The sequence below is a fragment of the Bidens hawaiensis genome, unplaced genomic scaffold (genome assembly GCF_021521415.1).
Source record: "Bidens hawaiensis isolate Kalapana, Puna unplaced genomic scaffold, B.hawaiensis_p1.1 tig00024225_1, whole genome shotgun sequence".
In the NCBI taxonomy this organism is placed as follows: domain Eukaryota; kingdom Viridiplantae; phylum Streptophyta; class Magnoliopsida; order Asterales; family Asteraceae; genus Bidens; species Bidens hawaiensis.
In genome coordinates this window covers 25533-97621 of record NW_027493804.1, presented here as the reverse complement: position 1 = coordinate 97621, position 72089 = coordinate 25533, and the positions used below count along the sequence as shown (strand labels likewise).

The window sequence follows — 72089 nt, the reverse complement described above, 5'->3', positions numbered from 1 at the left end:
ACTTGGTCAAAGGGGGAGACTTCTCCATTTTGAGTCAAAAGGAAAAAAAAAGAACCATCATCATTTATCATTTTTCAAGCACAATCTTCTTCAAATCTTCAGTTAATCTGCTTGTTCTTTTTTTTGAGTGACAAACAAAATTTCATTTAAAAACACTAGCAAGTCACTAGAATCACCAGTACAAACGACACAGCGTAAGTCACCACCAAACAAAACAAACATAGGACAAAACCAATAAATAGACAGAATTACAAATTTTGTCCTTTAAAAGAAGCCAAATTACGGTTCGTGTCATTTTTTTAGTTTCCTTGCAGGCGGTGTACTTTAAACTTTTTTTTTCTACACGTTATGTCCTTTACGCTAACTGGGTTAGAAAAACTCAGTTAAATGCCCTCACGTGAGGCGCATGTGAGGGCATTTTTGTCTTTTCGTCTACCCTGCAACTTCTTCTTCCTCTTTCTTCTTCATTTTTGTTCTTGCATATATTGTTCTGTGTAGATCTTGCTGCATTGATACCACATGCCACACCCCAGTCATATAAAACCTTACCTTCCTCCATCAGTTTCGTTTTCCCCCTGCTACAAAAAGACAGATCATGTTTCTGATTTGGGGTTTTGATTAAGCGTCAATTGGTTAGCGATCATCATCTCTGATTTTAATTGGGGAGTTTCGCTTCCCGATGATTCGCATGCCGGGATTCGCGCGAAATGGGTTTCCAAATATGGCTCGATAGGTTCATGTGGGTTTCCAGCCCATTTATGGTTCACATGGTTTAGATCTTGTTTAGTGGGTCGCACCTCGGGTTTCGTGACTGACCAATGTTCACCGGAAACGGGTTTCCAACTCGTCGGAACTGTTGGCCGACCTAACTCGTTTCGACTCCCCAGGTCTGACCCAGGTACTGTTGGCCGGAAAATCGATTGTGACGGAGAGGGTTATCAATCTGGCAAGTTTTGCCAAACACTCCCCAATTATTGTTTACTTCAACAGTTTGTTTGGAAGCTACAGTAGGGATAGTCTTATCCAGGTTACCATCAATATCTATGGTGGTTGAAGTTGCAGATTGTGTAGCTGTTCTTTTTCTTAATTTCGATTCCACTTCACTTTTTTTGTATATCAATAGCCTATTAGTAAGAATGATTCCATTAAGGTATGAGATGGCCAGAGCTCAGAATCTGAAGGTTGGGTGGTTCCGGTGACTTGGTAGGGAAGGTGGTGGGTGATGAGCGATGGTGGTGGAGGGTGACGGAGGTTTCAAACAGTGGTGGTTCTGGAGAGTGAATGGTGGCTGCTGGAGGTCAAACGGAGTTGATTGAGATCTACAAAAATGAAGAAGAAGAAGAGGAAGAAGAAGAAGAAGTTGCAGGTAGAGACGAAAAGACAAAAATGCCCTCACATACGCCTCACGTGAGGGCATTTAACTGCGTTTTTCTAACCCAGTTAGCGTAAATGACATAACGTGTAGAAAAAAAAAGTTTAAAGTACACCGCCTGCAAAGAAACTAAGAAAAGGACACGAACCGTAATTTGGCTTTTATTAAAGGACAAAATTTGTAATTCTGTCCAATAAATATGACCACCCAACTATACCCATTACAACCGAAAACTACACCACTCGTCCCAAGAAAGCCCCCCTCTATTTGCCCTATTTTTTATCCAAAGGAATCCCATCACCTTTATTTCCTCTATTAGGCTAGTCATTTGAATCGGAGACCCAGAGTGGACTGGCGCATTTCGCCTTTTCCACAGGCACCAAGTCGCGATTAAACAAACTGCTTGAAAAACTTTAGCTTTTTCTTTGGTAAAAGAAGAGAACTTATACAAGTCCAACACATCTCGAAAGCTAAATAATATAAACGAGGGCAACTTACACCAGTGAGCAACTAGTACTTTACCCGTCCGATGGACGGGAACATTAACGTAGAAATGTAACGACTACGTTACTTCAATAACATGACTGTGCAAAATGCAGGTCTTTATAAGATATTGAAGTAGTAGGGAACAATAAATGTATGCATGGTTGTACTTTTTACGTGTTAACTGGAATCTTTTGGGTTTGTTTCTTGCTTCACTATGTAATTTGTGGTATGTGAATGAATTGTATGCTTAAGTCTTGCCCAATTGTATACATCATAAAATATGTATTATATATCAATGTATGTCTAATTAAAAATTATTTATAAACTTTGGTTTATATTTCAATGGTTTGTCTTATCATCACATGACCAAACACCAATTATCAGCTATTGACACAAAAATTGGCTACTCGGGCTATGAATCGCTAAAAAGTGACTGGATTGCTGCAAATGAGTATGCTTGGAACGTATACTCAAATAACACAGGGTCAAATCAGTTCACTTTTTAAGAAACTCGTATTAAAACATCATTAGATTATTAATGATTTAATCATTTAGATTGTGGCCTACAATGTAAATGCCAACTCAACCAACCTTCTATTAATACAACCCTGTTTGTTACCTTTATGCATAAGAGTTTTATTCATCTACTTTTGAAATTGGAGATACATGAGCCGAAAGAGGGACATTTTTTTTAAAATTGGAGATACATGAGCCATAGTCACAAACTCACAATCAAAATATGTAAAAAAAAACATTTTGAAGTTTGAAAATGTGATACAAATGGTAACATGAATAATAACAATTTAAAAATCTTAAGGCCATCTTACTTGTTGCCACAATAGCTTTGATATAGTTCCGATTGGCACATTCACCTGCAAATAATACAACATTATTTTCAAGATTATAGTTTATACACATCAAATATGACAAAAATATAGAAAAATATTATAGATATAATCTAAGTCATGCTAACTTTGACCTGCACTGAAACAAAAATAGGAATAAAATATCAGATTTTCATTAAAGTGCTTACTATTATATGAATGTGATTAGCAGATGCTACCACACTGCATCTAGCATATTTTAGAAATAATAATGATGCATAAATGCCAGTTTCTGCAATGGTTGAGTCTGTTGCACGATCTTGATCGTTCATTTTGTCTAATTTATCAAACAATTGCACCAGTTTCCAGCATTCGTTCTCCTATAAAGTAGATCACAAAAAAGTTAGTAACAAAAATGAGGTTTATTCAAATTTCTCATATTTATCACTATGTTTTACTCGTTTCTTGATCAGACGTAACAACTGTCAATCTAGAAGAACCACGACAGGTGGTTGAAATTGGCAGAGGAGAAATAACCTATAATAGCCCTAATTAGCTGTGATTTAGCAACAGAAGGATCTCCCCAACCATCATCATGTTAATGTCACTGCCAATGTTTTAAAAACCGGTTTTTTAATCGTACCGGATTGGGCTAAAAAATGGTACAACCGGTTGAAACGGGTTATACCGGGAGGTTTAACCGGTTGAACAGTTTACCTTACAATTTCCTATAAATACAACTTTAACTCCAAATATAACCCAAAAATAAATGATTTCATAACAAAAAATATTCCAAAACTTAATCCATATTAAAAAAATAATACAAAAGCACTCAATTTAAAAAAAAAAAACAGTCCTAAAGTTTACACGTTTGAATTTTAATTGTTGGGTTAAAAGTAATTTTGATAAAATATGGACCAAAAATATCAAAAATTTCTTAGACATAAAACCTGTTTGCCGGTAAAAACCGGTATTTTAGAAAAAACCGACGGTACGATGTTCTAGAAAACCGGCCAAAAATACCAGGCTCAAAATACCTGTCTGCTGTGCGAAATCCGGTTTAACCGGCCGATTTGAACCATTTTTTAAAACACTGGTCACTGCAACTATTATGGCAAAATCAACTTTATTATTTCTAAAATATATTACTGAATTAAGACTAAAGTCTAAAGATATTGTAAACAAACACAAGTATCTTGACAACAAAAGAAATGGCATCATACCATCTTAAGTGGGTTCCATTTTTAAGAATTTTTTTATTTGTAACATTTCGGGGTTTTTATCGTATTCGTTCATTTCACTTTATCATTGTACGAACCTATTTCGGATCCAATTCTTTAATAAAACCTTGCATTTATGAGTCATCTAGTTTCCTTATATTCACTTTAAGCCCTCAATGTTTTAATGATTGTTTATTCACTAACTATAACAAAAATAATTCATAAATTGATCAAAACCAAACTATAGGGACCATTATTGCACAAAACTGAAACTTGACCCACCTGGACGCCGGAGCGCCGCGCGGTGGTGGTCAGAAGCTGGCCACATAGCGCTATGGTGCTGCTGCACAGTCAGTTCACGCAGAATCTGAGTTCGTTTTCGTTTATTAGCTCGTTTTTGGTATAAAATCGGTTATTTTCGGCATGAATCGCGAGAATTAAGGGCCAAGAAATTATTTTATAACTGAAATATATGTCCTAGTTCGTTTCTTAACCATCAAGATCATGTCTTTTGATTTTATTCAGTGATTTGATCATAAAAGACTTATTTACTTGCTTAACGGGCCAAAACGTCCATAATTGGTTCGGTTTAACCTTTTATTATATAAACAAGCCTTAAACCCTGCCACAAAACTTTACCTAAACCCTAATCATCATCCTCCAGCCGTCCATACTCTTTGCCTCTCTCAATTCTCTTCGGTTTTTGGTGTTTCGTTGAAGAACCGCTCATTAAACGGTTGACTTTGCATGTTTAACGACCGTTGACTCGATATATCTCATCATTCGTGCACATTTCGGGTAAGTTGTAAACTGAGTTTTCATTCATAAACATTCCATAGTCGATAACCTTCAATCAATTTCTGAGATTGAAGGGTATTGGCTGGTCAATTGCTTTAAAAACCGACAAAGGGCAAAATAGTCAATCTGTTTGACTTCTCGTTTTCTCACACTTCTGGTCGGATTCAATGTTCGGTCTAGAATACTTTTCTTCTCTTAATTAAATTTTAAGGGTTCTGACCAAAACCCGACTCCCAACTCGAAGTTCGGATTCTGGTCAGACTCGACTCGTTTAAACGTTAAAATTCACATAACTTGAGTTCTACTCATCCGTTTGGATTGATTCCAGCGGCGTTAGGTTCGTTTTTACTTATACTTTCATACTGCTAAGTTTCAGGTTCTGTTGGATATTCTCGTTCGGCGCGTTAATCGGAAGACTTCTATTTAATCCTTAATATTTTAATTAACTCGCTTATTATTAAGGTGAGTTTTGTCATTCCCCCGTTTTCACATATTTTCAAACGTTTTGGGGGCGTATACGTACTTATAGTATTTCATATTATACATATTTCAATCATTAGCAAACGTTATCTTGTGTGTGAATTGCCAGACATAAATGCTACTTGATTACTTGTTTAATTTGCGCATTCGGAGAGGTCCACCATATTCTCATTATAGTATGATCATACGACTGTCTAGTTTTAACCGGCGCCTGATTCGCTTGGCAATGGTTCGCTTGACACTTATTTGCTCATTGGTTTGGTTATTTTACCACTTTATTTACGTTTTGCTACCTTTCATATTATATATTATTGCAAAATTTAATGACTTGCTCACTCAACATTATTGTTGACAAAACCTATTGTATTTTCTACGTATATGCAGGTTATCGTTTAAACTGAAGACTTGGAGTTTTGGAATGCTAGATGAGACTATAGGCTTTATCAAGAATGATTTTATTTAAGTTTAATTGATGGATTATTTCTTTATTGTTATGGATTCTTGTTTGAATTGCTATATTTGGATATTTTTGTTTTTATTTGGAATAAAATAAATTATTAGATATTGTTACTATTATTGCATGATAGTTACCTCGAGCTATGAGCAATCATGCTCACGCCTCGCATTTCTGCCTTAGGTTGGGTGTGACATTATTCCACCAAGCATAAGAAAAAGAATTTCTTTCTTATTCCATGAATGCCCACAGTTTGAAAGTGCATGTGATCTAGAAAGCAAGTCAAATATACCTTCTCTCTCGGCTATCCATTTAATATGTTTCAAGTCCTTAGAACTATAAAATAACTGGAGCATTTGCCTCTTTGTCCGACAAATAAACATTGTTTTCTATAACCATAGTCCTGCATATCATAGAAATTTTGGTTAAAATACCCAGTTTGCCCATAATATAAGTGAAAGACAATACAAAATATAGGTATTATATATATAGTTAACCTGAATAATCCATTGACACTGCCTTGACTTTTTTTCTAGGAATTACATTGTAAAATCCAACAATGGCACACGGGCTACAGGTTTCATATTTGACATGTTTAAGCTAAAACACTTTTGATTTTCTTTTTTTTTTTTCATTATGAAAATAATGATGTGATAAAAACAAATAATCTCTAAGAAAGCAACATATAAACTGTATTAAGGTATAGATAAAAAAATTTTACACTCAGGAATTTAAAACATAAACATCAGTTGCAGAATAAAATGAAGAAACACGAGTCGTCCCGGGAGCCCATATCACTGGCTTTATCAAACCTGCATAATTTTATACAAAACCAAGAAGTGATATGACATAAATGACCTTCTCATATAAAATATAGTACCGCATCTAGTGGCTAATTAGTAGATTAAATAGGATACATTTAAGCTAAAAAAATATACCCTTAATTATTTGGTGTCAATTTTAGCTAACCATGTAGTAATTACTAATTACTAAACCAAAAGATTGCATTAGTTTACTTAGTATTGATTTCCAAAAAAAAAACCCGGATGCAATGGTATTTTAGTTTCTCAAAACTTTTGAAGGGTGTTTTCGTCATTTGGCATGTTCATGGACAAATTTGGTGTAAACAAAGCCAATATAAAGTACTTTAATAAATGGGTGGCCCATGTTCTTAATAAAAAAAAAGTTAAAACATATACATCTATAAATATTTTAGAAAAATAAATATGTTATTACTAAGATTAAAAAGAACTCGTGTTTAAAAAATATATTATTACCATTGCAACAACGCATCAGCGCAACATGTGTGCAATTTAAAACCAAGGAAGGTTCCAACAAAAAATATGGTTGTCAGATTTGATCAATCCATATTAGTTCTAGAGACGAACACCCATTTATATTTTATTAACCAAATGAACATATAACTTCTTATATTTGATGATGATAACTGATGGATACTATGAAAGTAAATCCAATATATATGAATTATAATAATTTTATTTAAATCACCCAAAGTAATGAAAGAAATAATAGCCTTAAAAATTAAGTTGCACTCACCACAAAATATCGGAGCATACTGGCATTCATGTGGTTCACCTTTCTTTAGCCAAAACCAAACCACATCAATCTCATCCTCTGTGACAAAAAAGACATAATATTGTTAATAAGCATTGAATAATAAAAAAGACTAGTACCCCTAAGAGATCAAAATGTTAATCAATATTTTTCATAATAAAAAAAAGGATGAAAAACTCAAGTGAACGAAGTGGGAAGGGTAACCGCCTAAAACCCTGATGGAACCGCCCTCAACCTCCTCTTTATGGAACATGTGATAAAAAAAAGTAACTGTTTTCTAATCCTTATCAAACGGTTAATATTCAATCTTGATCCTTATCAGACAGTTAATATTCAATCTTGGATGTCCTTATCAGACGGTTAATATTTAATCTTGGATTTACATTGGACGGCCAGGATTGAAACTCATTCTATGGTAACCTATTAATATAATGACACTCCACATAGTTTGGGCGAGACCACATGAAATGAAGACATGTTCGGTTGACTCCTCCACCTCTCCACAAATCTGCTTGTTCTTGAATTCTTGAAAATGAAGCTTACATGTAACTTTTAGTGAATATGTGAAAGGAAAATCATTCTTCTTCTTCAATCACCATTTGTCATTCGTAGATTATGCAACGGTACAAAGATTAGAAATCATACACTATATGTAAATATGTGAAAGGAAATTATCATTTTCAATGTCTATTTACATCAGGAATTTTGATACGTCCCAATCCCACTTCCATCACATACCCATGTTTCCTTTAGCTTGCATGAATGTTTTGTCATTTTCATTTTAATCATTTAGTACACCCACATTTAGTAGTATTAAGTAATGCATGTAGTTGGTAGTTAATTACAATTCTATTATGCCATGTTTTCCTTTTATTGTTGCATTGTAAGCCTATATAAGGCCTCTTTGTTTTATTGAAAATTATAAAGTAAAATGTTTTGTTATTTCTCTTATTTCTTTGGAGCTTAATTCACTCAACAGATTAATTATCTTGGAAGATTGACCATCTCGAATTGATTACTATCAAATTCTAGGGTCCTTGATCAAACAAAGGTTTTTGACCCATAATGGGGTTTCACACTTTTTAATAACTTTTGTTATTATGACAAAATAAGGGACTATTTTGGTTGATACAAAGAATACCTTAGGCGTGACACCCTTTATGTACACATAGGGGTCAAAGTTATCTTAGGGAATTATAAATAGTCAATGTCACAGTTAGCTAGTCAAGGAGGTTAGAGTCGAGGAATAAATTAATAAGAGAGAACTTCGATTTTGGTACCTGTGGTTTTCTAAAATTATTAATTTTGGTCAAATAGTTTATTTTAGGCTTTTATGGTACAATAGTTTCAATAAACTATCAGTTTTAGTCCAACCCGCTAACGTCATCCACCAACCGTTAGTTAATACAGCTTTGAGAGGTTTTTTTTTATATTTTTCATAAACTTCTAATTCATATGAATTTTTGGGGTTTCTACCAAAATTAAGTATTCTATATTTTTTGTTATTTTTTAGTATTATGGTTTCTTATATTTGTTTATATATAAATATCTATACACTTTTTATTTTTAATAAATATATTTTTTTCAAAACTGACGCTTTTATTTAATTGTATATTTTTAATAAATACAAACCAAGACGTCATTCACATTTTGATGAGCTAGCAAGGTAATTAAGATGTGAAATAATTGTTTCAAACTCTATCGAGTACAAAAATTTAGTTGTTCGAAAAAAAATGCAAACCAAGAATTAAAATTAATAAACAATTTTCAAAAACCCTCCATTTGAAAAGTAAAAAAAACAATATAAAATAAATATATGCTTTGTTTACCACCGAGAAATAAAAGCAGAAAAACTATTTTTTTAAATCATTTATAATTAGTAAAAGTGTATAATTAATGGACCTTAAAAAAATAAATATTATGTTTTTAAAACCTAGATAATATTAGGGCTATAAAAAGTAAAAATAAAACTATTCAAATACAAATAAATAAATAAATAAATACACTGTTGCATAAAAAGCTCCGGTTTCAAAAAATATATTTTAAAAAATAAAAAAGTAATATTTATATATAAACAAATATAATAAACCATAATAGTTAGAAAATAACAAAAAGTATAAAACTTATATTTAGTAAAAAAAAAAGAAATATTCATATGAATTAAAAGTTTATGAAAACTATTAAAAAGTTCCTCAAAGTTGTATTAACTAACGGTTGATGGATGACGTTAGTTGGTTGGATTAAAACTGATAATTACTTGAAACTATTATACCATAAAAGTCTAAAATAAACTATTAAACCAAAACTGATAATTTTAAAAAACCACATAAATCAAAACCAAAGTTCTCTCACTCAATAATGTTAATACTACAAGAAAAAGAAACAATATACAAATAATGCAACTCACGAATTAAATATTGTACACTGATTTTGGGATGTGATAATCTACGAAATTAAATAGGCTCCGTGATGGTTTGTCCCATATCTGATGGCAACATAAAGAAAAGCCATTGAAGAAACGTGGATCTACTCACTGGTAGCAGATCTACTTTCCTCGGGTATGATTAAACTGTTTCACCGATGGTTCCTCTGAATCCGTGTTCTTCCACCTACAAAATGAACAGCGCCGTTACTTACCCCTTAGAAAGGGACAGAGGGGTCCTCTTTGGGGTAACCCTCCGGCGTGAGAATCAGTATCTTTGTGGAGAAGATAATAAAGTGTAAGTCAGTGAATCTCAAGAGTATTGCTGAATCGCTGAATACTCTTGATTGTGTGACTGTGTGTTTTCTGTAACTGACTGTGAGTGAATATAATTCAATATGATTCAATGTGATATCACTGCTTGTAACTGTCAATGATTGAGTATGAATGTCTCATAAAAGTGGAGTTGATGCTGTATTTATAGTGCTAGGGTTACCACCGGTTGGGCTCAACCTCGTTGGCTTCCTCCAATCGCACTGCGCCACGTGTCCTCTGGGACACCTGGCGCTTTCTCGTTGGTTGTAATCACGTGGTAACACATGTGTCATGCTGAGTTGTCGACCTTTCATTCGGCAGCTATCAACATCAGCATATTCTTTCTCCTTAAAAAGATACCTTCTGGAAGGTTGTCTGATGTGCACAATCAAGGTTGCCCTAATCCTGATTTGGATAAGGACGAGGTTGATTATGTGCACGTATGATATGCGCTCACCCTGAGGATGCGCGGGGTCTTCTCTTTATTCTCACGCGCAGATATTTCATGCGCAGATGTGATATGCACGAGCATGTGATATGCGCCGCGCGCTGATGCGCTGCGCGCATATGTGATGCGCGAGCATATGTGTGCCTGGGCATATGATGCCTGAGCATGTTTTGTATGCGCCATGCGCATAGGTTTTGGCTTTGTGCCTTCATAATGTCTTTATCTTGTGGGTTGACCCGCCTTGCTTGGAGTTGAGGCGGGTACATACCTCTTCAAGCCCCCCCAGTCTAATGTGTGTCTTATCTCGCGCGAGCGCGGTAAGATGGATATTAGACTTACTGATTTTTGTCTTTTAATGGGGTTTTGTCGTTTTCCTGGTTGCTTCCATCGTTGCGCGAAGTTCTATCCATTTGGTTGAAAACGAAGGGTCCAAACACGTGGTTGGTTGGTGATGACGTGCGCCGTAAACGTGTCAGACGTTTCGTGTGCTCGAGGTGCTACAGTTGCCTTTCATGTCCCCTCACACAGCTGTCTTGAACACGTGTCGCACTCGCATTGGTTAGTACCTGCGAGTGGGGGCGCGTCTCTGTTCCGTGGCAGGTCGGTTACATCTTTTTGTCCCCTCACACAGCTGTTAGGGACACGTGTCGCGCCTTCGTTGGCTTGCCCCTGCGAGTGGGGGCGCGTGAAATCCGATCAGCTGCCACATTTCTCTCTCCTGGGCCTATAAAAGCAGTGCCTTAGGAAATTTTTATCTTCATCTTCATTGTTGCTAAAATTCCAGTTTCTGCTTTCACATTCTGATTTGAGTGCTTACATCGATTCGAATCCTCGACTATCGGCTATTACAGTTGTATGTCTGATAGTTCGTACTCGTCTAGCCCTTCAATCACCTCCGTTGCCTCTCGAAGACGCCGTGTGAAATCTGTCGTGATGTCGACATTGAAGCAAAAGGGAAAGGGGAAGAAGGTTGTTGAGACCACATCGGAGGAAGTAGGGAGGACCAAGGCCACCAAAAGGTGGAATGAAATCCCCTGCAAATTGAAGCAGGCAGATCTCGACAACCTCATCACCTCTCAGGGCTTTCCCACCCTGTTTGGCTGCATGTTGCCTAGGTCCGGGCAAACGGCGGCGGACCCGCCTGCCGGCTATATATCCCTATATAGCCACTTTTTTACCCACTGCAACCTTCGTCTCCCGATGACAAGGTTTGTGGGTGCACTGCTGAAGTTCTATGGGATTCACATATCCCAAGTCCATCCGTTTGGACTCGTGCGCGTGACTCACTTTGAGTTCATGTGCAAATCCCAGCGCGAGGAACCCACTCCTCGGCGCTTTCAGTATTTTTATAAGGCCAAGATCCAAGACAATTGGATCTCTTTTATTCCTCGCAGTCAGAAGGTGAAGTGCTCCACTGTTTCATTCAAGAGCCTTCATGACTGGTCTGAGAGGTTTTTTTACATTAAGGCCGGTGTGATCCCCATCCGTATGACCATGCGCTCTATCACTTCTGCGCCTGCGGATGAGGGTGTCCTCAAGAACCCAACTGGCGCATGGGTTAAGAAACTGACCGCCGAACCATCCCCCGCGAAGAAAATTTGCGAGGAGGCGCTGGTTGGGGTCGGCATGAGCAGGCTCTGGGCCGACAGCGCGCTTGAGCCCGTTATCCAAGTCGACGGGTTGTGTAAGTTCTTTTTTTTTTTTTATTTTTTATTTTTTTTTATTTTTGCGCGAACATCGTTCTTTTGCTGATATCATTTAACTTGGCTTTGCGCAGTCACCAAGGATTACATCCTTGCCGCTTATGATGAACATGTGGAGGGCGGCTCCGTCGAACTTGGCGCTGGGGAGGTTGGTTTCCCGGATCGCTTCGATGACATGTTCATCCCAGTAGATCTGGATTTTGACTTTGACGGTGACGCGCCTGGTAAGCCTTCGCACTTCTGCTCATTCCTTTAGAATACCCAAGTTTATTAACAGTTCTGTCGCTTGTTTTTGTAGATGCGCTTGAAAACTACGAGCTAGAGCTCGCGGAAGAGGAGGAGGAGGAAGAGGAGGCGCCCCTACTAAAGCGCAAAGCTAAGGGGAAATCTGGCGCAGGGGCCAGTAAGAAACAGAAGAAAGATGACACCCCTGTCGCTCATCCCCATGCTCAAACGAAGGGACGTAAGGAAACCCAGGTGTTTACCACAAAGGTTTCTTTAGCTTCTCTGCCTGTGAGAGTGGGCAGACCTCCTGTCCACTTGAGGTATGGTGGCGTCGCCTCCTCATTTCGCGCGGCTGAAGAGAGAAGTAGTGCCGCGCCTGCAACAGGTATACTTTATTTATCTTCATCTGGCTGAATTGTTATTAAACCTTTGCTCCTTTAAATGTTTGCAGAGGCAGGGACGGTAACAGATCAGCCGAAGGCGCCACAAGGTGCCACGGCTGCGCCAGGGACTCCATCGAAATCCCCTGTTCTACCCTCTGAAAAGGGTAGAATGGATTTTATGGCGATGTTCGATGCGCGAACAGAATTGCGCCAAGGTAAGTTTTGCACATATGTTTTCTGAATTTTTCCCTTTGGAGTCAGTCATAAACAATTTTTCCTTGTTTATTTATTCATAGGAGTTGTAGCTGGCGCAACAGTTGCTGGTGATACTCCTGGCGCCGCTGCCGGCGCCGCTGGTTCTGGTCCTGCTCCTGCTAGTGCTGAGTCTCCCCTTATTGGGATTACCAAGGAGCAGGAAACCGTATTGCGCGCCGAACTGGCGGCGTCGAGACCTCCCTCGCCTCCTCCTGCACGCAGCCCTCTCCGCGAGGCTGGTTTGGAGCCTTCCAGGTCGCAGGAGAAGAGGCCTGTTGAAGAAGACGAGGAGGACGAGGGAGTTCAAGTTGAAGACTCCTTGGGAGACCGCGCCAGCCCTGCGATGCCGCAAGTGTTCGCAGCGCAGACTTCTGGTGGGGCTGGCGCTGACTTTCCTGCTTCATCCCCGCAGGTATGTATTGATTTGTTGGTCCGCTGCGCGTATCTCCATATAAGTATGTTTTATGACTTAGAACTTTTCTTGTGTTTTTGCAGGAAGGTGACCACGTTTACCGCCCGAGATGGAATATTAATGAAGAGAGTTCCTTTCAATCCATGGGCGTATGCGAGGACTTCTGGGCTCATGCCGTGCCTCCTACTGAAAGGAGGTATCAGGAGGAGCGCACCCGCTCGGACTTGCTGAACGACCATGTTTTCGCTGGGTCGGCTTTCTTCGCTGCTTCCCAAGAGCTTCGTCGTGATTATATTAAAGTACGCGACGCTCTTGTGGAAGCTCAGCGAGAGGCTAAGGTGGCCGCCTGGAACCTGTCTGATGCTCGCGCGCGAGCTGAGAAACTCCAGGCGGAGCTCAGTGAAAACCGAGCAAGTGCCAACACCGCATACATCAAGCGCGGGCATGAGCTCCAAGCTGTGCGGGAGAAGCAGCAGTTGGCGGAGGCCGAAGTTGCCAAGTACGCGCGCAGAGTGCGTGTCTTGGAACAGCAGGCCGAGGCGCGTGACCAAGCTATCGTCCAGAGTATCACTGAGAAATCATCACTGGAGAGCGAGGTTGCGCGCCTGAAAAGGGATTTGGCGGCCGCGCAGGCCGATAGAGATGAGGCCTTGGCGACGGCGGCGTCTAGTCATGAAGCACTTGGTGCTGCGCAGGCGGAGAAAGAAAAAATTTTGGCGGCAGCAGCGTCTGATAAGGAGGAACTAAAAAAGACTAAGGAAACTGTTGAGTTATTAAACTCTCAGGTTCCTGCCCTCGAGACGTCTGTTGCTGGCCTCGCGCAGGATCGCCAATGGCTGGTGTCACAGGGCATGGCTCGCTGCGCTTTGGCGATGAAATATTCCGCCGAGTTTCAAGCCCTTGTGATGGACTGCAATGCCGCCGCGCGTTTGGTGGGCCGAGCTGAAGGGTTTACGGATGGGTATGAATATGGCATGTTGAGGAAGAACCCATCCGAGTACCCTTACAAGAGCGATGCGGCCTGCGCGGACATGGCCGCGGTGGGGGAAAAGTATATGAATACTCCCATCCCCATCCTTATGCAGGTACCTTGATCTTAATGAGTTTTACTTGACTAACTTTTCTAAGTGTTTTGTACTCATTACTTTTGTAATGATTTACAGATAGCTGCGCTTGCTGACCAGCCCGACCTCGGCGCGCTAAAGAAGTTGCTTGATGATTGCGAGAGGGCTGGTGGCGATGATGGTGGCGCGGGGGATGTTGCCCCTGCCAGCGGCTCTGGCGCGGCGAAAGAATCTGCTCCTGACACCGTTGTGATCGAAGACTCCAATGAGGAGGAAGAACTTGACTATGGTCAGTTCGGGGATGAGGAGCAGACCGCGCCAGATGCTGCGGGAGATGATGAGGGTGATGAAGCGGCTGACGTCGATGTGGAGACTTGAGAAGCCCTTCATCAAATTTTGTATATTTATTTTTTTTTTTGTTTTTGTACATGTAATTTGTAACTCCTCATACTTGTAAATTTCAATGCAATGGAATGAAACTTGTTTTCTCCTTCTTTCGTCTCGTGCATTTCCATTCATCTCTTCATGTTTGCTTGTATAGATATAAGATATGGTTGCACGTTAAAATAAGAACAAGGTTGTAAGGAAATTATTCACTTAACCATAGTCCTATTTTGTAAGTGGTTTCGCAGTATCTCGTTTATGCTGACATGCGCGATAACTTTTCACAATTCCTTTTTCGCGCGTCATAGTCGCGCTGTTTTTACATGGAAGTATGAGTTTTAGCCATTACATGTCAGCATGTGTTAGTCAGATATCCACTTTGAATCCTCGCGCGATCTCGACCTGAGACCTTAATAACTATGTTATGGCATGAACTTTGCCTTAGGTTTAAGGAGTTTTATGATCAAGCTGCGCGGGATGTAAGATGGATGTTTGTGAGTGTTTTGAGCTAAGGCTCTTTGTTTTGGGCTAAGGCCCTGACGTATTTAGAGTTAAGACTCATTAACGTGTTTGAGCTAAGGCTCGTAGGTTTGGGCTAAGGCCCTGGCGTTTTAGAGTTAAGACTCGTTAACGCGTTTGAGCTAAGGCTCGCGCATGTATGTTTTACTTCGTTTTATTTTGTTTTGAATTCAATATAGTGTTGTCATATTGATCCAAATTAATAAAGGAAGTGTGAAACACGTATGCAAAGGTAATAGAACAAATATTGAAAGATAGGGCGACAAATATTGAAAGATTGCGCGAATCATCATTCATGATGGCTTAAAAGCCTTGATTACATATTTGAACTTTTTACATGAAGCATTTTCTAAGTTGTGCCGCGTTCCACGCGCGCGGTATCTTTTTTCCCTTCAAATCTTTTAAAGTGTACGCGCCTTTCCCCAAATCTTCTGAAATTTGATAAGGTCCCTCCCAATTGGGGGACATTTTTCCTGGGGGTATCGCGCGACTAGCTTCATTGTTTCGAAGGACAAAATCATTTTTCTTGAAGTGGCACTCTTTAACGCGCTGATTATAATATTTTTCCAGCTTTTTCTTGTATCTGGCTTCATTAATGATAGCCGCTTCTCTGCGCCCTTCAAGCAAGTTAAGGTCCAATCTTCTTTCGCGCTCGTTATCGGTTTTGCTCATCATGAGTACCCTATGGGATGGGCATCCAATTTCTGCTGGGATCATAGCCTCTGTCCCATAGGTTAGGCTGAACGGGGATTCGCCATTGCTAGTTTTGCTTAATGTCCTGTGCGCCCACAGGACATTAGGTAACTCTTCGACCCAAGAATGGGATTCTCCCTCCAACCTTTTCTTCAGCCCATTTAGCAAACTTTGATTCGCGCGCTCCACTTGACCATTCCCCTGAGGGTGGTAGACGGACGTGAAGATTTGGTTGATGTGCAATTCTCTGAGCCAGCTTGATATCTTCCTGTCAGTGAATTGTTTGCCATTGTCGCTCACAATTTCCATGGGAAGGCCAAAACGGCAAATGATGTGGCTCCAGATAAATTGCTTCATCGCCTCAGCTGTGATTTTTGCTAGTGGCTTGGCCTCAACCCATTTTGTGAAATAGTCTATCGCCACCACCAAAAATTTCACTCGCCCTTGCGCTTGCGGCAGGGGCCCCACAATATCAATGGCCCATTTGTGGAAAGGCCATGCGGAGGTGACTGGAATCAAGTTGTTCTTTGGACGCATGGTGTTTGGCGCGTAGCTCTGACATGCCTTGCATTTTTGGATTTCTTTTAGCGCATCCAAGTACATGCCTGGCCAATAGTAGCCTGAGCTCATCGCCTTGGCAACCACCATGCGCGGGCCAGCGTGAATTCCACAGATTCCTTCATGAATCTCCCTAATCACATAGGTTGCTTCTTCAGCATCCAGGCACTTCATGAGCGGTCCAAGATAAGAGCGCCGATATAATGTACCATCAAGTAATTCATAGTTCTGTGCCTTGTGTCTTATCTTTCTCGCCTGTGCGCGATCGTCCGGTAACTTCCCCTTCATCAGGAATTCCGTTATTGGAGTTATCCAGGATGAAGGGGTTGTATGAATTACAAGGACCGATTGCGTTTGCACTGACGGGCTGCTCATTACCTCCACCCTGACATCTTTGCCAAAGTGATCAAAATTAGTTGATGCCATTTTACTCAACGCGTCAGCGGACTTGTTTTCGCTGCGCGAGATGTGTATGATTCTGAAGAAGTCAAACTGCTCAACGAGCTTTTTTGCCTGCTCTAGATACAGAGGCATTGTGTTCTCCTTGGCGTCATATAGGCCGTTGACCTGAGCAGCTACCAAGTAAGAATCAACATGCGCCTCTAGTCTTTTAACCCCAAACTTGCGCGCGATGCGCAGACCAGCCAGCAGGGCTTCATACTCAGCCTCATTGTTGGTACTCTTGAAGTCCAACCTGATAGCATAAGTATATTCATGATTATCAGGGTCCACCAGTTTGAGGCCTGCGCCGGACCCTTCGCTGTTGGAGGCTCCATCAGTGAATAGCCTCCAAACATCTTCTTCATCATTTGCTCGCGGAGGATCTACCTCGCGCTGAGCTTCTTCAATCTTTCCGTCTGGGATTTCCGTGATGAAATCCGCCAAAACTTGACCCTTTATCGCTGGACGGGGCTTATAAGTGATCGTGTGTTCACCTAATTCCAGCGCCCACTTTGTCAGCCTTCCGGAGAGCGCAGGGCGTCGCAAGACTTGCTGGATGTTGTAACCAGTCAGAACTTCAATAGGATGACCATTGAAGTATCTATGGAGCTTGCGCGACGCGTGTGTTAGTGACAAAACTAACTTTTCCATGATGGAATAGCGCGTCTCAGGGTCTGTGAGCACCCGACTCACATAGTATATTGGCGTTTGTATCCCCTTGCGATCCACCAATAATACTGCGCCGATCGCGCGGTCTCCAGCAGACAGGTACAATGTAAGGGTTTCGCCAGGAAGTGGAGCTGTGAGCGCTGGTAACTTTATGAGACATTCTTTTATCTCAGTGAAAGCTTGCTCGGCCTCAGGCGTCCATTTGAATTGGCTCTTCTTCAAACAGTTCCTCAAGGTGTTAACGAATGGAGTAGATTTGCTGGCGTGGTTCGCTAGGAACCTGTTGATTGACACCAATCTACCATTCAGCTTCTGAACCTCTTTCATGGTGGATGGTGAAGGCATGTCAAGGATGGCTTCCACCTTTTCAGGGTTCACCTTGAAACCATCCTTAGTGACCATTACACCAAGAAATTTCCCCTCTTCTGCGCCGAAAGTACATTTGCTCGGGTTGAGCTTCATGTTAACCTCCGTTAGGCGCTGAAGAGTTTCCTCGATGTCTTTGAGCATTTGTCTCTCCTCCCTGCTCTTGATCACCAAATCATCGACGTAGACTTCTAGATTTCTTCCGATTTGTTCACTGAAAACCGAATCCATAAGTCTCTGATAGGTTGCGCCCGCATTCTTTAAACCAAAGGGCATTTTTGTGTAACAAAAAACACCCTTGTCGGTTCTGAAGGCCGTCTTGTCTTCATCCTGTGGTGCCATTTGAATCTGGTGATAGCCTTTGTAGGCATCCAGGAAACATTTGAGCTTGAATGGCGCCACGGAGTCCACCTTTGCGTCGATGTTTGGGAGGGGGTAACAATCTTTCGGACATGCTTTGTTGAGGTCCTTGAAGTCAATACACATTCTCCATGACCCGTTGCTTTTCTTTACCATCACAGGATTGGCTACCCATGTCTGGTATCGAATCGGGCGGATGATGTTTGCGCGCAACAGGTCCTCCACTTGCTCATTCATGGCCTTCGCCTTTTCATCCCCCATGATTCTCTTTTTCTGTGCAATTGGCTCCACCGACTTAAACGTGTTAAGAGAATGTTGCGCCAAGTCTCGCGGGACCCCCGTCATATCGGAGTGTTGCCACGCGAAAACCGACGTGTATTTTGTGAGCAACTTTTTCATTCTCAATCTCGTTTCGTCTGAAATGGTAGCGCCAATTGTGACCGTTTGCTCTGGGAATTTTGGGTTTAAAATCCACTTCTCTGGCGCATTGTCAGCCATTGTAAGTTTCATTCTCCCTTCCCGCGGCGTGCTTGTCACTGCGCACAAATGATCGCGGTAAACAAATGCTACGCCTGTTGGTGTAGGGATCCCCAATGCGCCGTGCGCTGGCGACGGTACAGCATTAAATTGGGCAATCGTTCCCCTACCCAGGATCATATTGTGGCATGACGTGGTGGGCAAGACCAAGAAGTTGACAACTTCGGCTCGCTTGTGCTCATCATCCCCCATAGTTAGTTCAAACTGAATCTGGCCTAGGGGATGTATGATTTCATTTGAGACACCACAGATTGGTGCGTTCACAATTTCGAGCCGCGCTTGGTCTGCCGGGTCAAACTTTCTGAAACACTGCTCATACATAATGTCAGATTCGCTTCCAGTGTCCACCAGGACCTTTGACACTTCGTAATGAGCAATGTGTGTGGTAATGACGAGAGGACTGCTTATTGAAGGGCCTCCCCTGATTCTTGGGAAGATGACTTGCTGCTCGCGCCAATCTCCGTGGATTTGCGCGCTTCTCTTTCTTGACGTCTGCCCTTGTCGTCCCCCCTCAGCCACACAGATTCTTTTGTACTTCTTGCTGGCAGAGGCTCCTTCCGGTTGCTCATCTTCTATTCTTTGGTTTTTTACCAAGTGAGCCAGCCTGCCCGACTTTACATCCTTCTCGATCGCATCCTTTAAATGATGGCATGCGTCGGTGTTGTGGCCCGGGGACCTGTGAAATTCACAATATTTGCCACTGTTTTGCGGTCCCTTGTAGTGTAGTTGTTTGGGGGGCTTGAATTGGACATTCTCAGTACTTAACACCTGTGAAGGTGTTTTAGTGAGGGGCGTCCATATTCTTGGCAGAGGTCTGCTAGGATCTCTGCCGCCCTCCCTCTTGTCACCCTCCCCGCGATTACGAACTTCTTTTTGGGGCTGTGGTGAGGTTGGTTGCGGTTGTTTTTCCGCGGAAGAAAAACTTGTTGGCTGCAACCTGGACCATACAGAGTTATGTTTGGCCCTCTTATCTTTGCTGCGCGGTGACTCTGCCTGATGCGCTCTTTCTCTTGCCCTATCTTGGGCAATCTGTTTCTCATTTCTCGCGAAAACTCGCGATGCCTCCATTAACTTGGCCCACGTGGTGGGCATACCATCTTTGCTTACAAGAGCCCGGCGGAGTTGGTCACTGCGCGCGCCTTGTATAAAGGCCACGCGCAGGAGCTGCTCAGTTATACCCCCGATTGCCAGGGATTCCTGATTGAAACGAGTGATGTAATCTTCAATCGTTTCATCATTCCTGCGTATGCAGTGCATGATGTCATCAGGATCGCGCGTGTGCCTGCGCTGCTGTACGAAGTGGGCTTGGAACTTTTCTAATAGTTCCTCGAACCCATCAATTTGCCCTGTCGGCAAGCTCTCGAACCATACCCGCGCTGCGCCCGTGAGGCAGCGAGCAAACATATGACACCATGTTGGCATCGTCCAGCTCTCTAGGTTTCCCGTGTTATAGAAACCTTGCAAAAAGTCATCTGGATCTGTTGTGCCATCATATTTGCCCAGACCACTTGGCATCTTTGTCTTGTGCTGGATGGGAGCCTGCGCGATGCGCGCAGTAAACTTTGAGTGTTTTACCAGGATGGCTGGTCTATAGGGCGTGGTTACGTCCACTTGCCCTCTGATCGGTGGGCTGTACGGCATGTGCAGATCCAGATCTGCTCTGGCTCCAGGCGCCATGTTCACAGGCGCGCGAAGCTGTGAGCCTCCTGCATGAGTATCCCGTGTCTTCCTCATGCTATGCACTTCTTCATCACTGAACTCAGTGTGTGCAGTGTGAACAGAATGTCCCTCTTCCGGCGCGCGCGGCCTCTTTGTAGTCTGCTTATCAAAAGCTTGCCTTTGTGCTTGGTCGGCTAGCTTCTTCTGCTTGACCATGTCGTTGTACTTTTCAATCAGACGCCGCTGCTCGTTTATGAGCCATTCATTCGGATCATTTGCTTCATCTTCTGGACCCATTGGTCCTTTCAGCTTCGCGCCGGCCATATTTTGTAACGTGTGATCGTCTGGAGGAGTTTCAGTCTGGCCGTGAGGGGTTGTGACGAAGGGACGGTTGCTGGTGGTACGCGTAGAATCACGCGGAACCCTCAGAACCTGCTGTCCGTCGTTAACACCCTCACGTTCAATATCCTCCAGAGCTTGATCAACGTTACGAACTCCAGAAACCATGGTGATTGATTTTTTTGTAGATCTGGATGAGATCTGATTGCCGTTTGTAACAGTGGATGGCGCCAATGAAGAAACGTGGATCTACTCACTGGTAGCAGATCTACTTTCCTCGGGTATGATTAAACTGTTTCACCGATGGTTCCTCTGAATCCGTGTTCTTCCACCTACAAAATGAACAGCGCCGTTACTTACCCCTCAGAAAGGGACAGAGGGGTCCTCTTTGGGGTAACCCTCCGGCGTGAGAATCAGTATCTTTGTGGAGAAGATAATAAAGTGTGAGTCAGTGAATCTCAAGAGTATTGCTGAATCGCTGAATACTCTTGATTGTGTGACTGTGTGTTTTCTGTAACTGACTGTGAGTGAATATAATTCAATATGATTCAATGTGATATCACTGCTTGTAACTGTCAATGATTGAGTATGAATGTCTCATAAAAGTGGAGTTGATGCTGTATTTATAGTGCTAGGGTTACCACCGGTTGGGCTCAACCTCGTTGGCTTCCTCCAATCGCACTGCGCCACGTGTCCTCTGGGACACCTGGCGCTTTCTCGTTGGTTGTAATCACGTGGTAACACATGTGTCATGCTGAGTTGTCGACCTTTCATTCGGCAGCTATCAACATCAGCATATTCTTTCTCCTTAAAAAGATACCTTCTGGAAGGTTGTCTGATGTGCACAATCAAGGTTGCCCTAATCCTGATTTGGATAAGGACGAGGTTGATTATGTGCACGTATGATATGCGCTCACCCTGAGGATGCGCGGGGTCTTCTCTTTATTCTCACGCGCAGATATTTCATGCGCAGATGTGATATGCACGAGCATGTGATATGCGCCGCGCGCTGATGCGCTGCGCGCATATGTGATGCGCGAGCATATGTGTGCCTGGGCATATGATGCCTGAGCATGTTTTGTATGCGCCATGCGCATAGGTTTTGGCTTTGTGCCTTCATAATGTCTTTATCTTGTGGGTTGACCCGCCTTGCTTGGAGTTGAGGCGGGTACATACCTCTTCAAGCCCCCCCAGTCTAATGTGTGTCTTATCTCGCGCGAGCGCGGTAAGATGGATATTAGACTTACTGATTTTTGTCTTTTAATGGGGTTTTGTCGTTTTCCTGGTTGCTTCCATCGTTGCGCGAAGTTCTATCCATTTGGTTGAAAACGAAGGGTCCAAACACGTGGTTGGTTGGTGATGACGTGCGCCGTAAACGTGTCAGACGTTTCGTGTGCTCGAGGTGCTACAGTTGCCTTTCATGTCCCCTCACACAGCTGTCTTGAACACGTGTCGCACTCGCATTGGTTAGTACCTGCGAGTGGGGGCGCGTCTCTGTTCCGTGGCAGGTCGGTTACATCTTTTTGTCCCCTCACACAGCTGTTAGGGACACGTGTCGCGCCTTCGTTGGCTTGCCCCTGCGAGTGGGGGCGCGTGAAATCCGATCAGCTGCCACATTTCTCTCTCCTGGGCCTATAAAAGCAGTGCCTTAGGAAATTTTTATCTTCATCTTCATTGTTGCTAAAATTCCAGTTTCTGCTTTCACATTCTGATTTGAGTGCTTACATCGATTCGAATCCTCGACTATCGGCTATTACAGTTGTATGTCTGATAGTTCGTACTCGTCTAGCCCTTCAATCACCTCCGTTGCCTCTCGAAGACGCCGTGTGAAATCTGTCGTGATGTCGACATTGAAGCAAAAGGGAAAGGGGAAGAAGGTTGTTGAGACCACATCGGAGGAAGTAGGGAGGACCAAGGCCACCAAAAGGTGGAATGAAATCCCCTGCAAATTGAAGCAGGCAGATCTCGACAACCTCATCACCTCTCAGGGCTTTCCCACCCTGTTTGGCTGCATGTTGCCTAGGTCCGGGCAAACGGCGGCGGACCCGCCTGCCGGCTATATATCCCTATATAGCCACTTTTTTACCCACTGCAACCTTCGTCTCCCGATGACAAGGTTTGTGGGTGCACTGCTGAAGTTCTATGGGATTCACATATCCCAAGTCCATCCGTTTGGACTCGTGCGCGTGACTCACTTTGAGTTCATGTGCAAATCCCAGCGCGAGGAACCCACTCCTCGGCGCTTTCAGTATTTTTATAAGGCCAAGATCCAAGACAATTGGATCTCTTTTATTCCTCGCAGTCAGAAGGTGAAGTGCTCCACTGTTTCATTCAAGAGCCTTCATGACTGGTCTGAGAGGTTTTTTTACATTAAGGCCGGTGTGATCCCCATCCGTATGACCATGCGCTCTATCACTTCTGCGCCTGCGGATGAGGGTGTCCTCAAGAACCCAACTGGCGCATGGGTTAAGAAACTGACCGCCGAACCATCCCCCGCGAAGAAAATTTGCGAGGAGGCGCTGGTTGGGGTCGGCATGAGCAGGCTCTGGGCCGACAGCGCGCTTGAGCCCGTTATCCAAGTCGACGGGTTGTGTAAGTTCTTTTTTTTTTTTTTTTTTTTTTTTTTTTTTTTATTTTTGCGCGAACATCGTTCTTTTGCTGATATCATTTAACTTGGCTTTGCGCAGTCACCAAGGATTACATCCTTGCCGCTTATGATGAACATGTGGAGGGCGGCTCCGTCGAACTTGGCGCTGGGGAGGTTGGTTTCCCGGATCGCTTCGATGACATGTTCATCCCAGTAGATCTGGATTTTGACTTTGACGGTGACGCGCCTGGTAAGCCTTCGCACTTCTGCTCATTCCTTTAGAATACCCAAGTTTATTAACAGTTCTGTCGCTTGTTTTTGTAGATGCGCTTGAAAACTACGAGCTAGAGCTCGCGGAAGAGGAGGAGGAGGAAGAGGAGGCGCCCCTACTAAAGCGCAAAGCTAAGGGGAAATCTGGCGCAGGGGCCAGTAAGAAACAGAAGAAAGATGACACCCCTGTCGCTCATCCCCATGCTCAAACGAAGGGACGTAAGGAAACCCAGGTGTTTACCACAAAGGTTTCTTTAGCTTCTCTGCCTGTGAGAGTGGGCAGACCTCCTGTCCACTTGAGGTATGGTGGCGTCGCCTCCTCCTTTCGCGCGGCTGAAGAGAGAAGTAGTGCCGCGCCTGCAACAGGTATACTTTATTTATCTTCATCTGGCTGAATTGTTATTAAACCTTTGCTCCTTTAAATGTTTGCAGAGGCAGGGACGGTAACAGATCAGCCGAAGGCGCCACAAGGTGCCACGGCTGCGCCAGGGACTCCATCGAAATCCCCTGTTCTACCCTCTGAAAAGGGTAGAATGGATTTTATGGCGATGTTCGATGCGCGAACAGAATTGCGCCAAGGTAAGTTTTGCACATATGTTTTCTGAATTTTTCCCTTTGGAGTCAGTCATAAACAATTTTTCCTTGTTTATTTATTCATAGGAGTTGTAGCTGGCGCAACAGTTGCTGGTGATACTCCTGGCGCCGCTGCCGGCGCCGCTGGTTCTGGTCCTGCTCCTGCTAGTGCTGAGTCTCCCCTTATTGGGATTACCAAGGAGCAGGAAACCGTATTGCGCGCCGAACTGGCGGCGTCGAGACCTCCCTCGCCTCCTCCTGCACGCAGCCCTCTCCGCGAGGCTGGTTTGGAGCCTTCCAGGTCGCAGGAGAAGAGGCCTGTTGAAGAAGACGAGGAGGACGAGGGAGTTCAAGTTGAAGACTCCTTGGGAGACCGCGCCAGCCCTGCGATGCCGCAAGTGTTCGCAGCGCAGACTTCTGGTGGGGCTGGCGCTGACTTTCCTGCTTCATCCCCGCAGGTATGTATTGATTTGTTGGTCCGCTGCGCGTATCTCCATATAAGTATGTTTTATGACTTAGAACTTTTCTTGTGTTTTTGCAGGAAGGTGACCACGTTTACCGCCCGAGATGGAATATTAATGAAGAGAGTTCCTTTCAATCCATGGGCGTATGCGAGGACTTCTGGGCTCATGCCGTGCCTCCTACTGAAAGGAGGTATCAGGAGGAGCGCACCCGCTCGGACTTGCTGAACGACCATGTTTTCGCTGGGTCGGCTTTCTTCGCTGCTTCCCAAGAGCTTCGTCGTGATTATATTAAAGTACGCGACGCTCTTGTGGAAGCTCAGCGAGAGGCTAAGGTGGCCGCCTGGAACCTGTCTGATGCTCGCGCGCGAGCTGAGAAACTCCAGGCGGAGCTCAGTGAAAACCGAGCAAGTGCCAACACCGCATACATCAAGCGCGGGCATGAGCTCCAAGCTGCGCGGGAGAAGCAGCAGTTGGCGGAGGCCGAAGTTGCCAAGTACGCGCGCAGAGTGCGTGTCTTGGAACAGCAGGCCGAGGCGCGTGACCAAGCTATCGTCCAGAGTATCACTGAGAAATCATCACTGGAGAGCGAGGTTGCGCGCCTGAAAAGGGATTTGGCGGCCGCGCAGGCCGATAGAGATGAGGCCTTGGCGACGGCGGCGTCTAGCCATGAAGCACTTGGTGCTGCGCAGGCGGAGAAAGAAAAAATTTTGGCGGCAGCAGCGTCTGATAAGGAGGAACTAAAAAAGACTAAGGAAACTGTTGAGTTATTAAACTCTCAGGTTCCTGCCCTCGAGACGTCTGTTGCTGGCCTCGCGCAGGATCGCCAATGGCTGGTGTCACAGGGCATGGCTCGCTGCGCTTTGGCGATGAAATATTCCGCCGAGTTTCAAGCCCTTGTGATGGACTGCAATGCCGCCGCGCGTTTGGTGGGCCGAGCTGAAGGGTTTACGGATGGGTATGAATATGGCATGTTGAGGAAGAACCCATCCGAGTACCCTTACAAGAGCGATGCGGCCTGCGCGGACATGGCCGCGGTGGGGGAAAAGTATATGAATACTCCCATCCCCATCCTTATGCAGGTACCTTGATCTTAATGAGTTTTACTTGACTAACTTTTCTAAGTGTTTTGTACTCATTACTTTTGTAATGATTTACAGATAGCTGCGCTTGCTGACCAGCCCGACCTCGGCGCGCTAAAGAAGTTGCTTGATGATTGCGAGAGGGCTGGTGGCGATGATGGTGGCGCGGGGGATGTTGCCCCTGCCAGCGGCTCTGGCGCGGCGAAAGAATCTGCTCCTGACACCGTTGTGATCGAAGACTCCAATGAGGAGGAAGAACTTGACTATGGTCAGTTCGGGGATGAGGAGCAGACCGCGCCAGATGCTGCGGGAGATGATGAGGGTGATGAAGCGGCTGACGTCGATGTGGAGACTTGAGAAGCCCTTCATCAAATTTTGTATATTTATTTTTTTTTTGTTTTTGTACATGTAATTTGTAACTCCTCATACTTGTAAATTTCAATGCAATGGAATGAAACTTGTTTTCTCCTTCTTTCGTCTCGTGCATTTCCATTCATCTCTTCATGTTTGCTTGTATAGATATAAGATATGGTTGCACGTTAAAATAAGAACAAGGTTGTAAGGAAATTATTCACTTAACCATAGTCCTATTTTGTAAGTGGTTTCGCAGTATCTCGTTTATGCTGACATGCGCGATAACTTTTCACAATTCCTTTTTCGCGCGTCATAGTCGCGCTGTTTTTACATGGAAGTATGAGTTTTAGCCATTACATGTCAGCATGTGTTAGTCAGATATCCACTTTGAATCCTCGCGCGATCTCGACCTGAGACCTTAATAACTATGTTATGGCATGAACTTTGCCTTAGGTTTAAGGAGTTTTATGATCAAGCTGCGCGGGATGTAAGATGGATGTTTGTGAGTGTTTTGAGCTAAGGCTCTTTGTTTTGGGCTAAGGCCCTGACGTATTTAGAGTTAAGACTCATTAACGTGTTTGAGCTAAGGCTCGTAGGTTTGGGCTAAGGCCCTGGCGTTTTAGAGTTAAGACTCGTTAACGCGTTTGAGCTAAGGCTCGCGCATGTATGTTTTACTTCGTTTTATTTTGTTTTGAATTCAATATAGTGTTGTCATATTGATCCAAATTAATAAAGGAAGTGTGAAACACGTATGCAAAGGTAATAGAACAAATATTGAAAGATAGGGCGACAAATATTGAAAGATTGCGCGAATCATCATTCATGATGGCTTAAAAGCCTTGATTACATATTTGAACTTTTTACATGAAGCATTTTCTAAGTTGTGCCGCGTTCCACGCGCGCGGTATCTTTTTTCCCTTCAAATCTTTTAAAGTGTACGCGCCTTTCCCCAAATCTTCTGAAATTTGATAAGGTCCCTCCCAATTGGGGGACATTTTTCCTGGGGGTATCGCGCGACTAGCTTCATTGTTTCGAAGGACAAAATCATTTTTCTTGAAGTGGCACTCTTTAACGCGCTGATTATAATATTTTTCCAGCTTTTTCTTGTATCTGGCTTCATTAATGATAGCCGCTTCTCTGCGCCCTTCAAGCAAGTTAAGGTCCAATCTTCTTTCGCGCTCGTTATCGGTTTTGCTCATCATGAGTACCCTATGGGATGGGCATCCAATTTCTGCTGGGATCATAGCCTCTGTCCCATAGGTTAGGCTGAACGGGGATTCGCCATTGCTAGTTTTGCTTAATGTCCTGTGCGCCCACAGGACATTAGGTAACTCTTCGACCCAAGAATGGGATTCTCCCTCCAACCTTTTCTTCAGCCCATTTAGCAAACTTTGATTCGCGCGCTCCACTTGACCATTCCCCTGAGGGTGGTAGACGGACGTGAAGATTTGGTTGATGTGCAATTCTCTGAGCCAGCTTGATATCTTCCTGTCAGTGAATTGTTTGCCATTGTCGCTCACAATTTCCATGGGAAGGCCAAAACGGCAAATGATGTGGCTCCAGATAAATTGCTTCATCGCCTCAGCTGTGATTTTTGCTAGTGGCTTGGCCTCAACCCATTTTGTGAAATAGTCTATCGCCACTACCAAAAATTTCACTCGCCCTTGCGCTTGCGGCAGGGGCCCCACAATATCAATGGCCCATTTGTGGAAAGGCCATGCGGAGGTGACTGGAATCAAGTTGTTCTTTGGACGCATGGTGTTTGGCGCGTAGCTCTGACATGCCTTGCATTTTTGGATTTCTTTTAGCGCATCCAAGTACATGCCTGGCCAATAGTAGCCTGAGCTCATCGCCTTGGCAACCACCATGCGCGGGCCAGCGTGAATTCCACAGATTCCTTCATGAATCTCCCTAATCACATAGGTTGCTTCTTCAGCATCCAGGCACTTCATGAGCGGTCCAAGATAAGAGCGCCGATATAATGTACCATCAAGTAATTCATAGTTCTGTGCCTTGTGTCTTATCTTTCTCGCCTGTGCGCGATCGTCCGGTAACTTCCCCTTCATCAGGAATTCCGTTATTGGAGTTATCCAGGATGAAGGGGTTGTATGAATTACAAGGACCGATTGCGTTTGCACTGACGGGCTGCTCATTACCTCCACCCTGACATCTTTGCCAAAGTGATCAAAATTAGTTGATGCCATTTTACTCAACGCGTCAGCGGACTTGTTTTCGCTGCGCGAGATGTGTATGATTCTGAAGAAGTCAAACTGCTCAACGAGCTTTTTTGCCTGCTCTAGATACAGAGGCATTGTGTTCTCCTTGGCGTCATATAGGCCGTTGACCTGAGCAGCTACCAAGTAAGAATCAACATGCGCCTCTAGTCTTTTAACCCCAAACTTGCGCGCGATGCGCAGACCAGCCAGCAGGGCTTCATACTCAGCCTCATTGTTGGTACTCTTGAAGTCCAACCTGATAGCATAAGTATATTCATGATTATCAGGGTCCACCAGTTTGAGGCCTGCGCCGGACCCTTCGCTGTTGGAGGCTCCATCAGTGAATAGCCTCCAAACATCTTCTTCATCATTTGCTCGCGGAGGATCTACCTCGCGCTGAGCTTCTTCAATCTTTCCGTCTGGGATTTCCGTGATGAAATCCGCCAAAACTTGACCCTTTATCGCTGGACGGGGCTTATAAGTGATCGTGTGTTCACCTAATTCCAGCGCCCACTTTGTCAGCCTTCCGGAGAGCGCAGGGCGTCGCAAGACTTGCTGGATGTTGTAACCAGTCAGAACTTCAATAGGATGACCATTGAAGTATCTATGGAGCTTGCGCGACGCGTGTGTTAGTGACAAAACTAACTTTTCCATGATGGAATAGCGCGTCTCAGGGTCTGTGAGCACCCGACTCACATAGTATATTGGCGTTTGTATCCCCTTGCGATCCACCAATAATACTGCGCCGATCGCGCGGTCTCCAGCAGACAGGTACAATGTAAGGGTTTCGCCAGGAAGTGGAGCTGTGAGCGCTGGTAACTTTATGAGACATTCTTTTATCTCAGTGAAAGCTTGCTCGGCCTCAGGCGTCCATTTGAATTGGCTCTTCTTCAAACAGTTCCTCAAGGTGTTAACGAATGGAGTAGATTTGCTGGCGTGGTTCGCTAGGAACCTGTTGATTGACACCAATCTACCATTCAGCTTCTGAACCTCTTTCATGGTGGATGGTGAAGGCATGTCAAGGATGGCTTCCACCTTTTCAGGGTTCACCTTGAAACCATCCTTAGTGACCATTACACCAAGAAATTTCCCCTCTTCTGCGCCGAAAGTACATTTGCTCGGGTTGAGCTTCATGTTAACCTCCGTTAGGCGCTGAAGAGTTTCCTCGATGTCTTTGAGCATTTGTCTCTCCTCCCTGCTCTTGATCACCAAATCATCGACGTAGACTTCTAGATTTCTTCCGATTTGTTCACTGAAAACCGAATCCATAAGTCTCTGATAGGTTGCGCCCGCATTCTTTAAACCAAAGGGCATTTTTGTGTAACAAAAAACACCCTTGTCGGTTCTGAAGGCCGTCTTGTCTTCATCCTGTGGTGCCATTTGAATCTGGTGATAGCCTTTGTAGGCATCCAGGAAACATTTGAGCTTGAATGGCGCCACGGAGTCCACCTTTGCGTCGATGTTTGGGAGGGGGTAACAATCTTTCGGACATGCTTTGTTGAGGTCCTTGAAGTCAATACACATTCTCCATGACCCGTTGCTTTTCTTTACCATCACAGGATTGGCTACCCATGTCTGGTATCGAATCGGGCGGATGATGTTTGCGCGCAACAGGTCCTCCACTTGCTCATTCATGGCCTTCGCCTTTTCATCCCCCATGATTCTCTTTTTCTGTGCAATTGGCTCCACCGACTTAAACGTGTTAAGAGAATGTTGCGCCAAGTCTCGCGGGACCCCCGTCATATCGGAGTGTTGCCACGCGAAAACCGACGTGTATTTTGTGAGCAACTTTTTCATTCTCAATCTCGTTTCGTCTGAAATGGTAGCGCCAATTGTGACCGTTTGCTCTGGGAATTTTGGGTTTAAAATCCACTTCTCTGGCGCATTGTCAGCCATTGTAAGTTTCATTCTCCCTTCCCGCGGCGTGCTTGTCACTGCGCACAAATGATCGCGGTAAACAAATGCTACGCCTGTTGGTGTAGGGATCCCCAATGCGCCGTGCGCTGGCGACGGTACAGCATTAAATTGGGCAATCGTTCCCCTACCCAGGATCATATTGTGGCATGACGTGGTGGGCAAGACCAAGAAGTTGACAACTTCGGCTCGCTTGTGCTCATCATCCCCCATAGTTAGTTCAAACTGAATCTGGCCTAGGGGATGTATGATTTCATTTGAGACACCACAGATTGGTGCGTTCACAATTTCGAGCCGCGCTTGGTCTGCCGGGTCTAACTTTCTGAAACACTGCTCATATATAATGTCAGATTCGCTTCCAGTGTCCACCAGGACCTTTGACACTTCGTAATGAGCAATGTGTGTGGTAATGACGAGAGGACTGCTTATTGAAGGGCCTCCCCTGATTCTTGGGAAGATGACTTGCTGCTCGCGCCAATCTCCGTGGATTTGCGCGCTTCTCTTTCTTGACGTCTGCCCTTGTCGTCCCCCCTCAGCCACACAGATTCTTTTGTACTTCTTGCTGGCAGAGGCTCCTTCCGGTTGCTCATCTTCTATTCTTTGGTTTTTTACCAAGTGAGCCAGCCTGCCCGACTTTACATCCTTCTCGATCGCATCCTTTAAATGATGGCATGCGTCGGTGTTGTGGCCCGGGGACCTGTGAAATTCACAATATTTGCCACTGTTTTGCGGTCCCTTGTAGTGTAGTTGTTTGGGGGGCTTGAATTGGACATTCTCAGTACTTAACACCTGTGAAGGTGTTTTAGTGAGGGGCGTCCATATTCTTGGCAGAGGTCTGCTAGGATCTCTGCCGCCCTCCCTCTTGTCACCCTCCCCGCGATTACGAACTTCTTTTTGGGGCTGTGGTGAGGTTGGTTGCGGTTGTTTTTCCGCGGAAGAAAAACTTGTTGGCTGCAACCTGGACCATACAGAGTTCTGTTTGGCCCTCTTATCTTTGCTGCGCGGTGACTCTGCCTGATGCGCTCTTTCTCTTGCCCTATCTTGGGCAATCTGTTTCTCATTTCTCGCGAAAACTCGCGATGCCTCCATTAACTTGGCCCACGTGGTGGGCATACCATCTTTGCTTACAAGAGCCCGGCGGAGTTGGTCACTGCGCGCGCCTTGTATAAAGGCCACGCGCAGGAGCTGCTCAGTTATACCCCCGATTGCCAGGGATTCCTGATTGAAACGAGTGATGTAATCTTCAATCGTTTCATCATTCCTGCGTATGCAGTGCATGATGTCATCAGGATCGCGCGTGTGCCTGCGCTGCTGTACGAAGTGGGCTTGGAACTTTTCTAATAGTTCCTCGAACCCATCAATTTGCCCTGTCGGCAAGCTCTCGAACCATACCCGCGCTGCGCCCGTGAGGCAGCGAGCAAACATATGACACCATGTTGGCATCGTCCAGCTCTCTAGGTTTCCCGTGTTATAGAAACCTTGCAAAAAGTCATCTGGATCTGTTGTGCCATCATATTTGCCCAGACCACTTGGCATCTTTGTCTTGTGCTGGATGGGAGCCTGCGCGATGCGCGCAGTAAACTTTGAGTGTTTTACCAGGATGGCTGGTCTATAGGGCGTGGTTACGTCCACTTGCCCTCTGATCGGTGGGCTGTACGGCATGTGCAGATCCAGATCTGCTCTGGCTCCAGGCGCCATGTTCACAGGCGCGCGAAGCTGTGAGCCTCCTGCATGAGTATCCCGTGTCTTCCTCATGCTATGCACTTCTTCATCACTGAACTCAGTGTGTGCAGTGTGAACAGAATGTCCCTCTTCCGGCGCGCGCGGCCTCTTTGTAGTCTGCTTATCAAAAGCTTGCCTTTGTGCTTGGTCGGCTAGCTTCTTCTGCTTGACCATGTCGTTGTACTTTTCAATCAGACGCCGCTGCTCGTTTATGAGCCATTCATTCGGATCATTTGCTTCATCTTCTGGACCCATTGGTCCTTTCAGCTTCGCGCCGGCCATATTTTGTAACGTGTGATCGTCTGGAGGAGTTTCAGTCTGGCCGTGAGGGGTTGTGACGAAGGGACGGTTGCTGGTGGTACGCGTAGAATCACGCGGAACCCTCAGAACCTGCTGTCCGTCGTTAACACCCTCACGTTCAATATCCTCCAGAGCTTGATCAACGTTACGCAACTCCAGAAACCATGGTGATTGATTTTTTTGTAGATCTGGATGAGATCTGATTGCCGTTTGTAACAGTGGATGGCGCCAATGAAGAAACGTGGATCTACTCACTGGTAGCAGATCTACTTTCCTCGGGTATGATTAAACTGTTTCACCGATGGTTCCTCTGAATCCGTGTTCTTCCACCTACAAAATGAACAGCGCCGTTACTTACCCCTCAGAAAGGGACAGAGGGGTCCTCTTTGGGGTAACCCTCCGGCGTGAGAATCAGTATCTTTGTGGAGAAGATAATAAAGTGTGAGTCAGTGAATCTCAAGAGTATTGCTGAATCGCTGAATACTCTTGATTGTGTGACTGTGTGTTTTCTGTAACTGACTGTGAGTGAATATAATTCAATATGATTCAATGTGATATCACTGCTTGTAACTGTCAATGATTGAGTATGAATGTCTCATAAAAGTGGAGTTGATGCTGTATTTGTAGTGCTAGGGTTACCACCGGTTGGGCTCAACCTCGTTGGCTTCCTCCAATCGCACTGCGCCACGTGTCCTCTGGGACACCTGGCGCTTTCTCGTTGGTTGTAATCACGTGGTAACACATGTGTCATGCTGAGTTGTCGACCTTTCATTCGGCAGCTATCAACATCAGCATATTCTTTCTCCTTAAAAAGATACCTTCTGGAAGGTTGTCTGATGTGCACAATCAAGGTTGCCCTAATCCTGATTTGGATAAGGACGAGGTTGATTATGTGCACGTATGATATGCGCTCACCCTGAGGATGCGCGGGGTCTTCTCTTTATTCTCACGCGCAGATATTTCATGCGCAGATGTGATATGCACGAGCATGTGATATGCGCCGCGCGATGATGCGCTGCGCGCATATGTGATGCGCGAGCATATGTGTGCCTGGGCATATGATGCCTGAGCATGTTTTGTATGCGCCATGCGCATAGGTTTTGGCTTTGTGCCTTCATAATGTCTTTATCTTGTGGGTTGACCCGCCTTGCTTGGAGTTGAGGCGGGTACATACCTCTTCAGCCATCATATAAGCAAAGTAGGAATTAGGGCCGTCCAAACCGTTCGACGCTTAAACTCGCTCGCCGCTCGCTCGTTATTTGCTCGGAAAATGGTCGCTCATTTTTTCGCTTGGTTGTAGACGAGCCGCTCTACTCAGTTCGGTTTGTAAGTGAGCCAAGCAACGAGCAAAGATCTGCTCAGTTCGGTTTGGCTCGAATATTTTTAATTTATTTTATATATAATTATATATGAACAAATATATAAATATATAGATAAAACAAATAAAATATAAGTATACAATTTTTTAAACTATTTTAACATTTTCTTATTCGGTCAACTTTATAGTTTTATTAGTTCGATTCAAGATTTCGGAATACTAAAAGTTTGTTTACATGTTCATTATATCTCACTTCAAACTTCTTTCTTATAAAAATTTACAACTATTATACGTTTGTCTAAAAACTACTAATTTTTTTACAAAATATATTATTTACAGCCTTCAAACTTGTTTCTTATTGAAAATTTTAAAGTGAAAAAGAAATAAAAAAAATGCTCGAAATCGCTCGATGTTCGATCGAAAAATGCTCGGTTCGATTTTGGCTGGTTTTGTTTTTCGCTCGGTTCGAATTTCAGTCGTTCGGTTCGGTTCGGTTGTAAACGAGCCAAGCAACGAGCAAGCCTTCGCTCGGTTCGGCTCGGCTCGTGAACAGCCCTAGTAGGAAGACTCAACATCACGACCTTACTTGAACAAGATATGTTCTATAGGCTCGTACGTCAGTATTCTTGATTCCTAAGAAGACAGAAACCCATGCTGGTTGATGAGCTAGGACCGTGTGACCAGAGCGTGATTAATGGAGCTTCATGGTCTTGACCATGGCTCAATACTGATCGTTGCCGGCCCATCTGATGGATTTTGGCATGGTCTCATGGTTGTCTGACAGACAATTAATCATTTTTTTGTCCATTTTTTTACGATATAGATTTCCCTGACTAATTTTAATTTATCTAACTTTTTATCTTTATGTTTTTATAAATTGGGTTTAAGAAGCTTAAATTGGATATCAATTTTTCGTCAAAAGTTAATGTGCATCAGCATTAACCTTAACAAGATGCCAGAGATGTGTTGATTATTTGTACTAGATTTGTATGTAACCGAAAATACTGATCTGAAACGAAACAAAAACGAACGGTTTAGTTTAATGTTTTCTTGTTTTCATTTTTTATATATTTCATTTTTTTATATAAAATTTTGAATTAATATTTCATTTTTTATTTTGAATTTTAACTAGTTTGAATTAATTTAATATAGTTAACCCAAATATTTTAGCCAAAATGTATAATAACCGATTAAATATTAACTAACAAAAAATATTAGGCCAAAATTCGCAAATTTTTGCCAACAATTTTTTTTTCAGCCTAAAACTTTCAACCGCAAATGGCAAAACTGAAATTGAACGGAACCTAATCAAAAACTGAAACTGGACGATTTTCAAAAGTTAAAAGGCCGAAATTTTGTTTTTTGGTTTGGACATGCCTCTAAACTAACCAAACAGTCAGTGAACTGTTCGTGAACAGTTCTGTGGGTAGTTCTTTTTATGTTTGTTTAGTTAATAAAAACAAGAGAGCATAAAACATTTTGTTCAGTTAGTAAGCCGACTGAACATGACCACATGTTTCGTTCATGAACGTTCGTTTATATCCGTTTGTTTACGTTCATAGTCCAATTTTTTAATATCTTTTTCGCCCAACAAACTAATATTCACTTTTACTTTTAACTGGTGTTTGCTCAGTCATGTTCGTTTATATTTGTTCATCTATGTTCAATTATATTATTTTCAGAATGGCTGATTACGTTTGAGAAATGTTCGTTTATACAATTATACTATTAGCGAGCAAACATAGAATATGAACACACTTATTTTCTCAATGAACGAACACGAACAAGAAACCCCAATTCGTTTAACTGTTCGTATTCGATCATTTGTTTGGTAAAAGTTAAAGAAACGAACACTAAGATGCCATGTCTGTTCTCGTTCAACTTGTTTACAAGCCTAGTTTTTCCCCAATACCTACCAACACCGACCCATGTGCCGCTGCTAACAACATTTGTGTCTTGTTGAAATTCTTTTAGCTAATATAACAAAACCAGAAAACTAATAGTATTCAGGAGAACGGATATAATGTAACAAGCTCTTAACTCTATAGTGGCAGTTTCTGTAACAAGCTTACAAAGACTAGTACACATGCATTAAAGATTGTACATTTCTTATGAAGTACAAACAAAAGGTCAAATAATCTCCAATCTAATAGGTACTGTCATTGTTTTGACCTTTTGGTCTTGATAAACGGCAATGGTTTTGTCCCACATCGGCTGCCAACAAAAATTGAAGCCATCTTATAAGCAAGGTAGGAAGATCAAATAGCATGACTTTACTTGAATAGGATCTGTTTAGTAGGCTTGTATCTCTGACTTGGTTGAGGATCGTTGCCAGTCTATCTTTTTCGTCTTGGCACGGTTACATGGTTGTTTGACGAACAATTACCAATTTTTTTAACTAGTTACGCTCAAAGCCTCAACCGAGACCATGTAATCAGAGCGTGATTAACAGAGCCCGTGGTTTGGTCCATGGCTTGGTAGAGGATCGTTGTCGGTCCATTTTTTTGGTCTTGGCACGGTTACATGGTTGTCTGACTGGCAATTATCATTTTTTTTAACTAGTTACGCTCAAAGCCTCAACGAGATTGTGTCGTTCTTCTGTCTATATTTCGTGAAGATTCTTTTAACTATATGTTGGACTGAGTAGATTGTGTCGTCGTTTTGTCTATATTTTGTGAAGATTCTTTTAACTATATGTTGGACTGAGTCAGGGCCGACCCCTTGGGGGTGGCAGGGTGGTCGACGGCCACAGGCCCGACACCCCGCTAAGCCTGAATTTTTTTTTTGAACAAAAATATATGTACTTTTTATTAAAAACAATATGTATATTTATTGTTTAAACACAATTATATAACTACTAGTTTGGTCTAGTGGAAAATGGGTATTACTTATAACCAAGAGTTTGTAGGTTCTAGCCTCACTTGAGACATCCTTAATTCTTTTATATACAAAAGTTTTTTACACAACCTAAATTATAACCAAGTAAGCCAATATAAAAATTAAACTGTTTAAACATAACAAAATACTCCCTTTACTTAAGGCCCAAAATTTTTTTTGCATTTGTCCCAAAAGTTTTTTTGCTTTCTCGGAGCCGGCGCTGGACTGAGTGGCATTCCCTGGAACACATTGTTGATGCTTCTCAAGAAGAAAGATGTGATCTATGATTATGAAAAAAAAAATAAAAATAAAAACCAGTTATCTCAAACCATTTCACCATTTGGTTGATTGATGAATATTCTAAACTATTTACGGACAGAATTTATTTTATTAAGAGAGGTATACTTTGTTCGTGGGTTGACATTTATTTGTCAAAATTGCAAAATCATTCATGGAACCATTCAACCAAAGGAAACCCAAAAGGATAGTAAATTCCCGAACCTGGTTGCTTTTTTTTCTTTTTGCATTTCACCTGAATCCGGTGAAAATTCGCAAGTTTCAAATTTATCCATTTCCTCATATAAATCGCCACATCATCACAAAAACACCTCCACCTTATCTCCCAATTTCTCTTAATCGGGACGACTTCGTATACTCTTAGTATCTGGTTTACTCTCATCTCTATAGTTAGTAACGTTAAGCAAATCAAAATATATTAATGTTTAAATACGAAGGGCTCTTAACACACAAAGCGTACGAAGGATTAAATATAGGTTGCGTGATTATTTATAAGTTGCATAGTTTGTTTGTTTTTTTTGCTTGATTATTATTACAACAAACAAACAACAACCACCATATCCAGTAAAAATCCCACCAATAACAAAACTGTTAGCAGGGGCTGGAGAGGGTGAGATGCAGACAAACCTTACCTCCATCCCAAAGAATAGAAAGGTTGTTTCCAGAAAGATCCTTACTCCAAAACCATATGTATGAGACCAAGTAAAAGAAACACCAAGTTCAACACTAAATCTTTAGACCATAAAGAAAAAACATATACCTATAATAAATAAAAAAATAGGTAATACTAAAATAATTATAATTAAAGTAGTCGTAGTAAAAATAGATTAAAAAATAGTGATATTAATAATGAATACTAAATATATGTTATAAAATACTAATTTAAGAATATGATATTATAGTAATAAATAATTTATCACTTGAAATAAGGTAAAGAAATAGCCCACTATGATATAATTCTAATGAAAACTCTACTTTTCTCCTAAAAGTCATTAACATTAATCTTATGTCTCAAAGAATTCATATCCTCAACTATGTCTTAGGAGATGTGCAAATTGAATACATGTACATTCCATGCCACCGCAAATGCAAGTTTGGTCTCATGGGTCGATAAATGACATTAGTGTATCAATGAATTTATATATGTTAAAATTGTAAATATTCATAAAGAAATTTCTTCTTTTTTGTTTATATATTGTAACTCTGATATTAAAATAAGGAATTTTTACATATTTCTCCTTCCTAAACCTTGAAATTACATATCTCCTCAAAATACAAGTTTTTAATGCAAAATGTACAATGCTTTTTAAGCATGATTTGGAGAAATATGTAATTTCAAAGTTTAGGAAGGGAAAATATGTAAGTACCCCTTAAAATAATGTCTAAAAGAAGAGATAAGTTGTTAATATCTAAATTCAGAAATGGAACATTCAAATGCAAACCTCTTTAAAACTTAGTTAATTTCAAGGGACTAGAAAAGGGTATTTAGGAACCCATATTTTGACTTTGTCAAAGGGGGAGACTTCTCCATTTTGAGTCAAAAGGTAAAAAAGAAACATCATCATTTATCATTTTGTAAGCACAATCTTCTTCAATTAATCTGTTTGTTCTTGAATTCTTGAAAATGGAGCTTACATGTAAGTTTTAGTGAATATGTGAAAGGAAAATCATTCTTCTTCTTCAATCATCATTTATCATTTGTAGATTATGTAACGCTACAAAGATTAGAAATCATACACTATATGTAAATACGTGAAAGGAAATTATCATTTTCAATGTCTATTTACATCAGGAATTCTAGGGTCCTTGATCAAACAAAGGTTTTTGACCCATAATGGGTTTTCACACAACTTTTCTTATTATGACAAAGGGACTATTTTGGTTGATACAAAGAATAACATAGGCATGACACCCTTTATGTACACATAGGGGTCAAAGTTATCTTAGGAAATTGTAAATAGTCAATGTCACAATTAGCTAGTCAAGAAGGTTAGAGTCAAGGAATAAATCAATACGGTTAATACTATAACAAAAGAAACAATATACAATTAATGCTACTATACGTCTATACATGTACTCACGAATTAAATATTTTGTACACTGATTTTGGGATGTGATAATCTCCGAAATCTAATAGGCTCCGTGATGGTTTTGTCCCACATCGGATGGCAACATAAATAAAAGCCATGATATAAGCAAGGTAGGAAGGTCTAATAGCACGACCTTACTTGAACAGGATCTGTTCTATAGGCTCGTACCTTTGTATTCTTGATTCCTAAGTAGACATGTCAGCCATTATCTTGGTCTTGGCATGGTTACATGGTTGCCTGACAGACAATTATTATTTTTTTTGCCCATTATATAGATTTTCCTTTGGTTGCATGGTTACATGGTTGTCTTACAGACAACTAATCATTTTTTTTGCCCATTTTCGTATGATATAGATTTTCCCTTCTATGGTCATCAATTAATTTATCTAACTTTTTTATCTTTATGTTTTTATAAATCGGGTTTAAGAAACTTAAATTGGATATTAATTTTTTGTCAAAAGTTAATGTGCATCAGCATTAACCTTAACAAGATGCCATAGATGTGTTGATTGTACTAGATTTGCATGTAACCGAAAATACTGATCTGAAACGAAACAAAGACCAACGGTTTAGTTTTTATGTTTTCATAAAAACCGAACTTTTGGTTCGTTTAAGTTTTATGGGTAAATAAAACAAAAATCAAATCGAACTAAACTTATATATTTCATTTGTTATTTTGAATTTTAACTAGTTTGAATTAATTTAATATAGTTAACCCAAATATTTTAGCCAAAATGTATAATAACCGATTAATTATTAACTAACAAAAAATATTAGGTCAAAATTTGTTAATTTTTGCCAACAGTTTTTTTTTAGCCCAAAACTTACAACCCCAAATGGCAAAACTGAAATCGAATGGAACCTAATCAAAAACTGAAACTGGACGATTTTCAAAAGTTAAAAAGCCGTAATTTCGTTCTTTGGTTCGGACATGCCTCTAAACGAACCAAACATTCAGTGAACTGTTCGTGAACCGTTCTGTGGGAAGTTCTTTTTATGCTCGTTTAGTTAATAAAAACGAACGGGCATAAAACATTTTGTTCAGTCAACTTGTTTACAATCCTAGCTTTTGCCCAATACCTACCAGCCGCGACCCATGCATACCCCTAATTATGTAGTATTTACAGAAGCAGATGTGCATGTTATGTATCACATTTACATTTATAGAACTACATAAACAAAAAGAAGGATTCACAGACATTAATACAAAAGAAAATGTAAAAAGCAATGGACTGAAACTGAAATCATGCCACCTACCAACTGAGTGCCAATGCGCCACTGCTAACAACATTTGTGTCTTGTTGAAATTCTTTAACTCATATAACAAAACTATAAATTCTTTTAGGTAATATAACAAAACCAGAAAACTAATAGTATTCAGGAGAAACGGATATAATGGAACAAGCTCTAACTCTATAGTGGCAGTTTCCGTAACAAGCTTACAAAGACTTGTACACATGCATTAAATATTGTACATTTCTTATGATTGACCAAGATTTTCTTTTCGTGCCTCAGAATTTGGGGTTTCAAAAAGATACCACAGATTCATGAAGTACAAATAAAAGGTCAAATAATCTCCAATCTTATAGGTACTGTCATTGTTTTGACCTTTTGGTCTTGACAAACTGCAATGGTTTTATCCCACATTGGATGGCAACATAAATAAAAGCCATCATATAAGCAAGGTAGGAAGGTCGAATAGCATGACCTTACTTGAACAGGATTTGTTCTATAGGCTTGTATTTTTGTATCCTTGATCCCTAAGAAGATAGAAACCCATCTCCGGTTGATGAACTGAGACCATGTAACCAGAGCGTGATTAACGGAGCCCATGGTTTGTATCATGGCTCAGTAGAGGATCGTTGCTAGTCCATTTTTTGGTCTTGGCATGGTTACATGGTTGTCTGACGGACAACTACTTTTTTCTTTAACAACGCTCAAACCTCCTTTTGTCTATATTTCGTGATGATTCTTTTAACTATATTTTTTTTAACTACGTCCAAAGCCTCCTTTTGTCTATATTTTGTGAAGATTCTTTTAACTAATTACCTTTTTTTTAACTATGCTCAAAGCCTCCTTGTTCTATATTTCTTGAAGAATCTTTTAACTACGCTCAAAGCCTCCTTTTGTCTATATTTCGTGAAGATTCTTTTAACTATATTTTTTTTAACTACGCTCAAAGCCTCCTATATTTCGTGAAGATTCTTTTAACTATATGTTGGACCGAGTGGCATTATCAGGAACATATTGTTGATGCTTCTCAAGAAGAGAGGTGTGATCTATGATTATGAACAAAAGAATAAAAACAAGTTATCTCAAACCATTTGATTGATTGATGAATATTCAAAGGCTTTCTCTATTTCTACACCCATTTTACTGTTTGGACATCTTTTCCTATCTATACGACTCGTATAGCTTATATTAGTTGTATAGAAGTCAGCTTTATGTCAGAACCTGTTGACACTTTAATACGAGAAGGGGTATACGAGTAACCCCCCATACGAGTTGTATGGGCTATACGAGATGAATTTGAATTTTCATGTAACATGACAGCTTTATGCCTGAGCACATGCAAAGTAATTGCAAAATTTTTTATTTGCAAAAATAATAAACTAAAAAAGGAAAACAAAAAATTGAATCAACAATGATTCGAACCCATGCATCATGTGAATCAATCAAGGCAAAACGTAGAAGAGCCACTATGATAGATTGATTTTTGTTAATCTATTGTAAAGTGGCTGTAGTTAAAAAGTAACATAAATAAACAACAAAAATATTTTGTGACACCGTCATTTGCTATTTATCTAATATATCTAATTTATGTAATGCTATCATGTTTAACTATATTATTTTGAATCTATAATTACACATACAAATCACATAATAATAGAAGTAATAATACCACATAGCATAGCATGCCACATACAACTCGTATAGGCTATACTAGTCGTATAGAGGGTGTGTGGGCATTATACGAGTAGTATATGCCATACAACTCGTATAAATACCAGCCCCATCTCGTATAAGTCATACGACTCGTTTAAGAATTTGGTCAAAAACTGGTGGTTGTCAGTGTACGGAAGCCTATACGACTCGTATAGATAGTGTTTGAATTTTGAAGATGGGTGTTTTATTAGCAGGTCCCATATTCTAAACCATTTCCTGACAGAATTTATTTTATTAATAGAGCTATACTTTGTTCTTCAGTCATGACATTTGTTAATCAAATTTGCAAAATCATTAATGAAACCATTCAACCAAAAGAAACCCAAAAGGATAGTGAATTCATGAACCTGGTTGCTTGTTTTGCTTTTTGCATTTCACCTAAATCCGGTGAAATTTTATCCATTTTTTCCCAAATAAATCGTCACATCATCACTCCACCTTATCTTTCAATTTCCCATAATCTTAGGGTGTGTTTGGTTGGGTCTGGATAAAACCATGGTCAGACATAACATAGATGTGTTTGGTTGCTTAAAATTAAACATCTCTGAATCATCCAGCAGACCAATATGCCCTCCACCTCCACACCATCTTCCATCCCGTTCTTGACCACTGATCTTCATCACCAATCTTCACCTCTACACCGCCGCCGGACCCCGAACAAGACATCTATTTCTAATAACCAGGCTCAATGACCCGCGAAGCCCACTACCTGTCGTCTCTACTTCTCCTCAGCCTTACATTGACGAAGAGGTGATGATATTTAACCTTCTTTTTGATACATTATTTATACGTATTCTTATCATATCTGCTAGTAATTACTCCTTTTTTTTTTGTTACTAATCTTTATTTTATGGCTCATTAATAACTAGTTTTAGTGTATTGTTATCGTCTATGGTTGAATTGTAGTTAAATTTATGGTTATGCAAACTTTTTTTTAGTATTTTGTGGGTGCATACCAGGTGTTTGTGAAATAGTCTTGATAAACCCTGATTGTAATTTATACCAGTAATGTTTGTTTTGAGCTTCATTGGTAGCTTGCTTTGGTGTATTCTTATCATCTTTGGTTGAATTGAAGTTTAACTTGTGATTATCTGAAAAAGTTGTCACTCCTATAAGCATTACAGCCCATTTAGTTGAGCTTTAGCCAACTGCCCGACTCTTTTATAAAAGGTCTTATCTTTGAGTTCGCCCGTTGTTTTATCTGAAACCAAATAACCCACCTAACCACAAGCCACCCCAATTAGATTACACACACCTGATTAACCTGCCACAAACTACTATGGGATTACGATTATTCTTGGTTAATCGTTTGCGTTTTCAAGTGTTGGGTTAACCCTAATAATCCTAGAAGGTTTCACTTTGCCATTTATAAATGTATCAAGAGTCCATTTGTTAATTCTTTTAGTTGTCCGTCATTTAAGTCCATTCATGAATATAACTTTCAGGTCAGTAACAAAAATTGGTTGGTGCTAAGATGAGGATGATGTGCAATGGATGGATTAACAATTTGAATGTAACTTTCAGGTCAGCAACAAAATTTTCATAATTCGTACTTAGCTTAACGTGGTAAGGTAATTTGTGTTTTTGCTAATTGGTTATGTTCTTGTAAATTTGCTTATGGTTACTCAATTGGTTTAGCAAATCATTACAAATGTAAAACCCACAGCGTCGCACAGTGACTGTTTACAAGTTTGATTAATGTAACTGTGTTTTGTTAGGTAATTTTACGGTTTAGGTTGCAAGTGTGAATGCATCTGTTCGGGTAGCAATAATGAAGAAGTTGGTTCAAGACTTCAAGAAGTTATTGTATAGTACTTTCATGTTTAGACATTCATATACTTGTGGTACTTTTAAACTTCTTTGTATACTTCAAACATTTTTGTATAAAATTTTAACTTTTAGGCATATATCAGTGCATATTGGGTAATTAGAACATGTATGGGAATACTGAAAAGAATGTTTTGTAAGAACTTATAGAATGACATCTTGATGATAAGGTTCATTAAGGATATACGAATAGTCGATTTGGGATATGTAAATAAACGATGCTCTATGAGTTGAACTTACGATTGAACATTTATAGATGTATATTTTTTTAACTTTTAATTAAATTTTTATGCTCTACACTTGTACATGATTATGCAAACACTTATACGGTATAATTATGTGTAGATAAGGCTTCGTCGTAGTGCAGCTCGGGTATGAAGTCTCGGATCAGATCAAGAAGAATATCTTGTGTACCTTAATGGGATAAAAAAATCTTGTTTTTGTATTTATTAATGTTTTTGTTGCATTTAAATGTTGTGCACAGTTATGTGTCGGCGGTTTTTAACAGATAATTAACATATGAGTTTGTTTTATGTAACTAACATTGGTTGGTTATATTGAAAGTTTGTTTCAAGGTGTATTTTGGTTGGTTATAATGAAAGTTTTGGTCACTCAGTACAATTATTAGGAGCTATGGCTAAACAGATATATTTCATTCACTACGAAATTGTTTAGAGGGTAAAATAGTCATTCTGCACAATCATTCAGAGGTCCAAACAATCAACACTTTACTGGTTCAGCACTTATTGGTTCAGATTCTCTTAATTATTCAGACGTCTTATTGATTCAGCACTTAATGGCTTAGCACTTGCCAAACAACCCCTTAGTATGTTCTTAGTAACTGGTTTACTCTCATCTCTATCTCTATGTTAGTAATGTTAAGCAAATCACAATGTATTAATGTTTAAATACGAAGGGCTCTTAACACATAAAGCATACGAAGGATGAAACATAGGTTGCGTGATTATTTTATGACCTGCATAGTTTGTTTTTGTTTTTTGTTTGTTTGTTTTTTTTTGCCTGATTATTATTACAACAAACAACAACAACCATATCTAGTAAAATCTCACAAATAGCAAAGCTGTGTAGCAGGGTTTGGAAAGGGTGGGATGTAGGCAAACCGTACCTTCATCCCAAAGAATAGAGATGCTGCTTCCAGAGAAACCCCTGACTCCAAAACCATATGCATGGGATTAAGTAAAAGAAACACCAAGTTCAATACTAAACTTTTAGACGATAAAGGAAAACATATGCCTATAATAAAAAAAATAGGTAACAGTAAAATAATTATAATTAAAGTAGTCGTAGTAAAATAGATTAAAAAATAGTGATATTAGTAATGAATACTAAATATATGCTATAAAATACTAATTTAAGAATAGGATATCTAATCTAACTACTATATTAAAGCAATACATAGTTTTCACATGATATTTAACTAAGCTATCCACATAGGATTCCACCTCAATAATTTCTAAAATTATAATTTACACATAATAAACTATTTAATTTTAATACTATTACCATTTATATAATTACTAAGAAAGTTACAAATATAACTTTAAATGTTGTATTAAATAAGGTTTTTATATATTTATAAACTATAAAATTTTATTCATCATTATTTATATCTTATGAATTCATAAAGTATGATTATGTCTATTATTAAATTTAATTTTTTTGTTGCATTTTTTAACCACCCGTGTATTACACGGGCTATATCCTAGTTATAATAATAATTTTATCACTCGAAATAAGGTAAAGAAAAAGCTCACTATGATATAATTCTAGTCAAAACTTTACATTTCTCCTAAAAGTCCTTAACCTTAATCTTACGTCTTCAAGAATTTCTATCCTCAACCATGTCCTCGAAGAGGTGCAAATCTAGCAAATCATGCTTAATCTTTTCGGCCCAAGTCAACTTGGGACGTCCTCTATCCCTCCTCCCCTCTATATTAATAGTTTCTACAGATCGAGCAAGAGCCGTCGTCTCTCTTCTCTTCACATATCCAAACCATCTCAATATCCCTTTCTCTTATATTATCTGACATGTTAGCAGCCCCTAATCTCTCTCGAAAAACATAATTTCTTATTCGGTTCACTCTTGTGTATCTACATATCCACCTTAGCATTCTCATCTTGCTACCTCTAGCTTACGCGCATATGACTTCTTAAGAGCCCAGCAATCTGTTTCATATAATATCGCAGATCTAATTGCGACCCTATAAAATTTACCCTTTAGACTAGTAGGGAATCTCTTGTCGCATGAAACTCCTGATTATTACATGTCGAGTAATTTTTGTACGAATTAGTTATATATGTTGTGTAATTTATTTAACATGTATGTATACATATATATATGTTGCGTAATTGTTTTACTTTATGTGTAATTATGACAAGAAAGACCTTTCTATACTTCGTACGTTAGGCGTCATTTGTATAATAACATGCCCCTACATGTGTGTATATAAATATTTCATTGTCTCTTTAAATATATATATTCTTAAAATAAACGTTTTATATAAACACTTTAGGAAAATGGTTAATTTAACCGATTGAAAAATTAAAATATAAAAAAGGAACTTTTTCTTTATTTAAGACAAAAAAAAAAAAACCCCCTTTTGTAAGGAATACACTACAAAGCATTTTTAGTAGTTATCACATCAATCTTTCAATTATATGTTATAACAGCATAGGCATCCCAATCCTAAGACCATTCTTTGTGGGTGGCATAGCGGGGGACAAAGGGGCGGCATAGGCTTTGTATATCGCCGAGGGGCGGTATAAGGGGGCGGTGTGGTGAAGACGGACGGTGAAGGGGGTGGTGGGGCCATGTGTTTTTATCTTTCTCCCTCTCTCACAAACACATACATATATAAATATATATAGCATGGTAAAACATACATTAAATCAAAACGGGACGTTTTGAAGAGGGGCTTTGAAGCCTTGTTTCCTATGTACGTGACGATGACGTAGAGGGGCGACGAAGCCCCTCCACAAAGAACGGTCTAAACAGGCGAATACCATCCTAATATTGTCATGTATACCATCACTTTATCTACCTTATATGCATGTCCCGTTTGCACTATCGGTTAGGATGAAAATAGGAAGAATGTTAGTAGTCTCAATCCTATATTGATAAATTGTGTGCCATATCTAGCCTCATAACTGTCGGGCTATCAGTATACCAAATATTTTGTTAAAATTTACATGTTAGGACAACACAATTCTTACTATTTTACTTCTTTCTTTTAAAATGTTTGTAACCAAATAAATAAGAAACATAAATTAGATTTCTATATTACTCAAGGACAATAAAATAAATGTTTACAAAAATATTTGTAGGTAAATGGATAGTACGCTTCAGGGTATATCGGTATCATCCGATATCATACTTATCCCATATCTGTAACGTTTTTTAAAACTAGTCTAATTCCTAGTCTCATACCCGTATACACGTTTCAAGTTTTGGGTACGGGATTTGTTCGGAATTCCGTCATCTAACATTTTTGGTAAATTCACTTAGACTATACCTAACTATTAAGTTTCAACCGAAAACTTTCATATTATTATTATTAATCAAAATACTCAAACGTCTCGATCAACAAGCAATATATATGTAGTTGCGGAAATCAAGATTCAATTAGTTGTATTGAAATGTACAAAGACAAACACCTTTATTAACACACAAGCCTTAGCGTACACCATACGATCTCCAATTCTCCATAGACATGAGACAAGGCTAATCACCTCCGAAAGCAACTTCAAATCAAGAAACCAACAAAGTCGTGTCCAGCAAAAAGAACATGAAGTAATAGAAAAAAACTACCTAAAGCAAGGAACATTCAATATCCATCAACCCAATCCACTTCAATATCTTCACAAAAACCCTAATCTAACTCAAACCCATTTCACATCTCACCTCAATCTCAAATGGGTATATGTTGGTCTTTACTAAAACCTCATCGAAGCCACGAAATCTCGATTTCATCCCCACCTCGAAAACCCTTGAAACCCCATGAAGATAGATCTATTTTAGGCAAGGAGTATGTTGACCTAAAGGAAACTTACCACATTGGGAAAGAATTAGGACGGGGCCAGTTCGGTGTCACGTATCTTTGCACCGAAAAGGCCAACGGATTGAATTATGCATGCAAATCAATACCTAAAAAGAAGCTTGTGACAATAAAGGAAATGGATGATATGAGGAGGGAGATCATGTTGTTGCAACATTTAACGGGACAGCCGAATATTGTGGAGTTTAAAGGTGCGTATGAGGACGAAACGAGAGTGCATTTGGTTATGGAGTTGTGTAGTGGTGGGGAGCTTTTCGATCGGATAATAAAACGAGGGAGTTATTCGGAGAAAGAAGCGGCAAAGATTGGGAGACAGATTGTGAATGTGGTGCATGCTTGTCATTTCATGGGAGTTATGCATAGAGATTTGAAGCCTGAGAATTTCTTGATGGTTAGTCAAGATGAAGATGCTCCATTGAAGGCTACTGATTTTGGGCTTTCTGTCTTCATTGAAGAAGGTTAGTTTATTTTGCATATTTATTTATCTCTTAATTATTCAATATTCATATTCATATGAATTCTATGTTCATTTTCTTGAAAATGTTTTAATGCGTAACCTGATTTCTTCAAACTCACATACATGCATATAACCTTTAATGTCGTTAAGTATCGTTAAATATTTATTTTTTTATGCCTGATGTAGGTATGATATTAACACATCTATACTGAAGTGTTTTCAAAATATGATTGAAATTAAAACTATTTCCCAACAACTAAAAAAAATATTATTGTTTATTTTGTATTATTTGAGAAAACGACTATAAACTTTTGATAAGATATCATACAACAAACTCTTTGTCTATCCACCTCTTTTCTGAATGCTAAGATTATCATTATTGAACGACGAAAATTTTTTTAATCCATATTGTATATGGAACTTGAACCCAAAATCATCAAAACCTAGGTGTTTAAAGACTATGTCTTTACCAACGGACCACCTCACCATTGGCTTGAATGCTAAGATTATCATCGTACATTCGTACTCTTAATAAAATGTTTGATTTATTATAAAAATGTACTGTTTTTGAGCTATAAAAGAATTTTAACTTTTATAGGTTAAGAGGTAAAGATATAATAAAAGTTGAGGATTTAATTTATAATTTTTTACGTTTATTAACTATATTGATTGATGGTATCTTTTTAATAGTAAAACAACCTTTTTTTATGGTAAAACTATCTGAAAGCAAAAGAATGAATATTTTAAGACAAATAATAAAATTATAATAAAGGTTGATTATAACTAATTAATAAGAATTTTTAGCTTTGTACACATTTGACTAGATTTTACTTAGAAATTTAGAAGACAAAAATAAAATAAAATTATAGGATATCTAGTCACCAATGAAACGACTAGTAAATACAAAGTAAAAACGGTGTTGTGTACATCTGGTCAACAAGTCAACTGGAAAATGACAGGTCAATGAGCTTTGTCTTTGTGCCCTTGAAAATCTTTGAATAATCAATTTGACCCTATCAATTTATATAGGGTTGTTAATGTCAACCTTAGACCCTAACAAATTGCAATAATGCGTGAATCGACCATGGACACACAAAAATGAATCTAGGTAAGTATCAAATAGCAATTATTTATATTACATTGCATTACATTAATGATTGGCACCAAAACTGGAAGACAATATTGTTCTGAATAGACTCCATGATGAGCATGAAATTTATGTGACATCTCTATAAATGTGATTGTGAACCTTTATATGTGAAGAGTTATGAACTCTAGCTTTAGGAAAAGATAATCATGTCTTGATTTTGGGTTGGTCGGTTAGCTGGTTGATTTTGAATGACTGATTATTCTATAATAACTTTGAGCGCGGTCATCTTAGGGGTTAGTTTTGTATATATGTTTCGCTAATTAAGTTGTCTTTTGGGTTGGTATGGAATAGTAGGCCTGAAATATTAATTGGTTGTGCAAAGTTAACTAGTTAAGAAATAAGTCATAGACCATAAGTGACTTTTATATATAAATTATAGATGAGATCAATCTTTTTGGTCCAATATAAAACTGTGCATATGAAGCAAGAGGATTAGGAATAGGAACTGTTGGATTGGCAGATGCTTAGTGTGGTTGATCAAGACATTGTACAACATGTATTAGAAAAGACATCAACTTCGAAGACAGTTTTATTGACGACTTAGCAGTAGATTAATGAAAGAATGTGTTAATTATGTTCCAGATCATGAGTTCAATACAATAGTATATTTGTATTCGGTTATTTCTTTCGAGCTTAAATTCAAATTGTGTTATCTTGGCATAAGGCTCTAGTGAGCAAACATACGTGGTTGTTTAGCTTTGGGTACAAGTAACAGAGACGACCCTAAAGGGGGGGTTTGTGGGGGTCTTTGACTCTCGAATCTTTACATTGCATAGCTTCGGCTAGCTCTAGTTTGGTTGTGAACATAGTCTAATCACATAGATTGAGTAAACCACATTGTGTTTCTTTGTTCTTTATTAATTTTGTACTTCAACTTGTCTTACAATTGTTTTTGAGTGTTTTTAGGTTCAGATTTAGCCAAGAGTACATTAAGTGTCTCATTACAAAGTAGGAATGAGATTGAGAAACTATGCATTTGTTGTTTATATTCAGTTATTCATCATGTGACATTTTAAAAACATGTGGTATCTTACTATTAATTTTTTTTCAGGGAAAAGTTACAGTGAGATTGTTGGAAGTCCATATTATGTGGCACCAGAGGTGTTACGGAGACGTTATGGGAAGGAGATAGACGTGTGGAGTGCGGGTGTTATATTGTACATTCTTCTCAGCGGAGTCCCTCCTTTCTGGGGAGGTACAAATTACAATCTATATATCTTGTGACTTTTATGTTCAATTATATGGTTTTGAAAATCAAAACAACTTTACAACAAATAGAAAAAGTATATCATTGTTCAACTAAAGTTGAATAAACACATAAGTTTTTTAATTACTTAACACAAATATAAGTTTTTGTAAGACTGTAAGAGTGTTACTAAAAGTTGGATCTTAAAAGCCAAAGTCCATTAAATTGTTTGTCTAAAACCATAAAGTATAATGGATGTTTCAGAAAATGAAAGGAGCATATTTAAAGCAATATTAGAAGGTAGTCTTGATCTTCATAGTCCTCCATGGTCATCTATATCTCCTAGTGCCAAAGATTTAATCTCGAAGATGCTGACAAGAAATCCTAAAAAACGTATCACTGCAGACAAAGCCCTCGGTTAGTATATTTTCAAAAGAATGTTCATATTTATGTTGTTTAGATGATCATGACATATGGTTTCCTTTGAGATAGATACAATGATCATCCCAAAATATATTTATAAAGTTATAACATTGGACTTGCATTAATCTTTTGACATCTTAGAACACCCATGGCTCAAGGAAGACGGTGAAGCTTCAGAGTCGCCCATGGATAGTGCAGTTTTGATTCGAATGAAGCAATTTAGAGCGATGAACAAGTTAAAAAAGCTTGCAATGAAGGTATGCTTTAAAAAAAAAACTAGTTTTAGTTTGTTTTGATCAAGAAAAAGAATTTACATATTGTAAATGACAATGTGGCCTTACTGACATGATCATTACTGATATTCAAATATTCAGTCACATTTAAACCTTTGTGTGCACCAACATATTTGTTTAATATCTTGATAACGGGTAGTTTGTTTGTTGAAGGTTATTGCGGAAAACCTAGAATCAACCGAAGAGATTCAAGGCTTGAAACAAATGTTCAACAACATGGACACCGATGGAAGTGGTTCCATAACATATGAAGAACTTAAAGCGGGACTATCAAAGCTTGGATCTAGGCTTGTCGACTCAGAAATACGACAACTATTGGAAGCTGTAAGCTATTAACTGCGTGCTTACTTTGACTTATGAGGTCAAACTATCTATTTTCATATGCAAAACCGTTACAGCTTTTTATTTGATTTTAAGTTGGCGTATTCTTTACTATTAGTATTCACTACTAATCATCTCCTTTCATCATATTCTTTAAGAAGAATCAAATGCTCCATATCAATTTCGAAGTTAAAAACCAGTCCGCTTGACCTAAAATATCAAACATAGCTAAACTCGCTTGTTTTCATCATGTTACAGGCTGATGTTGATAAGAATGGAACAATTGATTACATTGAGTTTATCACTGCAACAATGCATCGACACAAACTCGATAAAGAAGAAAATTTGCGCAAGGCCTTTCAATTCTTCGACAAAGATAATAGCGGGTTTGTTTTCTGGGTCATCTCGGTGATATATGTAAATTGTTGCTCGATATAACTCGTAAGTTCTGTTACAGATTAATTACTAGGGATGAGTTGAAAAATGCCATGACACAATATGGAATGGGTGATGAAGCAACCATTGATGAAGTACTTGATGATGTAGATACTGATAAGGTTTGCAGCAATCATAAACTCAATAACAAAATGCTAACAATTGTAGTCAACTTTCGATCTAAAGCTATAGCTTTTCGGGTTATTTAACATTTTAGTTTTGTAATTCATCGAACAGGATGGGACGATCAACTATGAAGAGTTTGTGGCGATGATGAGGAAGGGTACGGTTGAAACACGAGAACATGTCAAAATACAACTTGATTAACAAAATTATTAGTTACAAATCCCAATGATTTCGGGTCCGAATGTTGTTTAGTAAATTATTATTAGCCAAACGTGGGAAAAAAATGCACCCCTTAGCTCATTGCTTTAATCATTAATATCTACAGTCATCACCTTGTAAGCATCCATTCGGCCCGTGATTGTTTGGTACAAAGTTCATGGTTTAGGGCGATATACGTGTCTTGTATAAAAATCAAATAAAAGCTCGAAACAACGATTAATTAGTCATCTTCTAAAGTTTAGATTAGTTACAAAAATATAAGAATCCAATGGGACACTTGAATAAGGTATACAAAACACAAACTTATCTGGTTGCCATTGTATTATTTGCAAGTATTAAACATAGTTTTTCACCAGATCCTCTTCTGTATTCAACACCTATTTCTTTAATTCTTATAGCCCTTAATATCAAAACTAGCAATCCTTCACGTTCTTCGCATATAGCCATCACCGTTCACAAACTAATCACCGTCTCCAGTGGATGCTGTGACATACAAAAAGCATCTTGAAACCCCAAAATCCATCACAACAGCATACACTCTCACCTATAAAAACTAAAATTAGAAACATTACAATTAAATAAAATATTGAATTATATTATATTTCTAAGTAGAAATGTTACCACATTAACTCATCTTCCAGAAGCAATCCGGTAGTTAAGAACAACGTCCTCGGGTTTTTTCCATATATAAGCACGAACCGTAGCTAAGCTCATGTCGGGTGTCAAGACCTAGATAACAAGAGCATATTAATGTATTTATATCAAAATGAATCTATTTAAAAAGATTTAAGAATGTGATTAATAACAATAATAATATAAACTTGCCTGATTATTGCATAAGATATCTATAGCAGGCTTAAGTTTTTGCCATGGTTTAAGTCCGGATCTAAAGGATCCGTCTCCTCCTCCAGGAGCAAAAGTTCCATCGATACTCAAACTATCCATTGGTTTGTCCAAGACCAACTTCTCCATAACATAATTAACGACCTAACACATATTTACACAAGATAATTTACTTGCATTGTTGCATACCATTAACAAATTTAACAAAACATTATTAATCACACCTATAATAATACAAATAATAATAACAATAACAATAACAATAAATCATAATAAATGAATAATAATAATAATAATAATTAAAGTTTTCTGGAGCCGCCTCTATCCCACCTAGATCTTTGTTTATTTAATAAACAAACGAACATGAACCAAACATTTGTTCATTTACTTAAAACACATAAACAAATTTAAATGAAGAACGAAACATGTGTTCATGCTCGCTCGTTGAAGTAAACAAACAATTTCTTTTTGGTCCTTTACAACTTAGTTCGTTCATTTAAACTTGTTTTATGTTCGTTCGTTTATGTATGTATATATTCATTTTTTGGTCCATTACAACTTAGTCGAGTTTTAATAACTTAGGTACACATTGTTCTTCACGCTACTTTAATTGGTTTTAGCTCAGTTATGTTCATTCATCTATGCTCACTTATGTTTGTTCATTTACGTTCGTTTATACTGTTAACAAATACGAGCATGTTCATTTTCTTAACAAACGAACAAGAACAAGAGACCCCTGTTCGTTTAATAATTCGTATTCGATTGTTTGTTCGGTTATAATTAAATGAACGAACATGTTTCGTTCGTGTTCTTTTGGTTTGTTTACAAGCCTAGTCCCACCCTCCCCAAATCCTTACCAAGTGAGATTTGACTGGGTACCTTTTCTTAATTAACAAAACATGTTTTAACAATACCTTGTTTATTCTTAGAATACGTGGTGCACTCAACTTCCCCTGTGTCACGGTTTGGGTAGTTGAACCTTCATAAGGCTGTAAATAAAAGCTACACCTGGATATTAAACAAATGATACCCCGTTTATTTAACTTTTTTTGGGTCAAAATGTAGAAAATCATTAAATAAATGAATAATAAGTAGAAGATTAATTACTTGGTATTTTCTCGTGGGGGCAATCGATTATGCAAAACACATTCCAAAACCCACCATGGTAAGTCTTTGTCATCTTCGGTCCCGTCCATTTCGGTAATTTTCTTTCTCCACGGGCCATTGTGGGACCCCTCGGTGATAATTGAAGGAGGGGAGGTAGTTGAGAACTCAAATGGGGGATAGACTTTAGAGTCATTTTCAGGAGCACCGTCTACTTCAACTTTTGAAAGTGTAATATTTCTTCCAGAAATATCCCTGCCAGCTGGCACTTCCCCATTCGCCAAAGGTTGGGACCCCGGTTTATGCTTTCTCTTAGATAGCCAATGAGCCAGTAGCCCTTTGAGCGTTTCTCGTGCTAAGTTGATCTGTTTGTTTATCATATTAGTTGATAGCAATCATTTCATATGTGGGGAAACTAAATAACTCCATACTACATATATGCAGATCCTACATATACATATATGCAGTATTTGAAATATGTAAACTGTTATACTAATATCATATGTGTAGAATGATATGCTGCATATATGTAGTATTAAGGATTTTTTGTTTCTCACGAAGAATGAGTTTTCGCATACGTCCCTATTTGTATTATATATATGCATACACACACGCATACCTTGTCATCCTCAGGTTTCTCAGTGATTTGAAGATCATTAGAATACATCTCTGCAGAAAAGCATTGTGGTGTGTCTAAATGCACAGACAGGTTTCCGAGCCGACTATCTACAGTGAACCAAGAGGGAATGCTGACCTGGAAAATAATAATTATTATTAGAGTTAATGAAAATTGCATAAAAACGGCGAATGCTGCCATACATACCATTTCAAACAGCTCTTCTTTCTTCTTTTCAAATGAAACCTGAAAGAAAACAGTTTAAAGCACTAAGGTGAATGTATGTTGACTTATTTAATAATAATATGTAATTTTTTTAAATAAATAACCTGTCCATAGTTCTCAATCACAACACCTCTAGTGATCTCCCAAAGCTTCACAGAACCAACATTATCCTGCCAAAAACACATTCTATTTAGCAATAACTATGAATAGTGATTTACAGGCTCTCCAAGCACAAGGTACCGCTCCTCAAAGCTACTATCATTTTCATATTTTAATTACCTTTGGACATATTTTGTTTCTCTCTTATAACTTTTAAAATATAACGTTTTACAGTATTCCAAATATACTGTTCTGACGTGCTTATTTTTATCTACGTTTCGATATAACTATTTTCAAAACTGCCAGAGTACAATCTCTCCACGCACAAAGTACCACCCCTCAAAGATATTATCATTTTTGTATTATATTTACCTTTGAACACATTTTTTTTTCACTTATAACTTTTGAAATATAATGTTCTATAAAACTCCAAATACACCATTATGGCGTGCTTATTTTCATCTACATTTCGATATAAGGTTTATTAAAAACTGACCGAGGTCAAATATGAATTTTAAAATATTAAAAAAATTAAGAGAACACATAATTTAATGTTACCTTAGTCAGAACATGTCGTTTGTTGTTCAAAATTTCATACTGAATTATCCCTGGGATTCCATCAATACTGAACGTTGGCTCTTTATACACCGGAACCTACATGAAAGTGATATTAAAATCAAGAAATGAAATTAGTTTAAATAAACAAAGATGACTCACGGGAGTAGATCCTTCCATTGAAGCCCTAGCTCTTGAAAAAGACAAATTGCCAGCTAGGAAAGAACCGCCTCTTTGAAACACCTTTTGTGGGTCCCGACCTTCAGCGGGCCACCTATGGACCGAAGAGTCGGTGGTTGCAACCCAAATGCCATCATCATGGATTGCTAGTTGCTGAATAGGGTGTTCTTTTGTGCAAAGTAATATGCTTTCCCTTGTTGCAAGGTCAGTTAAGTACAACTACAAGTGCAAAATGTACAACAATATGTTTATAAATTCAACTTTGAAGAATCATGAAAGAAACCCTAGAAATAGAAGTTAACATACAGAAAGATCTCTTCCGCCACTATACACATGGCTGAAAGTTGGAGTGCTGGCAAGTGCCCAGACGGAATCTGTATGAACCGCGTATGAGTGCACACATCGTTGCTGCCCGAGATCCCATAATCTAAAATGATGGAAAAAGAAATAATATCATGGTTGTTCAAGAAAATGAGACAGTCAGAAGAACTTAGAACGGCGGTAGCAGGGGCGAAAGGCAAGGTCTAGATGTTTACCTGATCATAGAATCAGATGATCCTGATAAACAGTACCTGCATCAATGAAATTCAAGAGCCATTAATAACCCAATAACCAGACAGAAAGTTTGCTATTTAATAGACGAAGGACATGAACACGTGTCTCATTTGTTCATTAATGTTCATGCACATTTGTTTACATTCGTTCATTTAAATTCGTATGCGTTTATGTTCTCGCTAGCTTACATTTGTTTTAAGACTAAGTTGATTTATATACTTATTTAAATTTCTTAGCACTACAGTTTAGTATAGTTTTAATAACATTTTAGGCCACCACATTGTTCTTCACATTTCTTTCAACTAGTTTAGCTCGGTTATGTTCGTTCATGTATATACAGTTATGTCCATTCGTTTACGTTTGTGAACTATTAACGAACAAACATAAACGAAGTTACGAACACGAACATGTTCATTTTCTTAACGAGCAAACATGAACAAGAAAACCATGTTCGTTTAATTGTCCGTGCTCATTTGGTTAAAGTCAAACAAACACAAACATGCTCTGTTCATGTTCGTTCGATTCGTTTCCAAACCTACCCAGATATGCACAACAGCATCACAACACAAGTAAAAGAAATAAACTCAAGTGTAAAACCTTTAACAAATCTCAAACAAATATGAGTATAAAAGGGGAAAAAAAAAACAAGATAGGCTCACGTGTTAGGCATAAACTTTTAATTTTATATTAAAGTAAAACCCAAGTTAAATAAAATACAAACCTCCCTGTAGAATCGATAAGCAATGCCCTAATATTATCCGTATGACCTCTAAGCTTCATCATCTTTGAACCAGTTCTCGTGTCCCAAACACGTATAGCCTACAACAAATCAAAGATCATAAGAAATCAACTCTTTACACTATAATAAAATCTCCGATAACTATTAACTACACAAATTACCTTTTCCGTTCCACCAGAAACCAGAACATTTCCAGTATCATTCATTGCTAATGCATACACAGATTCTTTGTGTCCTTTAGCAGATATAGGAACATACCCTTGAGGTACATTTGTTATGTTGTTACTTGACCCGATAGTGCGTAGACTAGATATTCCTGACCCGTTGGTGCCACTTGAACGTTCCTCGTCAGCAGCCTCGCTGGACTTGGTGAGTGGAGCAAGTGCAGCTTCAATATCCCAGATGAACACCTCACCACCCAACCCACCAGATGCCACAATATTGCCCTAGAATCATAAACAAACAGAAATAACAACCATGTTTATCTCAGATGTAGAAAATATTAAAACCTATTTCAAGAATATTATTGTTAAAATTAAAAAGAATTACGTTTCTTTCTGCTGCAGCAAGACAAGTGACATAATCTGTGTGTTGACGAAAAGTGCGTGAGCAAGTTCCGTTAGAACAGCAATCCCACATCTAATAATACAATGTAAAGTGATACTAGTTAATTTTGTATAAATACTAATTTACTGTTAAAAAATAATCAATCTTACACTGAAAACAAACCTTGACAGTAGTATCTGAGGAGCAAGATATAAGGGTATTTCCTCCTACAAGGACTGCATCATTGACCTGTAGACTTTAAAGTTTTATTAAAACTGCATTTAAAGTTAAAATTAGCAGAAATTACGAATCATACCCAGTCAACATGGGATTCAAAGGTGGCTGAACATGTGGCATCCTCCTCATTCAATTCCCATCTCTTTAATGTGCCATCACGGCTCCCTGTGAAGAGGTAACTTGAGTTATCTGGTTTTGATGGCTTTAATACAGCCAAACAGTTTACACCTGCGCAGTGCTGCCAAAAGATATATTCCTCATGAGTTTTCTAACTGTTTAGTATATGATCGAATTCTAGAAGTTAATTAAACAGACACTAATAACCTTTGTGTCATCAGTATCATTGAGAACATATGTAAATCTCCTCTCTTTACGAGAACGGACTGAATTAGAAGCACTGCCTGCAATACCCACACGATGCATTGCAGAATTTCCTGAACAAAATTAAGAAAATCATGATATAAGTCTGACAATGTATCCTATAATATTATTTTAAACAAATTCTACCCCAATGCATTTTGTCTATATGTGCATTAGCAAACAAGTAAAGTAGCAGACTGAAATTTTTAGGTGTATATGTCACAAGATATTAATCTCAATCTAAAAACACAATACGAATGGCACTACAATATCACAAATACTTAAAAGCATGTATGAGGTTTAGATTTAATATATACCAATTACCAAGATGATACGAAAATTTCATGATGTGCCCACATATACCCTGAATTGAATCAGGTTCTAGATATTCACACTTATAACTTATAAACGCAATTCCCCTCATTTTTCACACATATGTAAATTGGGGCATGACCCACCTGCCCTCTTGACTTACCTATATGCACTCTCCATGCATAACCTTAAAATCTATGCATAATTACCCATTACTGAATCCCACACAATGTCTATATGTCAAGAGTTTTATAATACTAGGGTTACAACTGTGAGAGTGGCATAACCTAAAAAAATGTCAACTATTATCAAATCATGAGCCAATGAAAAATGTATACAAATAGATAACATTCCTATACACTGACACTTCAATGTTTATCTGGCAAGACTATACACTGACACTTGAAGAAACATATCTGCCTGCAAAAATTTCATCTTATCTTTTCATTTTTATACATCTAGGGAATATGGGTCTTTCCCTCACCAAACTGTATACAAAACAGAAAAATTAACTGCTCTTAATAGAAGCAAGTGAAAGGGCAGTAACGCCATTATACCATGTCAAAACAAACACTACTCTCATCACACTGCTGGACTTAATATACTTAAATTCATAAACTGAGCGAATAAAATAGCATAAGCAACAATTTGTCCTCAAATCACTAAACCAGTAATCCTTTTTTACATAAAAGAATCATTACAAAAATGCCATCATGTTACAGACCGATGAACAGCTACAAAAGAACAGAGTAACAGAATAGGTTTTCTTTTATACTAAAGCAAAATCTACTAGCTCTCCCAACAAACTTCACTTACAATAATAGAACCTTGTTATAACTTATATCTACCGTAAATCCCTCCACTATACACTGGCACTTTAAGAAATAGATCAGAGCGCATTTTTATACTCTTAGTTTGAAAATCACCAAAAAAGGAAATGCAAGACCCTTAAGTATAGACCTAGAGAATATGCCATTTCCCGCCACCAAACAACATACAAACCAGAAAACTACCTACTGTTCTTAACATACAGCAAGTGAAAATGCAATTACTAATTACGCCATTCTACCATTTTAAAACAAACACTACCATCCCTATTCTATTATGGATACAGCACCATTTCAAATAATTCAACAATTAATCCATCACTATATTCATGGTTGTAAAAATCCCAACTATTCGCCAATTAAACCCCGATTAGTCGCGAGTCCCCACCTCACTGATTAATTTTGAGCTAATCGGCCAATGGTCAAATCCGGCCAAAATCAGCGGTTTATAGCGAGACTCTAGCCAATTTCCGGCCAAAATGTCTATGCATATATATACAAAAATGAGAATTACATATAAAAATGTTTATGCATATATATATAAAACTAATAATTACATATAAAAAAAACGTGCGTGTGTGTATATAGAACTGAAAATTACATATAAAAATGTGTGTGTGTGTGTATAAAAATGAAAATTATACATTAAAGTCCGATCCGAATAATCGCTAAACCCCACCCCACCACCGACTAGTGACTACTACAACCTTGACTATATTCAATTGCCTTCAAAGTTTCAAACCAGACATACAGGAATAATAACATTTTCTAAATAACTATATAAAAAAACAAAATGAAACTCACAATTGGCACCTAATGACCAAATTACCAAACCTACATGAGAAACCCTAAGCAACATTACTACCGAAGCCGACTCACAATAAACCAAAACAAAAACCTAATAATAATAATAATCCTGAATCGGATATCGTTCAAATGCAATTATAATAATCCACAATTAATGAATAGAGTTGCTGAAGCTTACCGAAGGACGGATCGATAGTCGATTGGAAAAGAAATAAGAGCGATTGATTGAGGAATATATAGAGTAGTTATTAAGGTTGATGGAGTGAAGTAAAATTGTCCGTACAAATGACGGTCATCTATCTATCTGTCTGTAATGAATAATGAATTGGCAGTGGTGGAGCTTGAACAAGTGAAATTGAAGTTGGATGAGAATAATTAATTAATAATAATGATACAGGAGTCGAAGGTTCAATTGGATTTGACAGATGAGATTGAGGGTTTGAGAGAGACGAAGAAAACGAGAATGAAAGAGTGAAATGAAAAGGGGAAACTGTATTTCGTTCAGCCCCTGTGGTTTGACTCACTCGATCGGGTGATTCTATTGTTTCCGAACAACAATACAATACAATACAATACACTATCAATCTCGAGGGTGGTTTCGGTCTTATTATTAGGTAAAGTTTTGGTTTTGCTATTTTTAATCACTTTTTCGTATTTATTACGTAACAAATGTTTGGGAAAAAGGAGTTACGGGCGGTTAGTGTTTCAGATAAGATTGTAAGATTAGAGGTGTATAGACTGGCTTAAAATTTATAATCGGTTTGGGTTGAATCATGTTCAGTTTGGTCAATAAAAGTTAAAGCTAGTTTATGATTGGTTTCGGTTCTGGTTGAAACCGGTTTCTTGACCAGGTTACGATCGGTTTCCCTAATAATAATAATAACAATAATAATAACCTCACCAATAATAATAATTATCATCTCACCTCCAACGTCCCCAATATCTAACAAATCACCATACTTAGATCCAACACACATCTGAGCAATCAACCTCGCCGGAATATTAGAACTACCACCACCGCTTGTTGTGATCGTTGCCAATAGATGAGCCATCAATGTTCACCATTCACCACCTACCGTTAAGGGACCGATAACCGATATATCACTGATATATCGGTGATATCGACTGCATAGCTAAGCAGTTAATGCGGAAAATTATCGGATATTGGTCAAGAACCGATATTTGAGATATCAGTTATTGCAGTGAGATATCGGTAGGATATCGGTAATTTTAATATCATGTAAAATTCATATATATAACATTTTAACACTTATAATTCAATATAGTCTCCTACTATTAACAAATTGCAAAACAAAAGTTTTTTAACACTTATAATTCAGTATAGTCTCCTACCCTAGCAAATTGCAAAACCCTAATAATCGTGACAAGTAAGAATTGATTAAGACTTAAAACACTAACATTGAACACTAAAAGTTGATAATTAAGACTTAAAATACTGATATCAGGAATATCGGTTAGCGATATTATCGGTACCGATATATGACCGATATTTTAACTGATATTTCGCCAAGGGACCGGTAACCGATATATCACTGATATATCGGCGATATCGACTACATAGCTAAGCAGTTAATGCAGAAAAATATCGGATATCGGTTATCGCAGTGTGATGTGTGGGTGAAATATTGTGTGTTAAGTGAGTCATATCATGTGTTTTGTGTGTTTATATACCAGGAACACGATTACTTTGAGTGGTTTTATGTTCATAGGTAAGAGTAGCTTAAAGGAGCTAAATTGGCGTATATGAGATGGAGTGGAAATGAAGATTTTATTGCATGGAATGATAGAGAATTTGAAGACGAAGATGTGGCCGAAAACGGGGCGTAAAACGGAGTTATAACGAAAAAGTTATGGGCAAAACAGTACGGGTGAGGCAGTCACCGTAAAGAAGAGTATCCTGACCATAGGCTACGGTCACCACCGTAGCTTACGGTGGAGAGACCGTAGGCTACGGTCTCCCGGGCGGAAAAACGCGATTTTTTGGTTTTTCTTCCATATTTAAGCTCGATTCAACCCTAGGACGGCTATGCTTCACACCCTAACATATTTTGGCGATTTTGGGGCCTTTTTCCACCATCCTAACACCTCCCAATCACCATAATCATCCATGTCATCATCCGTTCAACAATCAAAGAAGCTATTCAAGATGCATATGCTAGGGTAAACCGCTCGTGACCATCTCCGGCTGTAGGGTTAAGTTGTTTGTTGGATTATCGGTACTCTAAACCTAATTTTTGGATTTTGTTTGTGTGCTTGAAAGTGTTTTGGGTAATCAGTGAGATTTAAAGTTTATCAGTTAATGATTTTGGTCATCAACAATTAGGATTGAGTTCTTAGTGTCATTGACCTAGTTATCTTTAACCATAATACTAATGTGGTTCATCATTACCTAAAATTAACAATCAATTAGATTATTGTTTCGTCGTGTCAATCATTTGGATTAAGTTCTACGATCAACATAGTCAAACATTTAGTCTTTTGACTTAGCTGATTCAAACAAAGATTATAATCCAATAGGTTTAGTTATCTATCCAAGTTACTTTTAAATCTGAAACTTGGAGATTGGTTACTCTTTTCATAATTGTTTACAAATCAATTTAATAGTGTTTTTATTTAACAAACCTTTTTAAACCGCTTGACATCGTTTGTCCGTTTAGTATAATAAGTTGTAAGAATTGAACTTGATTGACACTTTCCACTGATTTCCTGTGGATTCAACGCCTTATTTGCCCTTACTAGTAAAGATATTTTATAAATGTTGTTGATTGGCCTTTCGACATCGATCACAATGAAATTTCGGTAATTATAATATCATGTAAAATTCATATATATAACATTTTAACACTTATAATTCAGTATAGTCTCCTACCATTAACAAATTAGCATTTTGCAAATTGCAAAACACTAACAATCGTGGCAAGTAAGAATTGATTAAGACTTAAAACACTAACATTGAACACTAAAAGTTGATAATTTAGACTAAAGCCACAGATATCGGGAATATCGGTGATATATCGGTCAATGTCGCTGATTTTATCGGTAGCGATATTCTGACTGATATTTTGATTGATATTTCGCCAAGGGACTAATAACCGATATATCAATGGTATATCAACGATATCGACTGCATTGCTAAGTAGTTAATGTGGAAAAATAACGGATATCAGTTAAGGACCGATATCTGTGAGATATCGGTGGAATATTGGTAATTTTAATATCATGCTAAATATATATATATATATATATATATATATATATATATATATATATATATATATATATAAAACATTTTAACACTTATAATTCTACCATTAACAAATTAACCTTTTGCAAATTGCAAAACTGATATAATGCTAAATAAATATAAATCCCCTGTATATTTTATATAATATTTTATTACTTTTTGTTTGGTTTTTATTAGAACTTGTATACTAATATATTTAAATAACGTAGGTCCCGAGACTTGTTCGTGGTTAAAAAGAGCGAAAAATGAGCTAAACTGGAGAATCAGAGGATCAGGAAATGAACCGGATCGAACTAGGAGTGAATCGGACCTGACCAAACCAGGCCCCCACCCCCTAGCCGGAGCGCCGCACGACTAGAGGGGAGGAGGCCCGTCACGTGGCACCTGGACCCAGATTCCAGAAAGTTCGTTTTTTTTAATATGTTTTGGGCCTTGAAAACCTATTTAAACACCTCTAAACTTAACCCTAAGCATACCCTACGAACCAGAGCCAAATTTGGAGTTTCTCGGAGCTTAGGATTTCATATTTTGGCGGGTTTAAAGGCAAGGAATCAGCCGTTGAAGTGCTCCTCGATCAAGAACGAAGACTACGGGTTTATCACCTATTTTCTTCCGTTTACATTATTTTTCACCATGAATTCCTTTATAATTATTTTGTTTGATTTTATAATGCTTGGCTAATTATTATAGACTGCCTAGGAATGTGATGAACCTTCGTTGATTGTTTGATTTTGACTTAAGATTTATTTATCGTTATGGTTTTATGAACTACCCATTTTGACATGTTACCCACTGTAACATTTCGGTTTTTTTTCCGTTTCATGTTCTGTACCCGACCCGATTCGTAGAATTATTAATAAAGGATTTTTTTATTTTAGTTATTCCTTTTATATTTATTTAACTATCCAAGATATGCAAAACTAACCCTTAAACAACAAAAATCCGATTTTTGTATCCAATATCAATAGAACAGGGACCTAAGTGCAAATACTATTATAATCCAATATTCCTCTTTCCTTCTCTTCTCCATCCCCGTCGTTAATACCCCCCCTTTCTTGAACCTCAATTCTCGGGCTTGTTAATACAAAATTGATCTAACCAAATCTTTCGTTAACCAAAACGCTTCACACCGACACTGTAATTATAGAAGACGAATCAAAAAATCATAACTAATTACGGCCTAAACGAATCGCAATTGACCGACCTATAAACTACTATATAAACGCAATAATAATTCAATTAATCGTGCACACACAATCCCTACAACATCATGACCATAAGCCCTAAGCTAATTGGTTCCTTCATCGCTGCTAAGATCCAATTCGTGTTCGACTTGGAACCGTAACCCTAAGTGGCCATTATCCTTCAATCCGTTATCATACAAGGTTAATAACATGCATTCAGTTCGTTTTTGATTGTTTAACCAAAACCCTAACCTAATTCTAATCGAAATCAATTAATTAAACGGATTTAAGGTCTAGGGTTTATAATGGATTTGGGGATGAACATGCTGGGTGTTTATAAATAATGGGTTTCATGTTGTTAATAGATAGGCAGTCTGGCCTGGTGGTTTGTGTGCTCGTGTATGTGCCAGAACCGGCCTGGGGCGCGGGTTCGAGCCTCACCAGGCCCGGTTTTTCTATTTATCTTTAAAATGCATTTTTAAATGTTTTTCTATTAATATTATGTATATATAATATTAGTTAAATGATATTTTAATAAACCGCACATCGGGATGACTATTTCCCCTCATCTCGGCCCTAGTTTCACAACGTTCTTTTATATATGCATATATATATAATGAGTATAAATATATTTTTATAATAAATATACTTAAAATGTTTTACCACTCGTTTAAGTACACCGATCTAATAACTTATTGACGTTCAAATAGTAAAGTGCTTAATCCATCTATTACGTAACATGTCATCAAAACTAGTATTTACTTTTCGACAATATATATATATAAATATTAATATGAAATTTTAATAATTAATGTTTCATTTATATATCTAATGTTATTAACACTTAAGATCGGCTATTAGTTATTTAAAATCCATGTAATTGAGCATAGATGAAAATATATCGTTAACGTTAATAATAATAATAATAAATAGTAATAACAATGATAATAATAATAATAATTAATAATAAATATAATGTTATAAAACCTAAAAGACGCCAAATCATTCGAACCAATTAAAATCAAAATGATGACATTGAAACTAATAATATCCCATCAAAATCAAATCATTATGTCCTATTAATTATTTTCATCGTTATTAATTATAGTATCGTTAAACAATTAGGGCATCTTTGTTGACGTATCTCAAAGGTTTGAACGTGTTTATCCTCATTTATTATTATCTCATCCTCACTAATCCGCTCGCTAAAGGTAAGTAATTCACATATCCCTTTTTACCATTTTATATTTTGGGGGCGTTATGCGTTAAATCATTTTCACCACAATGCCACTATTTGCGTTGTATGATATTGCTCAATTAGTTATACGTGCAAATGTGACTATGTGTTTATTTTATGTATTGGTGGTTGGTATCTCATCCTCATCCTCATTAGTATGATCATACGCCGTCGGAGTAGCTCGTTATCCATGAGATTCGAGTGAAAAGACAACTTTTATATTATCGTTATATTGTTGTTATGCTAGTTGTAGTATTTCATGTTATCGCAAGGAATTGTCATTTTTATATTATATGTATTCAAAAACCGTGATTACTTGCTCAACTTTATGTTGACAAACTATGTGTTTTTCCGCATGGCGCGGGTAGCTACATTGGATGAAGAATCAAGAGATTAAAGAGTAGTTGGACCTTAGGATGCATGATCAATCAAAGACTATTTATTTCTTTATATTAAATTGTTATGTTTATTTCTATTAGACAATGTTTGTGCTTTTGCGTATTTGAATAATATGAATTTAATAATTTAGATATTGACACGTGGATTTATTTTAGTGTCTTTTGAGCTATGATACAATTATGTTGCGCCCCGGCATATTCTGCCGTAGGTTGGGGTGTGACAATGTTTATTTCTATTAGACAATGTTTGTGCTTTTGCGTATTTGAATAATATGAATTTAATAATTTAGATATTGACACGTGGATTTATTTTAGTGTCTTTTGAGCTATGATACAATTATGTCGCGCCCCGGCATATTCTGCCGTAGGTTGGGGTGTGACACCCACCTAACAATCCACCCATTTTGTGCCCTGCTTGCAGTGCGCGCATATAATGTATATATGTGTGAACCCTCGGGTGGGCAAAAGTAAAATTGCACTAATTTTGACGTTATTTTACTAATTTTGTGAAAATAACGTTAAAAGTGATGGAAGGTTAATCAGGCATCATGTGGTGGCGTTGATAGCCGAAAGACAAGGGTACATGCACCAATCAGCCGGCGTCCCGATGATTGAGTGCTATGTGCCTTATGTAATATGTCCAAGGCTTGATGCAAAACTACTATCGAGCCGGGGGTCTCACCGGAAGCAGCCTCTCTATCCCCATGGGGTAGAGGTAAGGCTGTCTACATCTTACCCTCCTCAGACCCTACCATAGCTTTGCTATTGGTGGGATATACTGAGTACGATGATGAATTTTCTAACATGATCTGAAAATTTACGATTCACTTTTCTAAGTTTCTTATCCATTTGGACCTGTTACCTGCTCAACTTATTGCCTGAGATATCTAGTGAATTTAGTATGCAAGTTCTTTGACATATACTTAATTTTATAAAAATGAAATCAGACTAATTTATATTTTTGTTAAATGATATTGTAAACTTGATTTAGAAGTTATCACTATCCATTTATTTTGTCGTGTGGTCATGTAACTCTTCTTGTCTCTGTTTTGTTGGCTAGATATAAAACGAGTATTGTTAAACATATATAACATATCCTTGTCAATTGTTCAAATAGATATATGTTACTACACGAGGAGGGAGCGCTCGTAGTGATGGTCAACAAGTAAATAGATAAAAAGTAAAACTATACACCTCATAGTAATACAAACTGATACATGGCAGCTCTTAATACATATACATGACACAAACATAAATAACAACACAAAGTATTGAAAAGCAAAATAGTAACTGCAACATATACATGATTTATAAGAATTTATTTGTCTTCATTGGTCATTCTAAAATTGGAAACTCTCACTGCAACTGCGACAAATACCTTGTCCATGGTTACCTCTGCAATCACAAAAAGCTTGTGCCTCCATTGCTTCTTGAACAGCAAGACACCAATAATACTCCAAAAACCTGTTGCAAATCCACACATTATGTCAAAATAAAACCATACCTTCTTTGGCTTATTAGATTCTTTGTATTTGTTCTTGCTTGTAGTGGGTGGATTTTCATGATTGGAGCAATTATTTGGCAGAGGGGCACCACAAAGTTCCTTGTTACTAGCATATATTGATGGGTCAGTAAGCGTTTGCAATTGATTTCCTGTTGGAATTTGTCCGGACAAGTTGTTCTGTGACAAATTCAGACTGCTCAAAAAGTTTAAAGATGCTATGCTTGAAGGGATCATCCCAGTAAATTGGTTGTCAGAGAAATCGAGAGAATTTAGTGCCTTCATGTTTCCAATGGTATCCGGAATACTCCCACTTAGGTGATTATGAGACAAATTGAGGCCCACCAACAAAGAAAGTGAAGTTACCTCTCGGGGGATTTCTCCACTAAGTTCATTACTTGAAAGGTCCATGTTAAAAACAAGATCCAAAGTTTTTGTATATTCAAGCTCAATTCCTTTCAATACTTGACTCACCTCCATGCTGTCATACATACTGTTATATCTAGAATCTTCTTGTCTTGCCTCAATCATCCCACTCAACTTTCCAAGACAACGAGGGATGGATCCTGTTAAGTTGTTGTGCGCAACATCCAAAATATGAAGATTGGAACATGTACACAAAGATTGAGGAATTCCTCCTGTGAAATTGTTTTTACGCAAGCTGAGAACCTTTAAGTTTGGAAGGTCTTTTCCTGTCCATTGTGGTATGTTTCCGGAGAATTTATTATTGTCCAAATCCAAAACACTTAACAAACTCGAATTCCCTAAATCTCGTGGAAGCTCACCATTGAAGTTATTGTTAGTCAGTTTTAACCATGCCAAAGAAATACTTCCCAAAGATCTCGGAAGGACACCAGACAACCCATTTGAACTAAGTATCAACACCTTCATTTCTTGTAGATTCTTTACACAATCTGGAATATTTCCAGATAACCCATTCATGGAAACATCAAGAAGTTCCAAGTATGTTCTTCTGCACAGTGACCTTGGAATTGACCCATTAAACAAGTTATCTTGAAGAAGAAAAAGAGCTGCGTCTCCAGGTTCAACCCAATGGATAGGATTCCTAGAAGGAAGGTTTTCCAAAGACCCACCGAGTTTGTTGTGAGAGAGATCTAAGATAAAAATGGGCATAGTCCGCAACCATGATGGTAGAAGTCCAAATAGGCTAGCATTAGACAACCACAACTCCTCAAGATTCCTTTGAGTTTTCAACCACTGTGGAAATTCATCGTTAATCTTGCAAGAACTGAGTACAACACTTCTCAACTGAAAGGGAGGTATCCACTCATGTGAGATATTAAAGATCAACTTATGATTTAAATCCGTATGCAAGTACTTCAACTTTGATAGGTTAACAAGATGGGCTTCAAAAACCACTCCTTCTAAAGAATTGTTGGACACATCTAATAGAACTAGTTTGGAGAGTTTCCCTATTGAAACCGGAATCGTCCCATTTAATAAATTTGAAGACACGATAAATAATTGTAATGAAGATAGTCTTCCTAGCGAATTTGGGATTGGACCTATTAACTGATTGGAAGATAGATCCAACTCAGTTAAACCTGCTAATCTTCCCAATGATTCTGGAATAAAACCACTAAGTTGATTTCCGAAAAGGCTGAGTTTGGTGAGTTTTCCAAGGAATGTCGGAATGGGACCGGTTAACTCATTATCAGAAAGATCTAATACTTCTAATGATCTTACTCTCTCCAAAGCTTCAGGGATTGAACCTGAAAAACTATTGGCCCCGAGATACAAGGCTTTTAAATTGGTTAGTCTTCCAAGTACCTCTGGAATCGTACCGTTTAACTGATTCTGAGATGAATCCAACATTTCGAAAGCATATTGGGAACATTCAGACATGTTTGTTGACGGGCCTATCATTTCTCCGTTAAAAATATTATATGATAAACTCAATTCCTTCAAATTACATTGTCTCCATATCCCAACAAGCTCGATGTGCTTAAATTTATTTTCAGAAACATCGAGCTTTAGAAGGTTAGGCATGGTTGGAATTGACGAGTTCAAGTTGTTCCTTGAAAGGTCAAGGACTTTGAGGGAAGTGATGTTTATTATTTCATAGAGAAATCTACCTCCAATTAAGTTATCTCTAAGATCAATATAATGCATGTAAGAATGGGCGCTGAAATTAAAATAATTGGGTGAGAGAAGGGCATTATGAAGCCCACACTTTGACAAATGCAATTCCGATAAAGAAGGGATGAGGTTTAGGAATTTTAATGAGTTCCATGCCAGACTAAGATTATTGGATGAAAGATCAAGGAATGTTAAGGATGTAAGGTTCTGAAAAAAGCATGGGAGCTCGCCTTCAAAAAAGTTCCAGCTAAGATCGAGATGTTTGATGTTGGGAAGTATTTTACTCGAATTATGATGAATACCAAGATGGCCATTAGAAAGGCCACAAAGTGGCAAACTTAAATATTGCAATGAAGGAATCATGTACAATACCATATCAATGTTTTTTGCTCGAGAAATCTTTACATTACCCAAGTCAAGAAGCTCGAGTGAGGAAAGGCCGGAAACCCATGCCATATCATTGGACATGATTGTTTGCCACTGCGTATAGCCATATGAGCTAAGATCAAGAATTTTCAAATTGGAAAGATTTCCAATGTGACGAGGAATATTACCAGAAAAACCTGCATTAGAAAGATTGAGGTAACTTAACTGTTTGAAAGATCCAATGAATTCAGGAATTCGACTTTGCTGAAAATTATTCCCACTTAAATCTAGATGTTTCAGATGCCTCAACTCAGCCAAATACGTGTTCACCTTTTCACCTACTAAGTAGTAATCTTCCTCAACGTCATCTTCATAAAATTCCCTGTAATTACCCCTGAGACGAAGGCTAACAACACTTCTAGTATCACCATCACAACTTACTCCTTTCCATGAGCAACAATGAATTCCAACCCATGATGAGAGCACTTTGAAGTAATCTTTAACATTGTGTTTGAACTCAAGTAGTGCTAGTCTCTCTCGTTCATGACAGCTTACAGTCAAATTTGGAGCGTCCAAACAAGTATACGTGGTTGCACATAAAAAAACGCTTAAGATAAAGAGATAAAGCCCCAAACCCAACTGATTTCCCATCTTTCAACCTCAAATTATAGAAAAATGAAACGAAATATGAGTTATGATGAACAAACTACCTTAATTAATAATCGTGTAAATGGATCACAGCTTATGGCCCATGGAAGACTTGCAAGTCGTCGTGGGTTTTCAGTGGACAAATTGTATCCACATATCTTCAAATTCATCTGTCCTAGGCTACTTTTCATTATCTCAACAACCAATTTTCTTTTTTTTTTATCAATAATATATTCAACATGAACATGCATTTCCAAATGAGTTTTGGAAGCAAGAGATGCCACTAGATTATATATCTGCTGAAAAGTAGCTAAAATCAAGAATTGAGTTACCAGTTGATGTAGTCCTATTTTGCACACACACGATTGTAATATGTGTGTGTTAATTTTTCTATTTTGTTTGTAACTAAATCATCTACAAATCAGAATTCACCATACTCTTTGTCTCTGTTATTTTTACATTTTTTGTTTGTACTTTCATTTTTCTAGTTCGTTCTCAAATATTGACTATATAATAATCACTTGAAAGTTGACGAAGAAGTTCATTACAAAAGACTAAATTATTGCGAGAACAAAAACAACAAACCCAGTTAAAGCTATATCGTTTATTTTTTTTTATTAGCGTTTATGTTTAAAACTTTTACATCCTAAATACAAATGTCTATGCTTTGTAAATAGAAAAACCATTAAACTAATTTGTTTGTATGGTCTTTTTTATCTGTAAACATTTACGAACGCATGCGCATATTATTATGCTATTTTTTAGATTTACACATTCCTACACATGATTTACGCGTGTGTGGGTTTCATAAAAGCGATCGTCAGATTATTTGCCCCAGTGCCTGCTAGCCCTTTCCCATTCGCCTACTTCGCGCATAATAGCACTCTGAGTGTGACGGTGTTCC

The 72089-nt window shown here is 38.7% G+C and overlaps 3 protein-coding genes and 2 non-coding genes across 6 annotated transcripts; 3 read left to right on the top strand and 2 right to left on the bottom strand.

Annotated features, from left to right (window-relative positions):
* Nucleotides 1-34334: 34334 nt before the first annotated feature.
* Nucleotides 34335-34545, top strand: LOC143568759 (small nucleolar RNA U3). The gene has a single exon (XR_013141622.1). It is a non-coding gene; the product is annotated as a small nucleolar RNA U3 (small nucleolar RNA).
* Nucleotides 34546-40725: 6180 nt separating this feature from the next.
* Nucleotides 40726-40936, top strand: LOC143568758 (small nucleolar RNA U3). The gene has a single exon (XR_013141621.1). It is a non-coding gene; the product is annotated as a small nucleolar RNA U3 (small nucleolar RNA).
* A 6666-nt stretch (nucleotides 40937-47602) lies between these two features.
* Nucleotides 47603-52537, top strand: LOC143568737 (calcium-dependent protein kinase 29-like). The gene is made up of 8 exons (XM_077054812.1): nucleotides 47603-48329; nucleotides 50530-50673; nucleotides 50929-51081; nucleotides 51229-51344; nucleotides 51534-51704; nucleotides 51960-52087; nucleotides 52159-52258; nucleotides 52374-52537. Exons 1-8 carry the CDS (start codon nucleotides 47729-47731, stop codon nucleotides 52461-52463), a joined length of 1503 nt encoding a protein of 500 aa, XP_076910927.1. The 5' UTR covers nucleotides 47603-47728; the 3' UTR covers nucleotides 52464-52537.
* Nucleotides 52538-52680: 143 nt separating this feature from the next.
* LOC143568744 (uncharacterized) lies at nucleotides 52681-60709 on the bottom strand. 2 transcript variants are annotated; one of them, XM_077054819.1, is made up of 19 exons: nucleotides 60665-60709; nucleotides 58505-58614; nucleotides 58260-58418; nucleotides 58127-58192; nucleotides 57947-58036; nucleotides 57559-57843; nucleotides 57380-57477; nucleotides 56640-56675; nucleotides 56410-56530; nucleotides 56086-56322; nucleotides 55927-56022; nucleotides 55374-55439; nucleotides 55252-55290; nucleotides 55048-55182; nucleotides 54432-54793; nucleotides 54239-54332; nucleotides 53307-53468; nucleotides 53103-53210; nucleotides 52681-53025 (listed from the first exon to the last, which is right to left on the bottom strand). In XM_077054819.1, exons 2-18 carry the CDS (start codon nucleotides 58601-58603, stop codon nucleotides 53112-53114), a joined length of 2244 nt encoding a protein of 747 aa, XP_076910934.1. In that variant the 5' UTR covers nucleotides 58604-58614; nucleotides 60665-60709; the 3' UTR covers nucleotides 52681-53025; nucleotides 53103-53111. The 2 variants fall into 2 exon arrangements, with proteins under 2 accessions (XP_076910934.1, XP_076910935.1); XM_077054820.1 differs by lacking the exon at nucleotides 60665-60709 and adding an exon at nucleotides 59799-59819.
* A 7179-nt stretch (nucleotides 60710-67888) lies between these two features.
* Nucleotides 67889-71188, bottom strand: LOC143568747 (receptor-like protein EIX2). The gene is made up of 3 exons (XM_077054822.1): nucleotides 70726-71188; nucleotides 69558-70632; nucleotides 67889-69485 (listed from the first exon to the last, which is right to left on the bottom strand). The coding sequence occupies exons 1-3, from the start codon at nucleotides 71186-71188 to the stop codon at nucleotides 67889-67891; spliced, it is 3135 nt and encodes a 1044-aa protein (XP_076910937.1).
* Nucleotides 71189-72089: the final 901 nt, after the last annotated feature.

Excerpts from the sequence above, each read along its gene's own strand:
- LOC143568737 (XM_077054812.1), top strand. The coding sequence starts at position 47,729 with ATGGGTATATGTTGGTCTTTACTAAAACCTCATCGAAGCCACGAAATC. Across the intron at positions 50,674-50,928 it reads AGTCCCTCCTTTCTGGGGAG|AAAATGAAAGGAGCATATTT; the intron begins GTACAAATTACA and ends TGGATGTTTCAG. Across the intron at positions 52,259-52,373 it reads ATGATGTAGATACTGATAAG|GATGGGACGATCAACTATGA; the intron begins GTTTGCAGCAAT and ends TTCATCGAACAG.
- LOC143568747 (XM_077054822.1), bottom strand. The coding sequence starts at position 71,188 with ATGGGAAATCAGTTGGGTTTGGGGCTTTATCTCTTTATCTTAAGCGTT. Across the intron at positions 70,633-70,725 it reads TTCTAATGCAGGTTTTTCTG|ATGATATGGCATGGGTTTCC; the intron begins GTAATATTCCTC and ends CAATCATGTCCA. Across the intron at positions 69,486-69,557 it reads GGAAGACTATCTTCATTACA|TCTATTAGATGTGTCCAACA; the intron begins ATTATTTATCGT and ends CTCCAAACTAGT.
- LOC143568744 (XM_077054819.1), bottom strand. The coding sequence starts at position 58,603 with ATGCATCGTGTGGGTATTGCAGGCAGTGCTTCTAATTCAGTCCGTTCT. Across the intron at positions 56,323-56,409 it reads GTGGCGGAAGAGATCTTTCT|TTGTACTTAACTGACCTTGC; the intron begins GTATGTTAACTT and ends TTGCACTTGTAG. Across the intron at positions 56,023-56,085 it reads CAATGGAAGGATCTACTCCC|GTTCCGGTGTATAAAGAGCC; the intron begins GTGAGTCATCTT and ends ACTTTCATGTAG.